This window comes from Marmota monax, unplaced genomic scaffold, assembly GCF_021218885.2.
Source record: "Marmota monax isolate L192 unplaced genomic scaffold, Marmota_monax_Labrador192_F-V1.1 WCK01_AAM20220418_F8-fsc00333, whole genome shotgun sequence".
Classification (NCBI taxonomy): domain Eukaryota; kingdom Metazoa; phylum Chordata; class Mammalia; order Rodentia; family Sciuridae; genus Marmota; species Marmota monax.
Window position 1 is genome coordinate 1003922 of NW_026694397.1, and position 72089 is coordinate 1076010.

Below are 72089 nucleotides of genomic sequence, written 5' to 3' on the forward strand. Positions count from 1 at the left end.
TCCACATGACCTATTTCCTCCAGCCACTCCCACCCCACTTACCACCCAATAGTTCAAATTGTTAATCCATTGAATTGAATAATCCACCAATGAGGTTTCAGCTCTCATAATCTAACCATTTAACCTCTGAACATGGTTACATGGGATATCATATATGTTTCTAACTCATGAGCTTCTGGGGAAACACTTCATATCCAAACCATACCAATAGGTTCATCAGAAGGGAATTCATGTCCACATAGGCAGACTTTTTTTTTTATACTTTACAATCATGACCTCTTTTCATTTAAACATCACCCCTGCATTTCACCCTGTTTTCTTCTTCCTTGGGAATCATTAACTTCAAGATTATTTCTACCTGTAGTAACAAAGTTCCTAACAATATCTATTATCAAAAGTAATGTTATTGATACAAAACACTACATTTTCTAGGCTCATTTTCTCCCATGGTTTCTACTGCCCTCTAAATGTTATCTCCTGTAGTACCAACCCAGACCTTTTCCCTAAGCTTCAGTCTCATATAGATAACTGCCTTCAGCCTCTCAAACTATTTCATCAGGAGGACATCTTGATCCCATCCATCACCTTCTTTTCTTTATGTCCTATATACTTACCATGAGCCATCTCCCCGGGTTCATGGTTTTAATTACCACTTTCATGCTTCTAATGTAGTACTTTTAGTTTTTACCTATCCTCTTGAATTTGCCTCCATCTCCAAATGGTAGGCCCAAGCCCTTAAACCTAATGCATCCAAATGGAACTCTTGATCTTGCCCTCCACTTGATAGGATCCACTTTCACAGTTGCTCACTCCAGTGAGTGGCATCTTCCTCTACTCTGTCTAATCCAGAAACCTGGCTTAACTATCTCTCAATGTCCTCATTCCCCATGTGCAATTCTGCCTGCTTATACTCATCAACCCTATTTCTTAGTTCTTTTTTTCTCCTGGGGATGGAGATATTCTAGGCACAGCCAACTACCACCAAACTACACCCCTATCTCCTTACTTTTTACTTCTATTTCTTCTGTCACTAGTCCAGCCTAAATTATCATTATTTCTCTTCTGGAATAGTAAAGTAGCCTCCGAGACTTCTTGACCCTTCTCATCCATTCTCCATACACAGCCAGAGTGCTGTTAAACATAGTTATGATTTTACCACTCTCCTGATTCTTATTGACCTAAGCATGAAGACAAAAATAATTAACTTATCATATCTTCTACCATCACCTCTAAGTCTCCAGATGTAAGACCCATTTCATTCCCCAAATGCATGCTGCAGTTAACAAGTGCCTCATGGCACTTAATGTGGTTGGGATTTTCCCTACTGTGCTGTGAGATTCTTGAGGACCAAGACCTTGTCCTCTTCGCCATGGTAACATCATTGTCTACCACAATGTTCAGCATAGAATTGGCCCCTTTTTTTGTTGCATGAAGGCATAAATGAGTGAATAAATGCAGCTGCTTATAACCCAAGAGTCCAGGAAATAGTTCTGTGTGTTAGTTGAAGCAAAATTTACAAAATACTCATTATATCAAAAATATCTAAATAATAAAAATGTGTCCCTGGAGTAGAAGACAAATTAGAACTAAACTGTGTATAAAAATAGATAATTTATCTTTGTTATAATTTCATTGTAGTCTGAAAAAAGTACATGATGCTTGCTCCAAACTTCACTTGAACACTTTAGTAGTTGTTCTAATAAATGACAAGAATTTGAGTACATTTCTGACCTACCTATAGTAAGTTATCTAATTTAGTTCCAGTTTTATAAACATGTTACTTACGTATTCCATCTTAAGATGAAGAAGGAATGGTTGAAATTCCTAAAAATTTTTATTTCTAGATAAACAAAAAATTAACAAAGTAAAAATATTACAATGTTTGTTGTTTGATGGGAAACAAATGACTATAAAATGCAAATAGGGTGTGTAGCAAGCTGTCAGTTCAGGGCACCCCACTTACAGGAAACAACACATAAACACTTGGGCTTCAGGAGAGAACCCATTTTGAACCATATTTGACTATTTCTACAGAGTCTGATACCACTGTGTTGGGACCTGTGCTATCTTAGGTCTCTCAAGCAACCTAAGGCCCTTTGAGACACAGAAACATGGAACTAATTATAATTTTAGTTATGCTCTTTTTTGTGAACCACATGCCCATTTAAAAAAAAAAAAAGAAATATTCATTGTAGTGTGGAGATTAATTCTGGAGCTTAGCAGATATAGCCTTAACTGAGGTTCTGCTATTTACCAACGTTATAACCATATGCAAGTCTTTTTGCCTCCTCTCATCCCTTGTCTCCTCATCTGAAAGTTTTGCACATTTTAGCTTTGAGGTGATACAGACGTACAACCTGAAATGGTAGCTGCATCCATGGGTCCAGAGCTCAAGAGAAAGGTCAGAATGAAAAAAAATGTATGGATGTGGAAATCATTGCATTTTTATAAATGAAATAATAGGACTACTTCAGGAAGAGGCTAGAGAGTGAAAAAGAATGTTAAGGATCAGCAATATTCAGGGGACAGGCAAAGGATATGGGTACAGCAAAGAAGATAGAGGAGTGACCAGAAAGATTGAATGAAGGACAAGGAAGTGAAGGATGACAAAAAAAAAAGGAAAAAGAGCTCTATTGAGAAAGCAGGGTTGAATACTCTAGAGAGGTCAAGATAGGTATTAGCAGGCAATCATCTGAATTTGTCAATTAAGAGCTCATTGTTATATTCCATGCTTTTATAATTATGTCAAAATGAATCCTATCATCACATATAACTAAAAAGAGTCAATAATAAATAAGGCTCATCATTGACCTTACAAGGGTAGATAGCTAAGATAGAAGCCTTAACAGGTGTCAATTGCAGAGGAGGAAATGTGGTAGAAAGAGGTAGATGGAGTCCAAGAGGCAGATAGCTCAGGAAATTAAATCCCAGCTCCACCACGTACTAGCATATTGTTCAACATCTCTGTGCCTCTGTTCATTTGTAAGATGGAGATAACGGTAGATAACATCATATGGTTGTTGGGAGGCTTACATGAACTTAATATAAAACACAGTACAGTGCCTAGCACATGAGAGGTACAATTCTATATCTATTGGTTCAGAATAGGAAAGGTTAACCACTGAAGGTGTATCAGACAGAAAGGCTATTAGGTGTCTACCAAAACCTAGGGCTATGGAAGTAGGAGTCAAGGGACTTCCAGTGATCTAACGGCTTCAAGTTCATCCCACTGCAGTTGGAATCCAAATGTCATGAAGCTACTGTTGCTACTACTGCCCATGAATGCTGTCACATAGCCTCTCACCCACAAAGGTTTAGTAGACATATCGGAATGTGGAATACGGAAGCCACAAACATGTATCTAGAACTGCCTACAGGCCACCATGCTCCAAGAAGAGAGCTCCTGCCTAATTTAAGTACTCCAAATCTCATTGGCAGAACTTAAAATGCATCAGAATCCTCATTTTATCCAGAAATATAGCTGCAAGGAATTCTCAGAAATGTACTTTTTGGCCTTTGTTTCCAAGAGGATAAATAAAAAAGGGATAGGAATGGATGGTGGATAGCAAGGGATCCTACACAGCTCATCTACCTTTAGGTAGAACAAATGTTTTCTTCCTGACAGATGACACTAGCCTTTGACTGTGGACAAAATAAAGGATCTCACTGATCAAAAAAGTCATATAAAATATAAAGATAGACAAGGACAAGACTAAAGATCAAGGGATAAGCTTGAACAGGAAAATAAATGTATCCTTTTTTAGTATTAAAAGGGAAATGATGAGAAGAGGTACAAATAGTTTATAATTTGGGGCCAAAATAATAGAGGTAGGGAAGTTAAGAAAAGTTCAAATTCATGGGCAGATGATATTTGCTCCCTACTTTACAGAGATAATACATGCCATGAAATAGAAACTTCCCTGAGTAGAAAAGATAGAGATTGGCTAGGGGGTCCCAATGAGACTGGACTAGCAAATAATTCTACCCCCAAACTAAAAACCATCTATATTCCTTCTCACCATTTCCAAAGGAAATGAAATTAGAATGTCAAAGAGCTATTTGCACTCCTGTATTTATTGCAGCACTATACATAGTAGCCAAGTTGTGAAACCAACGTAGGTTTCCATCAACAGATGAAAGGATAATATGATACACATACACACAATGGAATACTATTCATACTTAAAAAGAAAGAAATGCTGTCATTTATGACAACATGGATGAACCTGGAGGACATTATGCTATATAAAATAAGCCAGGCACAGAAAGACAGATATGGCATGAACTCACTTTATATGCAATATAAAAGAATCAAACTATGAGAATCAATAAATGGGGTGGCATCAATATGAACATCATATTAAGTGAAATAAGCCAGACTCAGAAAATCAAGGTTCATATATTTTCTGTCATATGCCCTTCAGTAGATGAATGGATAAAGAAACTGTGATATATATATATGTGTGTGTGTGTGTGTGTGTATGTGTGTGTATATATATATATATACATGTATATATATATATATATATAGAGAGAGAGAGAGAGAGAGATAAATAAAGGACAAAAGGGTGATTTTCACAAGAATAGAATGGAGATCAGCAGAGTAGAGGATGGGAATTAAGAGGGAGGGAAGAAGGAAGGGAAAGAGGAGGTACTGAGCAATTAAATTTACCAAATTATGTATTTATACAAATGTATCCAATGAACCCACTATTTTGTAAAACTATAATGCACTAATAAAAAAGGAGAAGTAAATAAAGATGGTTCTGTCTCTTGCTTTAAAAAAAAGAAGAGGTACATTTGGCTAACAATTATATGAAAAAAATGTTCAGCTTATCAGGGAAATGCAAATCAACATTATACTGAGATTCCATCTCATTCCACTAAGAATAGCAGCCATCAAGAATAAAAATAACAGTGCCTAATAGAACAAAAAGTAGGCCCAAATCTTCATCATGTCGGATTAGGTCCTGACTTCCTTCACCAGACTCCTAAAACACAAGAAAAAAAAAAATCAAGAATCAATTGCTTCTCGGCCTTTTGGCTAAGATCAAGTGTAAGAATCAATAAATAGGATGGATTCTAACTAAAAAGCTTCTTCTCGGGCTGGGGATGTGGCTCAAGCGGTAGCATGCTCGCCTGGCCTGGCATGCATGCGGCCCGGGTTCGATCCTCAGCACCACATACAAACAAAGATGTTGTGTCCGCCGAATACTAAAAAATAAATATTAAAAAAAAATTCTCTCTCTCTCTCTCTCTCTCTCCCTCCCTCTCTCTTAAAAAAAAAAAAAAAAAAAAAAAAAAAGCTTCTTCTCAACAAAGGAAATGATCAATAGCGTGAAGAGAGAGCCCACAGAGTGGGAGAACTTCTTTACTACATGCACACCAGATAGAGCACTAATCTCTAGGATATATAAAGAACTCAAAAAACTTAACACCAAAAAAAAAAAATAAATAACCCAATCAATAAATGGACTAAGAAACTCAACAGACACTTCTCAGAAGATATACAATCGATCAACAAGTATATGAAAAAAATGTTCAACATCTGTAGCAATTAGAGAAATGAAAATCAAAAATACTCTAAGATTTCATCTCAGTCCAGTCAGAATGGCAATTATCATGAATACAGGCAACAATAAGTGTTGGTGGGAATGTGGGGGGAAAGGTACACTCACATAGGGCTGTGGTTGTAGTTCAGTGGTAGAACACTTGCCTTGTACATGTGAGGCACTGGGTTCGATCCTCAGCACCACATTAAAAAAAATAACAATAAATAAAATAAAGGCATTGTGTTCACCTACAACTAAACAAGAAATTTTTTTTAAAAAAAGGCACACTCACACATTGCTGGTGGGACTACAAATTGATGCAACCAATCTGGAAAGCAGTATGGAGATTCCTTAGAAAACTTGGAATGGAACCACCATTCAAGACAGCTATCCCATTCCATGGTCTATACCCAAAGGATTTAAAATCAGCATACTATAGTAATGCAGCCACATCAATGTTTATAGCAGCTCAATTCACAATAGCTAAATTATAGAACCAATCTAGATGCCCTTCAGTAGATGAATGGATAAAGAAACTGTGGTATATATACTCAATGGAATATTACTTAGCATTAAAATAGAATAAAATTATGGCATTTTCAAGTAAATGGATGGAGTTAGAGAATATCATGCTAAGCATAGTAAGCCAATCCCCTAAAAAAAAAGACCAAATGTTCTTTCTGATAAGTGGATGCTGATCCATAATGGGGGGGAGGGGGTATGGGAAGAATGAAGGAACTGAGATGGGGCAAAGGAGAGAGGGGAGGGGAGGGAGCATGGGGGTAGGTAAGATGGTGGAATGAGATAGAAATTATTATCCTAAATATATGTATGATTGCACAAATGGTGCGACTCCGCATCGCTTACAACCAGAGAAATGAAAAGTTGTGTTCCATTTGTATACAATGAAACGAAATACATTCTGCTGTCATGTATAACTAATTAGAAAAAAATAGAAAATAAATAAAGTAAAAAAAATACAAATAACAAAGCTAGGTGTGGTGACACATGCCTATAATCCCAGTGGCTTGGTAGACAATAGGTAGGCAGGAGGATCACAAGTTCAAAGCCAGCCTCAGCAACTTAGGGAGACACTAAGCAACTTAGTGAGACCCTGTCTCTAAATAAAATATAAAAGAGGCTGGGGATGTGGCTCAGTGGTAAAATGCCCCTGGATTCAATTCCTGATACCCTCCCCCAATATGTATGTATGTGTGTGTGTGTGTGTGTGTATGTGTATATATATATATATATATATATATATATATATATATATATATATATATATATATATATATGCTGGCAAGCATGTGTGGGAGGAAGGTGATACTATAAATCAGTCCAGCTACCATGGAAATAGTACAGAGGTTCCTCAAAAAACTAAACATGGAACAACCATAGCCATACCACTTCTCAGTGTTTATCCAAAGGAACTAAAGGAGTTTTATAAAATAGAACAAAATTATGTCATTTGCAAGAAAACAGATGGAACTGGAGAGAATTATGTTAAGTGATATAAGCCAGACTCAGAAAAACAAGGGTCATATATTTTCTCTCATATATGGAAGCTAGAGGGTAAAAAAGAAATCTCTTGTGAAAAGTAGAAGGAAATCATGGACAGAGGAAGAGGATCAGGGGAGGGAAGAGGGAAGGCAAGGAGAGGTATTAAGGAGTGAAATTGATCAGATTATTTGCATGTATGAATATGCTGCAATGGAATCCATTACTCTGTACAATTAATGTACACCAATAAAAATTTCAAGTGAAACTCTCAGAAGTAGAGAATAGAATGGTGGTTTCCAGAGGCTGGGGTGGGGGTGGGGAGATGAGGAAATGCTCATCAAAGTGTACAAAGTTTTAGTTAGGAGGAATGAGTATATGAGACCATTGTAAAACACGCTGACTATAGCTAATGATAATTTATGATGTATTTCAAAATAGTTAAGAGAGAATTTATAAATGTTCTCACCACAAAGCTATGATGACTATTTGAGGCAAGAGACATGTTTGTTAGCTGATATGATCTACCACAATGTATGTATGTATGTATGTATATATATAGAAACACCATACTATACCCATAAGTACATACAATTATTTTTCAATTAAAAATAAAATGAAACTTTAAACAATTAAAAGTGAAAAAAAAGAAATCTTTCTTCATTCCACCTAGAAAAAATAGAAACAAGGCACTTATGTTATAAAGCACTGTTTATTCTTCTTTATGGAAAATGTCAATTTTAAAAGTTTTTAAACTAAAAACAAGTTAGAAAATTTGCGCTTGTGTAAGAAGGGACATGACAGAGAAGAAACTGAGAGGCCTCTAAAGGCAGCAGTTTAGTTACAGAGGAACAAGAACCCATTTATAGAGTATTGTAAACAACACAGCTATGAAGACACTTCTCTCAGGTTAACATGGCTTCATTTCCTTTATATTATTGTTTAGTGTATGAGCACGGACAGCTCTCTGCACAAGCTTCATTACCCAGAGTACCAAGGGCCTCTCATCAGAAGGGCCAAGTCCCCAAAACATGCATATGTACATATCACTTTAAAATAAAGATCTTTCAATATCTTAAGCAATCAACTAAAATATTTTATAGTCACAAAAACGTTTCCTATGGATATACTTTGCACATTTATTGCAAGCTGTTAACTAACACAGACAGGGCAGATGTGAAGATCTGTGTTGTTATTGTTTTAATTTTGAGGTGAAAGATGTCATATCTAAACTTCTGTGCTTAAAAACCGAACAATAACCATTCTTAGAAATATTCACTATTCACCTTCCGAAGATGTCTGTGTGTGATTGGCTGATGTTGGATTGTGGATGCTGTAATTTCTGCCATGCAGCAGACACACAGAAGCCCTGTACCATAAAGCTATGGAACCCTGAGACTCTCAGTGCCAGAAAGCAAAAGGGCTCCTCAGCAAGCTGAGGGATTCAAGTTCCAAGTTTGATTTTTAAACATTTGCAAATCGCACATTTATTAGGAATCCATCAAATGTATCTGTGCAGGACAACTTTTATCAACCTATTGACCATTTGCCTTTCTTTCCAGTAACCTTTTCCATCTGTCCAAATGTCCCCTGTATAGGTGGGAAGGAGGAGTGGGCTGCATTACTCTGTCCTATAGTCTTGGATAGACATTGAATTGAGCTGAATTTGGATGTGCACTGTTCTTTTGTGACTCTCTTCTAAACCTGGTTTCTCACAATTCTAATTTCTGGGATACTTACAAAATCAATGGTCTGATTCAATAAGTAACTTGAGTAAATCAGTTTCAAATAATCAGCATCACTAGGAACCAACAGAGCTACTAGAGGAGCCTTTCATTCTGGATATACAAACTGGACCAACTTCACATTTCTGCAAATAATGCTTACAGTCCTACTCAAAAGAGGCTAATGATTATTACAACTTCTCATGGTGTAAAGGGGAAAGCAATAAAGTGAGTGACATGTCTATTATGGCACAATACATTCTCAATGTAGATTCTTTCAAAGAATGAGAGGTTGCAGTTTGAATATGCAATGTCAAATAACCACTCACATTCTAAGTTCATTTTTTTAAAAAGTAAGCAAAGCACATACATACTAGTTTACACAGCACTCAATATGTTGGCTAAAAGCACAGAAGAAATATAGAACTTACACACTAGGCAGAAGGCTTGGAGGAGGGAACCCCATCATGCACTAGGAAGAGCTGGTCAACTCTGCAGCTGAAGGAGGATTGCCTAATGTAATTTGCTGCTTGATTTGGTGTTGGCATGAATGACCAGAGCTTCTGCTCCACCTAGTTAAAATGTACACCAGCACAAAAAATATCAGGGTACTATAGTTTTCTTGGTCTTGTAGACAACATAGGGCAATAGTTTTAAATAGTGTGATTGAAGGGTGGCATATGACAGTCTAGGAATAGTCGGGTAGATCCCTACTCTACTCATAGCTCAGGAAGATTGCCTTCAGTAAATCAAGTACTGAGGAGCAGCTGAGCACAGGAAGTGAAGAGGGAAACCTGGGTTCATAATTATTACTCCATGGCCAGCTACTTTATGAAAACAGTCAACCCAACAAGCATGACCAGAGGGCAATGGCTATTGCAGAGGCACTGCGAAATGAAGGCCATCTGAAGAACACTGAAGCCATTTGCCTACATTAGCTTTTCTCTTCTTATTGAAAGAAGAAGATGCTGGGGCCACTTCTACCACCACCTTCTGCTTTTTCCCATTGAAAAGAAAAACCAATCAACCAATAATCGATCAACAGCAAACACCCAAACACACAGACTCACACACACATATACCTGAGCACACTCACACATATACACACAGACTCAAACACAAAACAGAAGCCATAGAAGTGAGCAAAATGAGTCAAATCATTCAGCCAGACATTTGAAGATGCACCAAAAGCACAATGCCCAGCCGCACAGTGATGGTTATGGAAGAATCGGGGTCTTGCTACTGGATTCAGCTCGAATGCACTCATCTGTTTGCTTCAACAGCCTCCGGACCAGTTTTTCTAGATCCCTTCTTGACTTCAATTCTTCTTCCAGGCACTGCTTCATTCTTTTATTCTCCTACAATGGAAAAAGACCTGTCAATTACTGAACAGAGCGAGCCTTTCCCAGGCTCTTCCTGCTAATCTTCTTGGCACCTTTTACCCGTGATTATACTTTTTCTTTCTCAAACTCTGTTCCTGCAGCTTCTAAGACAAAGCAATTTTCTCACCTACCTCTGCCCAACCCTTTCCATTCCTCTTTACTGAAATACAAGCATTCTCCAAGGTCTGACCTACCCTGGCCCTCTTTTCATTTAACACTCCTGTCACTTAATGTCTTCTCTTTCAACCCAAGTGTCTACTAAGGGACCTCCCAAATAACTCTGGTAGTGGTCACTCATGTCTAGCTACCAGCTCCCCGCTGCCCTGTGCATGGTGGGCTGGCATCGGGCCCAGGGAAAGCAGAGCAGGTCTGTGGGGCCCAGTGTCGCAGCAGCGCACCTGGCGGTAAGAATCCAGAGGAGGGGGAGAAGGCAAGGATAGGCCCAGGAAAACAAAGAAATGGAGCAGCCTGTGCAGAATGGAGAGGAAGACCACCCTTTGGGAAGAGGTAAAGGCTACCAGCCTGCAGGAAACAATAGATGGGGACAGGCCTGCCAACTTGCCCCTAATTTTCGATGGGCCATACCCAATAGGCAGATCAATGATGGGATGGGAGGAGATGGAGATGCTATGGAAATGTTCATGAAGGAGATGAGAGAAATCAGGAGAAAACTTAGGGAACTGTAGTTGAGAAATTGTCTTGGTATTCTTAAGGGGGAGCTCTCTAATCACCATGACCATCATAATGAATTTTGCCTTATGCCTTGACTTCTGCAATTTTCCATGAGATTAATACTGTGATTCCCCCTGTTTTCCTTTTCCTTGTATTTTCCTTTTCCTGTTTGCTGTGAACCTTGTTATTTCCATGTGTCAAGTGGGTCTTACATTGCCAGCTTCTGATGAAGATTGCCTTTGCACCCAGCCTAAGTTTCTGCTAGCAGTAGAGTTTTACCCATTTGCATGGAAAAATTTAAAGTTAATAAAGCAGTTAAAAAGTAAAATAATAATAATAATAGTAACAACAACAACAACAACTCTGGTAGTGACCCCATCTCCTGAGCACAACGTCCACAACCCCAAATACCAGCTTGGTATTTCTACCTAAGAGGTTCCAATCACATCAAACTCACTAGGGATCCACAAACCATGATTGATGGTTCTCTTTACATTTATATGCTGCTGTGATTTGGATAAGAGTTGTCCCCTGAAAGTACCTGGGTTAATGCAGGAATGTTCAGAGATGAAATAGATTAGGAGATCTGAAACCTAACTCATGGATTAATCCATCCATTTTATAGATTAATAATTTGAATGGACTAACTAGGTAGTAACTATAGGCAGGTAGCATAAGGCTAGAGAAGAGAGGTCACTGGGGATGTGTCTTTGGGGTTTATATTTTGGCTCCTCAGTCTCTTTCTCTCTGCCTCTCGGCTGCTATGAGCTGAACAGCTTTCCTCCAGTAGGCTCTTCCACTATGATATTCAGCTTTACTCAGGCCCAAAGCAGTGGAGTTAGTAGACCATAGACTGAGACCTCCAAAACCATGAGCCCAAAATAAACTTCCCCTAAGTTGTTCTTGTCAGGTATTTTGGTCACAGCAATGAAAAGCTGACTAACACACACACACACACACACACACACACACACAATTGATTGATATGCCTTTTCTGAAGCTCTGTTTACAGATGTCAAATCAAAATAATCATAACTAAGTTTGGAACCCTATTTCAAACTGATAAGTAGGAATATAACTAAGCCTCAGAAATCTAAACTCCAGGCCACATGGCAAAATCAATAAAACCCACCTTGATGACACAAGGAAAATAAAAATTGCCCCTTACCACCTTGCTCCTGGGCCTTTCCTGACAGCATCTCCCAGTGGGGATCAAGGAAGATGGAGAGGTTCTGTTATCAGAGAAAATGACTTTTAATTTTATTACCTGCTTCAGTTCTTTGACTTCATCCTTCAAGGCATAAACAGTATCAACGAGGCTTCTAGAACATAAAGAGAAAATTCACAGATGAACGACTGGCACCAACATACAATTAAGTAATACTGAACTCCATAAACATATGGATCCTGGGAAGCAGTATTTCTCTAGCCAGTGGGGAATGGGACTGCCCTGACTAGTACTTGCTTTCTTTTCATGGAAGAACAACTGCTGCATTCCAGAGCCATGTAATGCACCTTCTCTGTAATTCCCTCCTCCTTGGCTACTCCCAGCTTGTATAACCAGAAAACAAGAGACTTAGACTATCATAAAGTTTTTCCCACCTTGAAATATAATTAACAAATAAAAATTGTATTATTTAAGGTGTCTGGTGAGAACACTTATAATCTACTCTCTTAGAACACTCCAAATATATAGTACTGTATTGTTAATTTAGACCCCATGCTGTACATGAAGTCTACTAAAATGTACTGATCCTGCCTAACCAAAACTTCATACCCTTTGACCAACAAGTTCCCATTTCCTCTACACCATGACAGCTTCCAGCAACCATTCCTCTGCTTCTATGAGTTTAACTTTTTAGATTCCCATCATAAGGTTTGGATTTCTGTGGCTTTAGGGCAGGAATGAATATCACTTAATGTATAATGAGAAGTGTCAGAAGGCCCTGTCCATACTACAGTAGCTCTGCTAAACCATTGCCTTTTTCACTTACCTGACCATAACTGACCTCACATGACACAAAATCAGGGCATTATTTCTGGACTATTTCATATGTTACAAAAAATGAGGAAGTACCCTGGATAAGCTGTGAAGCAGTCTTTCTTCTCAGGCTCTATCCCTGAACAAGGAGTTTAGAGATCTACATTCCAGTTCAGATCCTGCCACTTACTAGTCTTTTAACTTTGGGTAACCAGCTTCCTTCTCATCTTCTCTTGGCCTTAGTTTCTTTGCATATAAAATGGGGATAAAAACCACATTCCCTGAAACCCTAGGAAAATTGTGAAGACTAATATAGATATAATAAAATTTATTATTATTATATTTATGTACTGAGTACTAGCTTTTATACTTAACTATAATTGTTCATATAACAACTTTAAAAGCATTGCTATCATTCATATTGTACATATGAGGAAACAAGTCCAGAGAGGTGAAGGAAGTAGCCCCAGGTCATACAACTAATGAGTAGCAGAATCAAGAGTTGAACCAGGCCTGGGCGTGCATGCATGTTCTCGCTCTCTCGCGCGCGTGCGCTCTCTCTCTCTCTCTCTCTTTTAATTGTAGATGGACACAATATCTTTATTTTATTTATTTATTTTGATGTGGTGCTGGTGATGGAACCCAGTGCCTCACACATGCAAGGTGAGCACTCCACCACTGAGCCACAACCCCAGCCCAAGTGCTTTACCATTTCTGCCATATCACTTTATACACCAGATGTAAGAATACATAATGATGTGAAGCACTTTGAAATATGCTATCTTGTGCAAATTCAGGTCTGACTTCAGAAATGACTCAAGATTAAACAAATTAATTTTAACTACTTTGTATTTATTTTATGAGCCATAAGGTATCTATCCTCCAAGTCATACTTACTTCTGTGAAAGGTAGATCAGAGACTTAATTTCCCTGAATCTCAGCTTCCTCATCTGGAAAAGTGGTGAGAATCATGTTTGTCTCACTGGATTACTGTAGGACTTTGAGGTCAACAATGTGAAAGACTAGCCCTGACTCAAAAAATGTGAGAGGCACCCCTGTAGGCAGGGAAATCACAGCTATGGCATTCCTATATACCTTCCAGAGCACTGAACTCTTGGGTACTCTGAAGCACATTACTTTCTGGGGGAGCTGGCTGCAAATGGAATTGGTCTGGAGGATTTTGGTCCCTCCACCATTCCTTCCCCATGTTTCCTTCCCTTTGTAAGGGAGATATCCCTCCCAAGGCCCCCAACTGCATGCTCAGCAGAGGACTTGACTTTCTTTCCAGCCCCTGGAAAAAACAGGAAAGATGTCACCTGCTCTACTCACTTTTCTTCAATTATGGTCTGGCCATTGCTTCTGGTTTCTTCAATGATGAGTTTCTCTTCCTCGGGGAGTAAGACTTGTGGAACAGAATCTTTGCGAGCACCTACAAATGAAGGTTGCAAGAGGGATAAGTGACTAGCAAAGATTACTTGTAAGAATTATTCTTTTCCACTATCATTACGGTTAGGTCTTTGTTCATAGCATCCTGCTACCTTGTATTCAGAGATGAATATTTGCTGACTATTTTTCCTGGCACAAGAAATTCTAAATGCTAAAATATATTACTTAATTTGGAGGGGGCATTTTGCATTCAGGAAAAATAACATGAAATGATCACTGTAACAGCCATTCTCAATCAAGACTCCTAGAGTTTCCTGTTTTGCCCGCTACAGCAAAGAGCTAACTAGCAATTGCTCCATGCCTGCAGTTCTCTAGGACATTCACACCACATCCTATGCTATGCTATTCTATAATTTTAATAAAGTTCAGGTTGAAAGCAGCACTGCATTAGACACAATGCTTTTGAAGGGTTCCAGAAGCAGCATTCCTGCTCATTTCTTCTCTTTGTGGTCCTAAAGGGGAATGGTGGGTCACTTAAACTGTTTTTTGGGGGGTACAGGGAGTTGAACTTAGGGGAACTTAACCACTAAGCTGCATCCCCAGCCCCTTTTTGTATTTTATTAGAGACAGGGTCTCACTGAGTTGCTTAGCGCCTCACTGTTGCTGAGACTGGCTTTGAATTTGCAGTCCTCTTGCTTCAGCCTCCAGAGCCACTGGGATTACAGGCATGTGCCACCATGCCCAGCCACTTAAGACTATTTTGATCCAGGGTAGAATGAGATCATCATGCCAGCAGAAAAGCTTCAAGTGTCCACACTTCTCTCTGCTCAGACTGTCTCCAGGCAATGGCACAGTAAAGGTGACAAAACAGACATGGAGGCCTGACCAAACAGCTCTCCTGAATCTTCAACTTCCTCCTCTTTCTGGATCCTTCCTCTATGAGCTCAAGTGCTTAATCCTTGGTCTCTCTGAGATGCTGGCCAAGTTCCTTCAGAGTTGTGTAAACTCACTGCCTTCACTTGATCATGCCCTGCTTTCATGAGGTGAGATGTGTCTCTACATTCTCCAGGGAATAGCACTTTGTAGATACATAATAAGTGTACAGAAGACTGGCTGACTGATAAATAAATGCAGCAAAAACAAAGAGCAGTCAGTTCCCGGGAAACAGGACATCTGACTGGGCTTGGCATCTGTCAAATATGCAAAAGAGAGGCTAAGGAGAAGGGGCATAAACGTGGCTATATTCAGGCTAGGACACCTGCTTATACCTTCGCCTGTGAGTAGATGGGTGAACACTATGGAAGTGAAAAGAAGTGGTGGGGGACAGAGATGAGGTCAGATTCTATAGGAATATGCTCCTTCTGGTGTCTGCTTGTCTCCCTTGTACTCCTAACTTTCACAATAAAAACTGCTCTGACTTTTTTCTTCTGCATCCTCCAAACTTGTTTTCAAAACTGGGCATGCCTGAAGTCACAGCCAGGTTTTGTCTGTGAAGCAGAAAGTGTCCCTTCATGGTCAAATGGTTGACTTCCATGTGGAATGCTTTCCTCTTGACAGACTCAGATACTTTGAAAGAATATGTGAAAGCAGTCTGCCTAAAAAGTCCCCTCCCACACCAAGTGATTGATAAGTGGCTGTTCAAATGGAGCATTGTGGGGCATTTGTTTCTTATGCAAATGTGAAAACCTCACAATCAGTATCTTGAATGTCTATGATAATGGCAGACAAAAGACATTATCCATGTGACCTGGCTTTTATAAAGCATCAGAAAACATAATCCAGCTTTCATTTTGTAGCCTGCAAGTTGTGTAGGGAAATAACCTCACCTCAGAGCTCCCTGATCAGTCTCATACATTTTGAACAGCCCTGCTACACTGCTACACTGCTACATATCCAGATTTTCAGAGAAACTTTGAAACTTGATTCTGGTGAAGCATTGTTTATTTAAAATGCAGCTGATCAAAGATAGTATTTTGACTTCCTTTCCAAATCTGCCTCTAACATGAGATTAGCATCAGTTCACAGACACAGGAACTGAGTATCTGGGCTCTTTAATTCCTAACTACTGCTGGTGCAGGTATCTGTGTACTTCAAAGGAGAATGAATGGCTTTTTCAAATTGTTCTCATTTCGATCACCTCCAACTTTTTCCCTCTTGCATCTCTTTCTCTCTGGGTGAAAAGCAACAGTGGTAAACAAACCGCTCAGTAGCTAAAACCGCCTTATCTGAAAGATGCAGTCCTGCACCGTTCCTCTGCACTCAGTCACCTGCTTTCCACACCCTGCAACCCCATGTGCATTGCCCCTCCCTCCCTCCCTCTCCCTCCCTCCTCCCCCCCCCCTTCTAAGAGACAGTAGGCAGTAAAGGAAGAAACACCAGTCATTAGAGAAAGTAGTTTGAAAGAATCTAGTTGAGGCATTACCTTGTTGAAAATTGGCGCTGGTGCAGTAGGCTTCGATCACCTTAAGAATCTGAGCATCTTCTTCCAGAGCAGCTGTACCTGTCAAATTGAATTAAAAAGGACTTCATAGATCAATGCCTCTGAACCCTCAAAATGATGCAGCACACTTCACCACCAAGGACCAACCTCTCTGATGAGTAATGTTTCTAAAAGGCAGTAGAAACAACTATTAGATCCTCATGCTAGAGAAGAGTGATAGCAACCCCACAGAGCTCTGCACTGAGAGAGGCCTGCTCCTGCAGCCCAGAACTCTAAATTGGAGAGTCCTGTTTGCCATCTCTTGGAGGCCAAAATCACAGTGTGGACTTGATACTGGCTTCAGCTCTCATCCAATATACCACAGCCTTCCTCTCCTTCAAATTTCAAGGCTCAACTTCTCTAGAAAACTTTCCACATTAACCCCCATCCATATTTCCAACCAGCTGGCATATTCATTGACTCTCCCTCTTCTCACCCATCTCCCCAACTCATTCTTAAAATGACTGGAAGGCACCCTGTTAATAAGTTGATGAAAATACTCAAGGTGTATGTGGGGGATGAGGCATGCAGAAGTTAGAATCCAGCAAGAATTCATCAAAACTATAATTTTTACTAATGCACATAGTACTACCACCTGTTTGAGACTTGCTTTTTTTACATGAGTCTCAAAGTACCTTGTCCACAGTATTATAGCCAAATAGGTATGTATGATTGGCTAACTGGCTTTGCAGCTTGCCTCTAAATAAAGCCCTCTTTCTAGATGTCAGCAGGCCAATTCCTTGACGGAAAACATCACTGAGCTTTAGACTTCCTGAAAGGCTTCAGTATTCAGATCTATTTAGTCTACACTGTACAGGAAAACATTTCAGCCATCAGAAACTAAGAGGAAGAAATATTGTATCCTTAGCAAATGGGTCCCGCTAGCAGTTCTAAACCAGGTGGGGCAAAATGTTCGGTGTCATAAAAATAGATGATGTCTGCCTAAGATGACAAGAAGTACTTATTTAAAAGTCTTCGAGATGACCAAACCTATGCATTTATGTAACTGATGATGCCAAGAACAAATTGCTCTGATCATGTGCTTTGAAAAAATTCTCATGTTAGTTCATCCATAAATAACTTTCAGAAAATACAAAACACATACTTTTTCTAATTACATATTCCTCCTCTGATGGTTTTCTCTCAGTCTTTCTTTTATGAAGAAACTTCTTCATTGTTTTGGGGCTTTTACTGGACTCCTGTAAGGATAAAGTTCTCTTAATGAATTAAAATTCTCTCCCAAATTCAAATTAAAATAGAGCAAATTAAACACAATAGAATACCTTTCTCTTATTTGGATAGTTAGGAGTGCATCAAAATTTAATACTTTACATAATAAAAATTACTCAAATAAACTCTACAAGGTTAGAGAAAATACAGGCGATGATATTATCCTCTCAAGTGCCATAACAATGAGAATAAGAATGGAGACAGTCTACTAAAGATGAGGCCAAATGCCTTTAGGGTACCATCTGCAGAGAAAGTAATGGGTACCAACCCTAGAAAAAAATAATAATATTTTTAAATTGGTTTGTGTTCCCCACTGATACCATTTGAAGGGAATTAAATAATAATTGTGGCTAATAATATAGAATTTATCACTTTTCAAAGAGCTTCAAAACTACTTTTAAGAGTATTTTTAGCAACAGCACCACAAAAAATATAATGTTCATTTGTCAAATGGGAAATATTAAGACAGAGATATTAAGTAATTTTTCCAAACTCAGAGAGAAGAGCCAAGTGAAGGATTTTCCAATAAATGATTGGGTTAGGAGTAATATACCGACAGACAAGCTGACCTATATATGTATAAAGCCATACTTTAAATTAGTAGACAGTGGAGAAGGGAATGACTAAATTTGCTTTTGCTTTAAGAATGAAGAGAAAATTTAAAAAGAGTGCTCATTGTCAATATCCAAGCAAATGGATTAAATCTTACATTAGGGAAAAACTGTCATGATTACCTTATCCCAATCTTCCATGCAATGTACATATGTGATACATAGATGATCATTAGTATTTTAAAATATATTAAACAATGCCAAATGTTTTCTCTGATATGAGGATGATCCATAAAGGGGATGGGGGTTGGAGCATGGGAGGAATGGAGGAACTCTAGATAGGGCAGAGGGAAGGGAGGAGAAGGGAGGGGGTATGGGGGTAGGAAAGATGGTGGAATGAAATGGACATCATTACCCTAAGTACATGTATGAAGACCTGAAATAAGTACATATATGAAGACCTGAATGGTGTGACTCTACTTTGTATACAACTAGAGACATGAAAAATTATGCTCTATATGTGTACTATGAATTGAAATGTATAATGCTGTCATATATAACAAATTAGAAAAAAGAAAGAAAGAAAATATATTAAACAAAGAATTTCATTCCTTTTGCTTAGCCACAGTGATCCACTTAGGCTTAAAAACAGACAGACATGAAAAACTCACATGTGACAAAAATAAGAGGAAAAAACAGTATTTAAAAAACAGGAAATGGACCTTTTAAGCATTACATAGAAGATGATACTTTTTTATGTATCTCTCACAAGCCTGCTTTTTGAAGAAAGTACTTACATGTCAGAATCGCATCTTCATATTTGAGCCACCAATTATAACAAGGGACAAAACAAGCATAAAGCAAAGCTTCATTCATTAAAGGTTACAGCACAACATATGTCACTGTAAGCCAAAGATATTGTTCTACCCTTACCTTTAAGATATAAGACATCCTCTAAAATGAATATGTAAAGAAAGAGAAGATGAGCGTGAGAGGTCGATGGTTATAATGACCAAATCCATTTATCAATAATTCTAAAACAACATTTGAAATGTTAGTGTTATCATAAATTACACAGAAAGAATATCATCACATTTCCCACATTAGTTTCAGGTGCAATTTCATCATGCAGAAGTCCAAAGAATACAGTACTGTGAAGAATAATGAAAACTGAAAATAACTGAAATACACACTGCATAGTAAGAGTATATTAATAAATCTCTTTCTCCAGCAGAAACAAAGTGATCATGCCTTAGTTTTAATAGATTAGTTATGTGAAGGATTAAGTCAACTGTACACTTCAAAGCTCACCCCTGCACTGAATTTAATAACTGACAACTATAAATTATCCAGCATTGAAAAGGGGACCTACATAACTAGGAAGTGGCACTCCTGCTTTAGGTAATCAAAGAAGAAAAGTAGATGATTGCAGGAATTTCAGGTTAACTTCCAAAGCAAATCTATGGGACAGTTTTCTGGCCAAATTCTGAATAGAGGTGAACAATTCAGATTCAACTCAAGCATTTTCTCTCCTATTGTGTTGGGTCAAAAGTGTCCAAAAAAATCTCCTCCAATGTTCATACATTGTTCTATTTTTACTGCACTAAGAGTTGGAGGCAACAATTAATCAAAGCAGAAGCATGGTGGTTAAAATCAAAACATACTCAAAATTGAGCTAAGTCTGCATCATCCACTGAAACACACATTTGATATGCTGCCTTTGCAGTATAATTCTAAAGCTTATATCATAACTGTCACAAACTTATTCTTCCCTCAATGAGACCTATTTAAAAAACAGATATTAATAAACAAGCACTTATTCTGAAAGCTAAAACTATAAGAAATTGGTTAGAGGGAGAAAAAAATCCCACTATATGGAAAAACTAACACTCCACACAGTTATAGAAGCTAGTGACTGACCTAACTGCAACTATGAGAGAAAAAAAACACCACCACCTTGAAATCCCACCTACTCAGATGTCCAATGACCCTTAAGGTTGTTGACAAGAAACCCCTCTTTAAAAAGACATTTCTTCCATTGAATTCTTTTCCCATTCCCACTGCAGTAAATATTATTTTCATAGTTTGAACTCATGGCCTGCTCCTATAACACTTTCCTAATTTGGCTTAATAGGTCAAAATGCTCCAAAATACAGAATTGGGTCTGTTTTGTTGAAAATTCAACTCCAAATAAAGTGGCTCTCATTTGAGATGTGTGTACATGGTTAACTATCTTAAAGAATTCTCACAATCACATAAAGGTAAACCAGAGGCACTTCAGGAGGAGGTTGGAAAAATTCAGGCAGTGCACATTAACCATGTAGGTATCTGATAAACTTTTGTAGATGGACAAAAGGGAAATAGAAAATTAAGAAACAAAAAAATCACCGAGCCTGGTAATTCAAGATTAACTGACATATATCACCTATCGTACATTCTAGCACATTCTCACAGAACTGTTTGGAATAAGCTACAAGATTAGCTTGTCAGAAGCATTTTATACCATATGTATCAAAATTACCTCTTTATAACCTAGGGCTGCTGATGGTCTAAGTGGAGGTGCAGGTCGTAGACAACTTAAACTCCACGGTTTTATAATTTGAGGAGGCTCCAAGGGTCCTCGGGGCTGTCCAGTAGAGCTAAAAGACTGGGAAAACATCTTATGAGATGTTGGCAATCTGCCATCTGAACCCGACCTTGGGTCACACAGTAAGACAACCACAATCACTTCATTGGGTCAGCAAAGCCAGCCAGAGAAAGGAAATGATGGGGAAACAAGTCTCCAGTTTGAGAACTGGCACTTTCCACTCAAGATTATGGGGTCTCTAAAGAATAGCACAAATTGACTCAACATCCCATGATCCTGTCCTTTCTCTCTCTCTTCTGCAATTTCGTTGAAGTCAGAAGGTTCTCCCCTCTAGAAGAGAGGAAAGTTATGTACCAGGCAACATTTGAGTTCAGTGATGTGTTTAGAACTCAAACAGGTGTTTAAATAGGTTATTTTATCAGAACAACATACAGCACAGACTCAGCAATTGAAATCCAGCTAGTAGTTGGCAAAGTCAAGATTTGAACACAGATCTGAGGCCAAAGCCCATGTTCTACCACCACAATGCACAGTGCTCAAAATAGGAATTTTAGCATCACGGGTTTGAGTGTTAACAGACAACACAGCATATCTTCCATTTCACTCAACAAGTACAGTAAAATCTCATCAATTCAATTTTCATGAATTCTAAATGCAGGAACTCAGAGGAAGACAACACCGAAAGTTTATCTTTGAAGAAGGTTATTGAGCAAATGTGATAGCATGAGTGAGGTTACATGGAAATGTTTAAGTTCTTAGGGAAATAAGCTATTTGTTTGACTCAGCATATTATTAATATGAAAATAACACTTGCTAAACAAAGTAAGTTTTGTTGATCATGAAAACATCTTAGCAGGACTTTCGGTTGAAAACACTTGGCTAGTAGTTATTTGGAGAATCTGAATACTGTCAAACAAAACTGCACACCTTTAAATGAAACTTTTTATTAATTTGGATGAGCCTCACAATGAGAAATCAGAATTAGTGAGGTTTAACTGTACTTCGAAATCTATGAATGAAAGACTAACCAAAGACGAAGGTTGTGCTCACTGCTTCGTATTAAGTGTTCAGCAGGCAAGATCTGAAGTAAGCATTCCTGGGCAGAAAAAATGGACTACTTACGGAATGAGCACTACATGACGATGATGATGTTTTGGATAATGAACCACCAGAGGCAGGTCCTTTAGTCAGTCTGGACAGCTGCTCCAGCCATTCCTGGAAGTCCTGGCTATTGTTGCAATGGACCACAACTCTCTCTACTATGTTACCTGCATCATCCGATTGTGAACATTTGAAAAGAAAAGGCAAGGAAAACCTTGAGTTTGTCTCATTCATAAATATACCTCATGCAACTAAGACTTGGGTGTCTATTTTCTGAGGTCTTCATATTCATGGATAACCCTTTCAAACTTCTATATTAGGAATAGATAAGCTATGATAAGAAAGTAAATAAATATTCATGTCTGCTTTATAAAACTGTACTTGATTTCTTCCACTTACAGATTCTTAGAAGTAGTGTAAAACCTCACTATGAACAAAATAGCAATCCAAAAATTTAAGCAGAATGTGCATCTAGTTCATAGTCTAAAGTGAGGCTCTTGTACTGGATCCCCCAATATTAAAGTCAGAATAAGATTTGGGCAAATACCAAATTATATGCTTTCTATTGGGAAAGAAGAGTACTGGTAAGGCCAGGGGTCATTATCCCAGTCGTAGCTGCTGAACCACATCAGTGCAAAAAGTGCAGTCATTACATGTAAATCACACAGGCCTGGCAAAAGGAATAACAGCCCAAAATGTCAGAGAGCATTATCAAGATCTGGCATTTTGCTCAAATTGTGAAGAAAGTTTCATGGCTTTTTAGCACTTTTTTGAAACATAACCAGATCTTGCTAATTCATAGGGGGATATTAAGATTGCTGGTAAAAGTCTACATCTTTGGATCCTCTGCCACTAGGGAATAGATGACAGAGAGAGAGAGAAAATTACATTTACATCAGTCCATTTTGTTATTCTTTAGCTCTCACCAGTAGCTCTTATGCAAGGGAAGATTGAAACTAATGGCAAAGCCAAGGCTTTTAAATGACCAGGTGACTTCTCTGTTCTATCACTGTATCCTAGTTATTCCAAGAAATGGAATATACTGTGCCATGTCCACATAAAATTTTCTCATGGACTGTATAACAGAAAATGATTGCATTTATTTATTTAAACTCCACTTCATCCCCAAAAAGATTTGAAGTAGCTGCATGAAAAAGTGAAAATTACCTACCTGTGATTTCAAATGTGCAGTCATTCCCTTCAATTTCATCTAATCTAGTCACCACCATTCCTGGTATTGATATTTTTCCCTACCAGAAAAAAAAGTAGATTCCCATTAATTCTATGATTTTATATATCTCTCTTAGATTCTTTGGTCCTCTCTGAAATCACTGCTGAATTACAGGTAGATATATTTCTCTAGCCTGTTGATAGATAATGTTTCCTTGTTTAAAATTTTAATCAGACAAGGAAGCAAAGAGGAAACAAGGGTTGTGTTTGCCTAACACACCCTAAACAATAAGATCAGGATTTACAAAAAGATTTACTTTTTGAACACGTTTTCACATGAAGTAGTAAACAAAGAAAAGGCTCAATTTTATGAAAATTTGCCATGGTCGGGCCAGGATATAACAGGCATTAATAACTTATAACACTCTGTATCTTGGGAGCACACTGAGGGAAGTTTAATTTCCTAAGGAGTTTAATGACTTGCATCTTAGATACCCAAATTATGTGATGTGACTGTAATAAGACAATCACAGGAGCAGGTGCCAGCTCTGTATTTTCTCACCAATAATGATATGGACCTATAAAATATTGCTGCTAATTTATCCAACTGTAGACTTAGATTTCTATTTATACATTCAAAACACAGTTCAGAAGCAGACCAATAGATATTCAGGACAAACTCATTACTAACACAAAGGTCTTTGATCTAATGAACATCTGTTCTGATAAGCTGTTTAATTACAATGAAGGATCAGAACATTCTGCCTGCCTTTGCTGGCTTAAGCTTTTAATGCCATAGTGGAGACATTATGTCTGAATGGAAGCCTATTTCATGTGGGTCCTGCCATTTGTTTTATATGAAATCTACTAACCTGATAGATAAAGCCACTCATCCGAGGACTTGCAGATAACATTAGCAAGACATTTGAAAATAACATAAGGTATCGCTCCTCTTTTTCCTGTGGTGGAATGAAAATATTAAATGGAGAATAGAAATTGGTCATTTTTATTAAGAATTTTAGATTTAAAAAAAAACATACTCAGCCTCAAAGCACAAAACTAGTTTAATTATACTTTCACATGGACATAAACACACAATTTCTCTCTCCTTCTTAAACATAAAGTTAAATACAAATAACCACGCTTGTTTCCCAAATACATAAGCCTGAGAGGTCAACAGTTTATGTAGCCAGTGCAATGAGCTAGGCCTGGGCACAAATAAGTCTCTAAATTCACAAAACAAAAATACAATTTTACTTTGAAAAGTGGCAAAAGAATTGGTTTCTTACTTTTTTTTCTTTCTTTCTTTTTTTTTTTTTTTGTGATACTAGAGATTGAACCCAAGGATTTACACATACTAGCAGAGGCCCTACCACTGAGCTACACCCCCAGCCCATGAAGTGGCTTTTGAGTTATGCTCTAATGCATGTGAATTTTTTATTCACAAAATTATTTTTAATCATCAAAAATAGGATAATTAATTATATCCACATAAAACACAGAAGTAAACACACTTTTAAAAATTGTGGTTTTGCAAATGCCAAATGTCTTCTTTGATATAAGGAAAGTAACTAAGAACAGAGTAGGGACGAAGAACAGGAGAAGAAGATTAACATTTAACAGGGATGAGAGGTGGGAGGGAAAGGGAGAGAGAAGGTAAATTGCACGGTAATGGAAGGAGACCCTCAGGGTTATACAGTGGAGGGGGTAGAGAGAGAGGAGGGGAGGGGAGGGGAGAGGTGGGGAGGGGGGAGGGTGGATGATGGGAAAGGCAGCGGAGCACAACAGACACTAGTATGGCAATTTGTAAATCAATGGATGTGTAACTGATGTGAATCTGCAATCTGTGTATGGGGTGAAGGTGGGAGTTCATAACCCACTAGAATCAAAGTGTGGAATATGATATGTCAAGAAATTTGTAATGTTTTGAACAACCCACAATAAAAAATTAAAAAAAAAAAAAAAAAAAAAAAAAATTGTGGTTTTGTATATGAATAGTGCTGGGGGTCAAACCCAGGGCCTCACGCATACTAAACACACACTCTAGCACTGAGCTGCACTCCTCAGCCCAATTTTGTGGGGTTTTTTTTATTTACACATAATAATTGTACATATTTATATGGTACAATGTTATATTTCATGTATACATTGTGTAATGATTAAATCAGTATAATTAGTATATCCACCATCTTAAACTTTTCTCATTTCTTTACAGTGAGCACATTCAAAATCCTCACTCCCAGCTCTTTTGAGATACATATAATGCATTAATGTTAACTATATTTTTATAGCATTAGAAGAATCTTCATATATGAGGGTTCTTGGAATCCCTTAAACAGACATGCAGTTGGTAAATGCAAAATTTCCATTTGACTTTCATGCCCAGCCATTTTAGCCACAATTGTCTGCATGCCTGTCTGTATTCACCTCCTCCTATTTGAGAAGAGTTAACACTTAGAGGCTAACTATTCTAACAAGTGCTCTACATTCTCACCAACCTTTCTCTCATCTAGTTTTCTTCTGCATATATCTCCTCTCCTCCTTCCTCCTGCAGCCTCCCATGCTTTACTAAGCTTTTCCCCTTTTGCCTTTAACATATGTGGATCTGCTGTCCTAAAAGGCTTTGCTCTTCCCATGTGACTCCTTATACATAATATCTCATTTCTTGACATTTTATTGCCAAATTACTTGCTGCCTTCATTTTCTTCCCATTGATCCCTCCCTAACTGCACCCCTACTGCTTTCTCAAAGCCATCAATAACTGCCTTCTAGCAAAATCCAATGGCTTCTTCTTGGTTCTCACATTCCTTGACCTTTGAACCTTCTGGAGCACTCAGCTTGCTGACAACTTTCGAGTGCTCCTCCAGGAATTTCCATGATACCACAAACCCCCAATTCTTTTCTACCCTCCTATTTGTCTTTCTTTTTTCTGGCATTTGTTCCTCCTCCTTTCACCCAGGGGATTTATCCCAAAGATGTGAAATGACTAATAGTTAGACTCACTGCATTAACCTTCCCCAGGGTATCTGCATTTTCAATGAGATTGCTTATTAACCCAAAGTAATGAATCTCTGCCAGAGGCACATCTGGGAATATAGGAAGATGTTTTGGGAGAGGGAAGACAATTCTAACACCCGATAAATCATAGCAGGTGACATAATCAACCTTTCTCCCTTACCCTACCCCCTTCTTAAAAGAAATAATCTATCTTCAGCTCCTGTGCTTCTCTTTGAATATTTACCTCCTAGGAAGGCACATCTGTCAGGGACATCTAAATCTCTGCCTGTAACTCTGACCTATCACCCACATTTCCATACTATTTCAACAGCTGCCTACAAGACATCTTCACATGGATAGCTATAGTCTCTTGAAAGTTAACAGGTTTAAAATTACATTCATCATCTCCTCTAGCCCATGGGTCACCCATTCCCATTGACTTTCCCATTTAAGCATGTTTCAGAGTTGCCTCTTATGCTCTATTACCTCTACCACCACCTTGGCTGGGGGTACTTCTCACTTCCCATTCAGGTTGCCCTTTCTGTTTCTAGTCCCATCCTCATCTGATATATGTGTTCACCAGATTAAGTGTCAAACAGCCCTTTCATTATGTTTTTCTGCTATTCAGTATCTTTCATTACTTCCTATTGCCTGCTGCATCAATCTAAACTGCTCTAGCCCAATGTCCAGTGTTCTTCAAAACCTGATTCAATTAACCTTTTCTTTCATTCACTATGTCTAAAATGCTTCCTCTGATGCCCGAAGTCTAGTTTTCTTACTGCCCTACAGAAAAAAGTCACATTCCTGTTCTCGCTTGAAATAAAAATGACCTCTACTTTATCCTCCCTTTTTCTTTTTAGCATCTTACTCCTTGAGTCCTGTCTCTATAAGGTCTTTTTGGTTGCTCCCTTCTCTGAATTTCTATGGACCCTACTGCTGTTTGTTTTCTAGTTGCAATTTGCATTTGAATCTATTTTAGTATGTTATTTGAAAGCAAAGCTTGTTCATTCTCTCTATTTCCCATAGCACCTAGCAGACTGTTGGGCAAAGAAGGGGTGTTCAGTTTCTGATTTGAATACTCAAGCATTTGTCCTTGATAGAAGGACAAATAAAGGAAGAAAAATATGAAACATAGAAGAAAATGTTAATATTTAAAGCACTTTACCTCACATGTTCCATACTGCACCATTACTTGTGACATAAAAATCACATTTCCCAAGGTTTTAATATCTTCCCCTTCCCATGCCTGAATAGGTTCCGAAAGTATCTGTAACTCCAGCTGTTTTCTCTTTCTCAAATCTTGGCACTGTCCCTAAAGAACCAAAACAGAGCACATTTTTGCAAAACAGGAATTCTTATGAAACAGATCAGTGAAAGTTATCAAACCTAACAGAAGATCAACGTAAGGTGCGACATTTGCCTCTCACATTCACTGAATCCCACTATTCTTCACCTTGAATTCCATGAACAGACCCATTCCTGACAGACAGAAGATCCACTATCTTCAGTCTCAAGCTTTGAGCTCCTAAAAGTTATATGAGGATGAACTACTTTTCATTTCACCAAAGCATCAAAATAGAAGGGTAGAGGGCTAGGGATACAGCTCAGTTGGTAGAGTCCTTGCCTTGCATGCAAAAGGCCCTGGGTTCAATCCAGCTCCACACACACACCAAAAAAAAGATCGAAGGGTAGAAAGGGTTTGTTTGTCCCTCCTTGTAAGAGTCTAGAAGGACAAGTAGTGGAATCAGATAAAGCAGAGGCAGGAAAACAGCTGACAGATTTAGATCTGTAGATTGGTACCCTGCTCTAGATCCTTGCCATCTTGTCTATCTTGGTATAAATAGGGCTTTAGTTATTACAAAGTAATTTTATTTTTCTAGCATATCTTCACTTTCCATCAAGGTAACATCCTCATAATAACAAAAACAAACAAACAAACAAAAGCTACAAGACTTATAGAAAAGAGACTGGCAAGAAAAATGTAAATTCATTTTTATGGCACAGGGAACCAAACTGAGCTTATAATGAAACATATGCACCACTCTGCTCTGTGCAGAGGGAGCAATACTAGATTGCTATAAAAATACTAAATTAATTTTCTTTTCCAAAAGGATTAGGAAAAGGAGGACAACGGAATTTCATGATGACAAACTGAAAATTCAAACCAAGAAACAACTTACTGTTTATGTTCACACTGGCAAACAGTAAATTGTGGAGTGTGAACTTTATATATATATATATATATATATATATATATATATATATATCCCTGCTTTAGAAAGTGTGAGGCTATCTTAGAGTAATTTAGCAGCCCTCATTCCAAATTGAATACAAAAATAAGTATATGGTTAGTTATATTACTGTTTCCAAATGACTGTAATGTAATAGCTTTTTGGAAGTGATTTTTCCATAAAATCTCTGTTGCCTCATTCAGCTAAATGGAGACTTGAAGAAATAAATTTATTATAAAGATACCTTCCTGCATCTATACCAAAAATAAACAGACTACAACCACCAAAGCAGGTTTTACATGATCAAAAATAAAAGCAGGTTTTTTTTTTTTCAAAGAGGCATTTTATATTCCATTTACACAGGAAAAATAAGAAACAAATTACAACAAATGCCATGGGTTTCAGTGGGCTGTTCAATTAGTTGGAGCCATGTGAAACTGCCAGGATTTGATTGTTTTTAAGGCACAACAGCAGCAATGTTAACTTAATACCTTACTCTGGTCTTCAACTTGCTGTTTAACCATGGATATGCCAGTTACTGATCTTTTAACAGCAATATAAATGAGGTGATGGTAAACATTGCATCACAAACTTACAGCAAGGAAAATAACTGAACATTGATCCAAATAACAGTATGCTACAGAAATGTCAAAAATGTAGCTAAACTTAATCCATCACCAAAAATAAAATTTTCTTTGCTTTTAAAATGGCACCAAGTTGTTTTACATCAGTGGGTTCAAGAACACACATTAATCATGATGTTCAAGATACAAGATTTCAGTACCTTTGGTAGCAATCTATATAAAGCAATTGTATTTAGTAGATGATAGAGTTTTTTTTTCCTTTTATAAAGGATTTCTTTTTCATATGCAAAGAACAAACTCAAGCCCTTTGACATAGTTGATTCCAGTACTGATGCCAATCAGTGAATGACGAGTTATACAGACATAGGGTGAGGAAAGGGGGTAAAGACAAAGACAAAAGGAAACCCCCCACCTACACACCAATGCTTAATGTGGCCAAGACTTCAAATGTGATTGCTTTATATCTTTAGCCTGGCAACCTTTCATAGAAAAGCATGATTTTTGGAGGACAAAATGACATGAAACAATCACTGCAATACTGTCATGAAAGGTCTGAAGACCTTTGCATAATAAAGAAAATATTACACACAAATCATTCTTTCAGGAACAAAATACAGAAAACGAAGAGTGACCATTCTCCACTTAAAACATGACCTACCATGAGTGTTTTGAATGCTACGATTGCTTTCAGAATATCCTGATGATCTGGATGAGTATCCTATCAAAGTAAATATTGAAAACAACATTAGCAGAGAACAGGTCATCAGTAGCCAGGGGTTCCAGGTGGGAGGAAAGTGTGGCCCCAAATGATAGTAAGCAAGAATTTTGGAGGGTGACAGAATCATCCCAACTGTAGTGATGATAACACAAGTCTATACCTGTGTTAAAGTCAAAGAACAGTGAACCAAAAGAAAATTTAATTATCTAATAATTGAGATTCCAAATGTCAGTCTGTGTTTTAATCCTTAAACTAGCATAGAGTATAATGGACTTTTAAAACAGCAGGTATCACAGCATACATTTAGTAACAGCACAGTAGATATAATTATTGAAGCAAGAGTTCCCATTTCTCTTTTTTGCTGTTGTGCTTTAGATAATAAATATTTAGCAATGAATATGGTAATTAAATAATTACCTGAGGGACCATGTTAAGTCATAGCATATACCTAACATTGAGGGGTTATATGGAGTTATACCTCACCTGAAGGGTGTATGTTAAATGTATGTAAACCTAACCCCTGGAACTCAGCTGGCACAGTAGGAAGATGCAATCTGCTCACCGGTTTTGGGTGAGAAAATACAGAGCTGAACTTGAACATTATCAGAGTCTGACTCAAGCCAAGAATAATATTGCTCATGGAAAGTAGGTTTGTATTCCTTTATAACAAAATTTGTAGTCACCCAAACCAGTTGACAACTGAGAATTTCAGGTTCCATTCTACTGCTAGCCAGCGATCATGCCCAGCAATCAGAAATATAGATAGTGTCTCAGCACTGGTGAACTAGCAGGAAGGAGGTGTCTTATAGGATGGTGGGCAATGGGAAGCAAGCCAAAGACAAGGCAGGGTAGAAACAGGCTCCACTACAAGAAAGGCAAAATAGAGAATCTGAGCTGTGGGAGCATCTTCTTACTGCTTGAGATTTTATTTTCTCCCCAATTAAATGTGTATTTGTACTTCAGTACTAAGTAACAGAAACTTAGGCCATTGGTTTCTGGATTTTTGTGATAAGCAAGGAGGGGCAAACCTCAAACGGTTCAGCCAACCAGTTTGATTATGGAAAGACCTCCAGAGGCCAACACCTTTCAAAGCCCTAACTGAAATTTCATTCCGGCAGGCTTTATTCACCTGCTCCCCACTGCCTCCAGCTTTCAGGCAGGTCAAACACCCTGAGAATGTGGTTTCCCTCAGAGTACATGATTTCAATCCTGACAAATGCTGACAAGCCTGACAGCATGCAACCTTTTGCTTTAAAGATAATCAGCCCTTTTAAAACCTCAAAACCTTCCCCCAGACACAGGAAGAGCAACTAGGGTAAATGCAGCCTCCCCCAGGGGGCCCTCCTCTCCCACCCACACCTCCACACCCCATGCATAATCACCAAAGAACAGCTTAAAGAGCTATCCCTGTTGACTGGTTTTTAATCACAACAGGATTTGGGCTCTTGATGAAAAATGATTCAATGATCAGTCTTCATCACAAATCTTAATATTTACAAAAGATTATACACTGTGTCATGTAAACTGTAAGTTTATGAGCCAAAATGTGATGGGACTTTGATGTAGATGTACTGGTGTACAGAGAAATGCATTAATATTGGATGCATTGATTAATCTTGAAGGAATACCAGAATCTTCCACTGTAATCCAAAGTCAGAAAGCTGAATGATTGCAGTGTTCTGGAGATTAAATATTCCTGTCTACAATGAATGTGTTGTTTGTATTTTCTGATGTTGGTTTGCTTTATCTCCCACAATACATTTGGTTAATAGACCAGAACAGAGATTTCTAGGTCTGATTTTGACTGCACCACCATCTACAGATGAGAAGGCAAAAGAAAACCTAAGTAAATATAGATTTGAAGCAAGAAACAGGACCAAGACTTGGGAAGAAGAGAGGGGGATTAATGATCATGAACATTTAGTACAAAAGAAAATAGACCTTACTTGGTTACATAAATAAGTAAAGTAGAAGCCTTGGAAGAAGGAAGATGGGAGTGAGTAAATTTTGAAATAGACATTTTCTGGATCCTCATCAGGGCTAGTTTGGAGGCAAACTGACTGCTTCCCAGAGCAGAGGGTCATACAGGTACAGAAGCTTAGAAAAGCTTGCCTCGCCTTACCTCCATATGTCGTTCCAGCTCTTGTAAAAGAGTAACATACTTTTCCAGTCGCATAAATGGCTTGCTGAGGCTTGTGGTTAAAATGAGGATACCTGGGCTGGATGCACCTTGATTTTCCATAAATTGTTCCAGATCATCACTAGCAAAAAATGAATATAGCTTTGTTACTGCTGACTATCCCAAGTAAACAGTTGTCAATCAAACATTATTTTACTGTATTTCCCACAATATAAAACCAAATAAAAATTTATTTAACTGGTCCAAAATGCTGTTCAATTTATTTCAACTCAATTCAACCAACATTTATTCAGTTCTTCCTTTGCCATTGGCCCTGTGCCCAGCAAGGGGACTCAAGTGGTGACCAAACAGTCATGATCTCTGATGTCCTTGACTCAGTCAGCACTTACTGACTAAACATCTACTAAGTGGTATGCTCTGTTCTCCGACGGGGATATAGCAATGAATAAAGCAAAAATCCACACCCTTCAGGAGCTTGCACCCAGGGGGATGGGGCATACAGACCATCAGATGACCTCAACTTAAGTTTAAAAAAATAATATTTTTTTAGTCACTTCAAATATTCTAGGTATTTGCTGGTCAAATACTAAGATTAGCAACTCACTAAGTACTCCCTGTCACCCATTTGCAATGTTCTAGAATAAAGTCCTACATTCAGGTAACAATATGTTGTAAGACTCACCAAAAAGTTACTTAGCCTAGGATCTGAATCCAGTGTTGCAGAATACCTGAACACTTCCATGAGGCAGCAATATGGTGAAAAGAGTAATAATAGCTTGTGAACTATGTCCTGTAAATGTTTAACTCTCAGCCCTTTAGCATGCTTCCAAATCGTCTCCTTCCCACTCATAGGGGTGTTGAGTCCTGGGACCACTTGGCCATTTTAATAATCTTCTGCCTGACTGACAACATATTTTGAAATTTTTGTTTTCTCCCTTGACTCCTTGACTTTCTTGGTTGCCCATTCATATCCAACCAGTCCCAGTTCTCCTTGGATCCACTCCCTCTGCTACAGCCTAAATCCAAGCCTTCTTTTTTTTATTATTGGTTGTTCAAAACATTACAAAGCTCTTGACATATCATATTTCATACATTAGATTCAAGTTATGAACTCCCATTTTTACCCCAAATACAGATTGCAGAATCACATCGGTTTCGTTGCATCCAAATCTGGCTTGCTTCAATAGGCCAACTGATCTCCTAGCTTCCAGACTCTTTCACCTGCAAATCATCCTGCAGACCACGACTTAAGTCCCACTACTTTCCTACTCAAAAACCTCTGAGTTGGGTGTGGTGGTACATGCCTGTAATCCCAGCAGCTCTGAAGCCTTGAGGTGGGAGGATCATGAGTTCAAAGCCAGCCTCAGCAACTTACCAAGGCCCTAAGCAACTCAGTGAGTTGAGTGCCTACAAGGTCAAGTATTAACTTTTTAGACTCTTACTGATTGCAGCAACCTTTCTCACCACTCCCCAACAGGAACCCCCCTACTGAGAAGTGACCTACTTATTCTTCCTAGAGCACATCTTGTGCTGTGGTTCCAACTGTAGTATGTTGCCACAGGTTGCAAAATGTGTTTAAAGAGACTTGTTATTGGTATTCAAATATGGGGGATTGGGAATAGAGTGGATCACAGTTGATCTCTACTAATAATAAACACTCTTCCTCCTTGGACATCTGTAAGCAACTAAGACATCAGTAGCTTGGAGTCATGCATTAGCACACATATGTCAGGGAGAAGAAAGAGGGGTTGGGGTTGTAGCTCAATGGCAGAGCACTTGCTTAGCATGTGTGAGGCACTGGGTTCGATCTTCAGCACCACGTTAAAAATAATAAATAAAATAAAGATATAAAAATGTTTTTAAAGAAAAAAATGATGTAGTTTGATCCCCAACACCATAAAAATCAATTTAAAAAGAAGAGAGAAGAAAGGCAGGAATGGGCGTCTTACTGAACACTAGATCACATTTGGGTGGTCCCATCAAACCATGGCTACTAAGTATTTTATTTCACAGTTTTGTCCCAGAAGCAGCTGAGAAGTAGGAAGTGCCCTGGGCTTAGAATCAGAAAACAGATTTGGTGACCCTGGGTGAGTTGCCTGAGCCTCAAATGACTCATTTGTAAAACCTACTTCCTAATAAAATTGTGCTGATTAAATCGGTGCGGTTTGTTAAGGCTACAATTTGATGCTAGGATCTTTACATGAATTCATTCTTGTTTAACATTCACAACAGTATTTCAACATAGGCATTATCTCCATTTTACAGATGAGAAACCTGAGAATCAGGAAGGGTGAGTAATAGCTATGATGGGGTCATAACCAGGTCTGAAGCTAAAGCTTCAGGTCATTCCATGTTACCACCCTGCCTGACTGCAGAAAAGGATTGTTTAAACTCTAGTCAATAGATGAATTATTATCTTTATTCCAAGACACCTTGCCAGAATCTGATCTTTAAAAATTACTAGTACCCATGATTCCCAAATTAAAATTCAATTGATATTTAATTTCCAACCAAGAGCATAAATCACATAGAGGTTTAAAAATTCATCACGTGTAAAATATAATTAGGAAAATAACTCAGATTTGGAGAGTGCATTTGAGTAGAAATGTAATTTGAAGAAAATCACTATCCTAACTTCTTTTGAGTTAACAAGTCCTGTGTTTTCTTTCCATGACTAAATGACTGCTATATCTTCAACAGTCTACTCTAATTGATGAAAGAGTTATAGCAATTAAAAGAAAATGCTTATAGGTGTTTTATTATTACTTTCCATTCAACATACTAATTTCTGGGCTTACTAAATGTTATTAAACAATATATTTTTTTGGTACCAGGGATTGAACCCAGTGGCGTTTTACTACTGAGCCACAACCCCAGCCCTTTTTATTTATTTATTTTTTAAAATAAATTTTTTACTTGTAGAAGAACACAATATCTTTATTTATTTTTTTAATGTGGTGCTGAGGATGGAATCCAGTGCCTCATATGTGTGAGACAAGTGTTCTACCAGTGAGCTAGGGCCCAGTCCTTTTTATTTTTTAAGACACAGTCTTGCTAAGTTTCTTAGGGCTTTGCTAAATTGCTGGGGCTGGCCTTGAACTTGTGATCCTCCTGCCTCAGCATCTGGCACTGGGATTACAGGTACGTGCCACCACACCTAGCTTAACTAATTTTTAAAGTTTTCAGTATAATATGAGCTCAATATCTCAGATTAAAACAGAGGCTAATGGACAGACATGAAAATGTTGCTACTGCAAAAAAGAACAAAACTATTTTTATATGGCCACTGCCTATTATAAGCAGATCCTAAAAAGCACATTTTACTTAGCCAAATAAGCTTAGTACACAAATTAATATCATTATATGCAAATATGTATCATTATACTAAGAACAATCTGTCTTTAAAATGCAGTTTATAATTTTAAATGATCAGTTTGAAACAACTGTGGGTTAAGATTTAGTTTTCAAGCTTAACATGTTCTGTATATGTGCTGTGATAAAATAAAAGAAGTTCTCAATGTACAAATGATGTTTAAAACTCAACATGCATTTATCTAATAGAATACAGAGCAGATGGGGCTCTTTTATGTTCCTGGTTGGATAGGAAGGCAGGAGAAAACTATTCTACCTCATAACACTACAGAGCTTAACCATCTCATACAACAGTGTTTCTGTGGAATCTCTGTGTAGATTTTCAATTTGAAAGGTCATGACTCTCCCTAAAAGAGGGTTAAAGATTCCTGTTTCCCATCGCATTCCTTTCCCACAAGCCTGTCATGGGAATTTCTGTAGCCTGGACAGATTAGGTGAAGCAAGAGGAGTTGGAAGGCCCAACTTCTGGCCAGTGGAAAATCCCAGGTTTGCTACTCACACTGGACTGGGTGGATCCCTATTTTCCCTTTTTCATTTATCCAGACCCAAGAGTAAGCTGTCTGCTTCTTTCTTGTCCCAACTCATTTTGTTTGCAACCATTCTCTTTTTTCCTGGTTCCTCAAAGACAGTAGCAAAACAGAATTGAGGCTCAGAATTTTTCCTATGCTCCTTACCCCCCAAAGCAAATACAGAACTTTTGGGGGGTTTTCTGAAAGTCGTCATTGCTGGCAACAATGGTAAACAGAAGGTGAATAAAACTAACAAGAGGAAAAGTACACAGGGTGTTTGTGGTAGTTGCTTGCTACAACACAGACGGAAGTGAGATCCACATCTGTCTTAATGCCAACTCTTGTCCTCTCCTGGCTCTCTTGGAACCTTCTCCCTCATGGAAAGAATGGATATTACACCACTACACTGAAGCACAGGAAAGAAGTGGGTATTTTTGTAAGGGAGAAGTTATTCCCAGGAAGGGACAGAAGCTACCTAAGTAAGTCAGCAGGGGAGAGATAGGGGAAATCCCCAAAGGCCTCACCCAGGGGATAACAAAAAGCTGGGGCAACCATACGAATATATGTAAATATGGGGATACACCAGGTTGGGGTCAATTACATGTCCAAATTTGGGCAACATGTTACTGCATTTTTATCCCAGCATCTGCATGCAATCAAATAATTTTAGGGTTGGATGTCTTGTCATCGTTGACTGTTGTGAACATTTCTGGTTTGAGATTGCCACCTACAGACCAAAAGAAAGAAGTTACCTGAGCATCAAAGATTCAGCAGAAGGAGGAACTCAAATCCACAGATGTCCCTATTTCAGCCAAAATATTCATCAAAAATAAAATTTTAATCTGAATTTTCTGTGAATTTCATCCAACTATGTTTTGCCTCTAATATGTCTTCATATATTTACAAGAGACTCATCGAAAATACCAGCGATTACATCAGAAGCATATCTAAGGAAAATCCCAAGTATTTAAGTTCAAATTTCATCCCTTGTATGTAAATGAATCAGAATGTAGGCATTTAGCTCTATGAAGACTTCAGTGAGTCTTCCATCATTTTCAGGGTGTATAATAAAATTCTCAAAAAACAACACTAATTAGGGGCTGGGGTTGTGGCTCAGTGGAAAAGATATTGTGTCCACCTAAAACTAAATTAAATATTTTTTAAAAAAACAACACTAATTAAAATCAAGCAAACAGTATTGTGATTCTCAAAATAATTGAGAAATCTTTAAATCCATTGGGTAACAAATTTTAAATTATTAAAGTTGAAGGCATCTTTAGTTAAAAAATTAAATTATTAACATAGGTAAATGCAGAAAATATTATTTAGCACACAGGGCTACAACAGAAACTTCTCTGAAACACCACAGAGAGTCTAGTCTTTAAAGGAAACCATTTCTTTCTGGTATTTATCCAGAGCTGTTCTCATATCAAAAGAAAAAGAACATGCACTCATATAAATAACTAACATGCCAGGGATCTCATTTTATTGGTTAAACAATTTTCCCTTACACAAACAGGATATTTATATCTTCATCAAAGGGAGAAATGCCTCTGAATGACTTTTTCCTTATTGTATATATGAAGTAAAGTATGAAAACATTCCTGGAAATGAAAAAACCAAGTTCAGACTATGGTTCCCTCTGGTGAGAGAGGAGGAGCAGAATATATTAGAGAGTAAATATAGGACTTGAATTGCATTTGTAATTTGTTTCTAATGTTAAATGGTGGGCATGTACATTATATTGTCTATTATTTGTGTCTTGAAATATTTCTTGAAAGCCACTGGTAGCAGCAGGTAGAATATGAATAAAGTCATATTGTGTGTGGTGTCAACTACCTCATATTGTGTACTACATACTTTGTATATATCACTTCATTTAATCCTCACATCAATCCTGCAAGGTTGATGTGAGGATTTATCCTCATTTTATAGTTGAGGAAACCAAAATGTAGAAGTTAAGTGAAATGCCTTCAGTAAAACAACTTTTAAGTGGTTGAATTTTGAACATACAATTTTGAGACAATACAAAAGCAGTAAAACTTTTAGGCTAAGATCAGGTAGGGGCACATGAAGACTTCAAAGGAAATGGGGAAGAAATCCCCTTTTAGGATGGTGGCATGAGCTGCTCATTAGACCCACTCTCCAGTGAAACTGGCATAAGTGGAAACAATAAAAAACAACCATTTAAATTGTCTAAAAATTATTCTAATGGCATATGACAGATGAAGAAACATTCATTTAAAAAATGTACTAAAACTCATGAACAACAGGAAAGTGTGGCATTTGAATCACAACCTGCTTCTTCCCAACTCATCTTGACAGACACTCCATTCCAGGCAAATGTGGCCAAGAAAACAAGCCCTCTCCTTCCTCAGTTCTCAATCAATAGGCGTATTTCACCAAGCGGGGCAGACCACCAGCACATCTCATCCACTATAACTTTGGGTAAAATAGACTAAATTTATGGACAGTGTGGCTGAGAGGTAGGAAACTCCCTTCATCTAAGCTCCCACACATAGGGTTGAAGCTGTACCCTGGCAGGTTGAAAATAGTGGGGTCAAATCGCCCTCACCCCAGCTCACTTGAAGGAGGTTCCATGGCAGATGAGGAAAGCTGAGAACACCAGGAGACATCACCTGCCAAGTGTCCAGAGTAGTGACTCAGAGAAAAAGGTCATCTATAGGAACAGAGAGCTCTGAAGGTCTTCCCAAGGAATTGGTTTGATTTGAAAGGGTCTGAGGAGATTTAAGCCTAAGGGCTCTTGCAAAAACAATGGAGATTTTGGTAATAAGAAAATAAAAGAAATCTGGTGATTCCTTTAACTGAAGAGCAATAACCTGTACTTGTAGGCCAGCTAGGTCACCAGAAAGAACTAGGGAAAGAAAATAGGAATTGCTCAAAAGAAAAAAAAAACAAAACTACTCCTCCTTGAATTTAATTAGATTAAATAGTGGGGCAATTTATGCCCCAGAGAATTGTCAAAAATATTAGAACCAATCAGTGGAGTTTAACAGTGGGCATGATACTAAATTGGTTTTAACAGAGACATTAGGGACAGAGGTGGTCAAAGAGAGTCCTTTTCATACTCCTGTCATTCCAAGAAACAGCATGCCTGTGCCCTCTGAGGAGTGACACCAGAGGCTGTACACTGTGGGGAAATGGACTTCACTAAAATAGTTCAGTCAAGTTACTAAACAAACAAATAAACAACCAACAACAACCAAAGCCCCAAAGAAGGGGTAGTGGAATCAGGATCTGGAGCTGTAAAACCTAAAATTACCTAAAATGTTTATTTTTCAACCCAAAAAAATGTGGTATGCAAAAAAAGAAAAAAAAAAACAGGAATGTGTGACCCATACACTGGGGGAAAAATAAGAGCAACTGAATATCAGATTTAACAATGACTTCAAGTAGCCATTATAAATATGTTCAAAGAACTAAAGAAAACCATGTTTAAAGATATATGAGGGCAATGTGTCATCAAATAAAGAATACAAGTAAGGGCTGGGGATATACCTCAGTTGGTACAGTGCTTGCCTCACATGCCCAAGGCCCTGGGTTCAATCCCCAGCACCACAAAAAATAAATATAAGTAAAATTAAATTATGAAAAAGAACCAAATGGAAATTTGGGAGTTAAAAAGGACAATAACTGAAATTCAAAATTTCATTAGAGGGACTCAACAGAAGATCTGTGAATTGGCAGAAGAAAGTCAATGAATTAATGACAGATTGATAGAGACTATGCAATCTGGAAAAGAGAGAATAAAGAAAAATGTACAAAGCCTGAAAGAAATACGAAACATCTATTTTTTGGAGAGGGGTAGTTATTGCCGATTGAGTTCCAGGGCACTTTACCACTGAGCTACATTCCTGGCCTTTTAATTTTTATTTTATTTAACTTTGAGACAGTGTCTCACTAAATTGCTGAGGGCCTTCCTAAGTTGCCAAGGCTGCCCTCAAACTTGGAATCCTCCTGCCTCAGCCTTCTGAGTCACTGGATTACAGGTGGTATGCCACCACACCCAGGAAATATGGGACATCTTTAAGCATGGGAGTACCAAAAGGAAAGAAGAGAGAAATTGGAGCCAAAAAATTTTCAAAGAAATAATGATGGAAAATTTCTCAAATTTGAGGAAAATATTTATGTATACATCTAAGAAGCTGAACGAATTCCAAATGGGGTAAAAACAAGAGATCCACACTCAGACAAATCATAGTGAACCTGCTTAAAGACAAAGACGAAGACAAAAATCTCAAAAGCAGCTAGAGATAAACTCATCAAGGAACCTGAATAATATTAACAGTTGATTTCTCATCAAAATCATGGAGACCAAAGGGCAGTGGGCTGACATACTCAAAGTACTGAAAGAAACAAAACTCCCAACCAAGAATTCCGTATCCACTCAAACTATTTTTTTTAAATTGAAGGTGAAATGAAAGCATTCTCAGACAAACAAAAACTGAGTTAATCCTTTGCTAGAAAATGCACCTTATAAGAAATATTGAAAGAAATTCTTCAGACTAAAAACAAAAAAATCCAAATGTAAATTTAAATCCACATATAAAAACAAAGTACCAGTAAATGGAATTATGCAATTATAAATGATAGTATAAATACATGCTTATTCACCTTCTCTTAACTGATATAAAAGCAATTGCACATAGCAAAATTATATTATACCTCTTCCATATCTGTTCTACAAGAAATGCTAAAGGAAGTTCTTGAAACTGAAACAGATGTTATTGAACAAAAAGAAATAATGGGAAAACATAAAACTCATTAGTAAGAGTAACTATGTAGACAAATTCAGAATTCTCTAATATTGTTAACATGGTGCATAACCCATTCATATCTTTAGTATGAAGACCAAAAATCAAAACAAATAAAAATAATAATACATTGAATATGTTAAGAGGGGGCTGGGGTTGTGGCTCAGTGGTAGAGCACTTGCCTCGCACTTGTGAGGTACTGGGTTCGATCCTCAGTACCACATAAAAATAAATAAATAAAGATATAAAAAATATGTTAAGAGATAGGCAACACAGAAAGATGCAAAGTGAAACATCTAAAATTCAAAATGTAGAAAGGAATGGGATACAAGTGTAGAGTTTTAATAGTATATTTTTTCTCTTTCTTTTTTATTGGTGTTTCTGTTCTTATCTTTTTGAGTTACTATCATTTTAAAATATCTTGTTACCATCAAAAGATGTTTTTGTAACTTTTGTGGTAACCACAAAGAAAAATCTAAAAGAGACAAACAAAAACAACAATCAAGGAACTGAATCACACCACTAGAGTAAATCATATAACCACAAAAAGTATAAGAGAAACTACAATAAAAATAGAAAACATGTTACAAAACCACTGTAGGAAGACCTTACCTGTCAAGAATCACCATAAATGTAAATAAATCAAATTCTCCAATTAAAAGACACAAAGAAACTGAATGGATTTTAAAAAATGAGAATCAATTCTATGTCACTTATGAGGAACTTACTTCACTGGTAAGGACACACAAACTCAAAATGAAGGTACGGAATAATATATTCCATGCAAATGGAAGAAAGCAGAAGTAGCCATGCTTACGTCAAATAAAACAGATTTCAAATCAAAAGCAGTAAAGAGATAAGGAAAATAATTATAAAGGGATAATTCATCAAGAAGAAATGATAATTCTAAATACTTATGACCCCAGTATCATAGCACTCAAATACATGAAGCAAATATTAATAAAACTAAAGGGACAGATCAAAAAAAAAACAAAAACAAAAACACAAGAGAGCCACATTTCAGCCTAGACCAAATGGACTTAGCATACATCTACAGAACATCCCATCCAACAGCTGTAGAATACACCTCTTCTCATTAGCACATGGAACATTCTCCAGGATAGATATGATAGGACACAAAACAATTCTCAACAAATTTGAGGGCTGGGGATGTGGCTCAAGCAGTAGCGCGCTCGCCTGGCATACGTGCAGCCCGGGTTCGATCCTCAGCACCACATACTAACAAAGATGTTGTGTCCGGCGAAAACTAAAAAATAAATATTAAAAAAAAAAAAACCAAATTTGAAAGAACTGGTATCATACTGAACATGGAATAAAACTACAAATCAATAACAATTAAAAATTGGAAATTAAGCAACTTACTGGAACAACCAATGTATTAAGAAAAAAATTTAAGAAGTAAATTAAAAAGTTTCTTGAAACAAATGAAAATGGTGACACAATATAACAAAACCTATTAGATACAACAAAGGTAGTACTTAGAGGGAACTTTTAGCAATCAATGCCTGTAACAAAAAAAAAAAGCAGAATGATCTCAAACAACCTATTCCTGCATCTCAAAGAACAAACCAATAATAAGTCATGAGATTGACTTTTCAAAAAGCCTTCCATCCAAGAAAAGCCTAGGACCAAATAATGGCACTTCTGAGTCCTACCAAACATTTAAGGAAGAACAAATACCAATTCTTCTTAAATTATTCCAAAAAACTGAAGAGGAAGGAGTTCTTCAAAACCCATTTTACAAGACTGGCACTAACCTGATGCCAAAATTAGACAAGGATGCAAGAAAAAAATAAAACTACAGAGAAGTATCCATCACGAACACAGAAGCAAAAATCCTCAGCAAAATACTGTCAAACCAAATCCAACAGCACATTAAAAAATTGTTCATCATGATCAAGTTGGATTTGTCCCAGTAGTACAAGGATGGTTCAACATATGGAAATCATAAGCACGATAAAACCACATCAATACAATGAAGGACAAGACCCATATGATCATCTCACTAGACTCAGAACAATACACTTTCATGATAAAAAACATCAACAAATTAGTCATATAACAAACATACATCAACATAATAAAGACCTTATATAATAAGCTGCCAAGCTAACATTATGCTAGGTAGAGAAGAGCTGAAAGCATTTAAGATCTGAAACAAAACAAGAATGCTTACTTGTCAACATTATTTTCAACTTAGTACTGCAAATCCTAGCCAGAGAGATCAGGCAAGAGATAGAAAGGGCATTCAAACTGGAAAAGTGAAAGTCAAATTGTCGTTGCTTACAGATGACACGATAGTATATAGAAAACCCTGGACTTCACCAAAGAATTATTAGAATTAATAAACAAATTTTACCAAAGTTTCAGAATAAAAACTCAATGTATATCTGAAATAAAAATAAAAAAAAATTTACATATTATAAATTATAATAGTTACAAAAATAAAATACCTAGGAATAAATTTAAACAAATAAGCTAAAGATCTCTACAAAGAACATTCTTTTTATATTGCTGAACCAAATTGAAGAGGATACAAAAAAAATGGTATGACATCCCATGTTTATGGATTAGAAGTTAATTTTATTAAAACTATCCATACTATCCAAAGGAATACACAGCTTCACAGAACTAAAAAAAAATCCTAAAATCTATATGAAACCACAATAAGCTCCAAATGGCCAAAGCAATCCTGAATAGAAAGAAGAAAGCCAGAGGTATTATACTACCTGACTCAAAAATATACTACAAGGCTATAGTCATCAAAATAACCTGTTATGAGCATAAAAAACAGACTCATAAACCAATGGAATAAAATATAGAACCCAGAAGTAAACCCATGCATCTACAGCCAACTAATTTTTGATGAAGGTGCTGAGAACACAATTAGAGCTTTATTTAATAATTTTTCAATAAATGATGCTGGAAATATTGGGTATCCACATGGAACAGAATGAAACTAGACCCTTATCTCTCAGCAGTTACAAAAATCAACTCAAATCTGCTTCCAGACTTAAATGTAAGACCTGAAGCTATAGGATTACAAGAAAACAAAGCATATGGAAAATGCTTCAGGACATTGGAATGAGCAACAATTTGGGGGACAAGACTCCCAAGAGATGCATACACACCCACACCCCAAAATAAAAAGTGGATAAATGATATTGCAACACACTAAAAAGCACAGCAAATGAAACAATCATCCCAAGTAAAGAGAAAAACTACAGGAGAAAATATTTTAAAACTATACATTTGGCTGAATTATAAGGAACTCAAAAACTCAATAGCAAAAGAAAAAAATTACCTGATCTAAAAATGCACAAGACACCAAAATAGACATTTCTCAAAAAAAGACATATAAGGGGCTGGGGATGTGGCTCAGTGGTAGAGTGCTTGCCTAGCATGCATGAGGCACTGGGTTTGATCCTCAGCACTACATAAATGTAAAATAAAGATATTGTGTCCACCTAAAACTAAAAAATAAATATTTTAAAAAAAGAAGAAGACATACAAATGAGCAATAAATTTAAAAAATACTAATGTCACTAATCATCAGGAAATGTAAATCAAAATGACAATCAAGGCCAGGCATGGAGGTGCACACCTCTAATACCAGTGGCTTGGGAGGCTGAGGCAGGAAGATTCTGAGTTCAAAACCAGCTTCAACAAGTTAGTGAGGCCCTAAGAAACTTAGGAAGACTCTGTCTCAAAATCAAATATTTTTAAAAAGGACTGGGGATGTGGCTCAGTGGTTAAGACCCCTGGATTAAATCCCTGGTACCAAAAAAAAAAAAAAAAGTCAATGAATTATCACATAAGAATGGTTCTTATCAAAATGACAGAAAATAACAATTTTTGGCAAGGATATATAGAAAAGGGAACCCTAATACACCGTTGGAGGGAAAAGAAATTCATACAATCATTAAAGAAAACAGTATGGAGGTTCCTCAAAAAATTAGAAATAGAATTACCATATGATCCTACAAACCTGATACTGGATATTTATGCAAATGATATTAAATCAATATGTCAAAGAAACATCTGCACTTCCATATTTGTTGCAGCATTGTTCATTAATGTCCAAGACATAGAAACAATCTAATGGTCCATCAACCAATGAATGGTTAAAAAAAATGTGGTATGGTATACATAATGGAATACTATTCTGTTGAGAGCCACAGCCGAAAGGGGCCTCGGCAAACTTCCAGCTGCCAGCAAACTTCCAGCTGCCAGCTGATGATTGGCTCAGAGCGGCCCCAGCAAACTTCTAGCTGCCAACTGATTGGCTCCTCTGCGGTGATGCTCATTGGGCTGTTTCCCCGCCCTTTCAGACCACGGAGCTGCTCATTGGGGGACTTTTTTGGCTCCGCCCACGCGACCCAGCCAATTGGCCTCAAGAGCAGGAGGAGTGGGGGAGGTTGAGAGGCTTGTGGGAAGCTGGTGGTGGCAGTTGGGTTCTGAGGGTTTTCCTGAGGAGCTGTGTGGTGCGGTGTGTGTGTTCTAAAAATAAAGTTCGTTTCTTTTGACAAGTGGCTCCTGAATTGTGCCCAGCCAGACTGCGGCACTATTCAACCATTAAAAAACAACAAAATAATGTCATTTGTGTCCATGTGGATGGACCTTGAGTTAATTATATTAAGTGAAAGAAGCTAGGCACAGAAAGACAAGTACTACATGATCTCACTCATATGTGGAATCTAAACAGTTGAATTCACAGAAGCTTAGAATGGTGGTTACTTGAGGCTGGAGAGAGTACAGGGAAGGGAAGGACAGAAAAACACTGATCAATGGGTACAAAATTATAGATAGGAGCAAGAAGTTCTGGTGTGCTATTGCACAGTGGGGGACTATAGATAACAATAATAATAATAATAATAATAACAACAACAACACATTTTAAAAAGCTAGAGGATTTTGATGGGCTTTCATCATAAAGAAATGATAACTGTAGCCAGGCATGGTGTTGCATACCTGTAATCTCAGTGACTCAGGAGGCTGAGGCAGAAGGATTGCAAGTTCAAGGCCAGCCTCAGCAACTTAGTGAGAACCTGTCTCAAATTAAAAATGTTGGGGATGTAGCTCAGTGGTAAAGCACCCTGGGTTCAATCCCAGTACCGAGAGAGAGAGAGAGAGAGAGAGATAACTGTTTGACTAAATAAATATGTATAACTTGATTTAAACATTAGATGATACATACATTTATTAAAACTTCATATGATACCCATTAATATGTATGAAAAGATAAAAATAAAATATAAGATAAAAATAGGTAAAGGCTCTGAATAGACATTTTGCAAAAAATATGTACAAATTCTTAATAAATACATGAAAAACTCTCAATTAGTCATTAGAAAAATTCAAATCAATGCCACAATGAGAAACCTACTTCACTGTCACTAATAAGAGCGATAATCAGAAAGACTGAGAATAGCAAATGTTGGTGAGGGCATGGAGAAAAGTGGAACGCTCATATACTGCTGGTGGGAAACCAAATTGATATAGCCCCTTTAGAAACAGTCTGTTAGTCCACAAATTTGCTTCTACACTGTAATTTAATGAATTTAAGTACATTTGTTTTATATATAAAAACTATAGTGTTTTAAATATGAGAACCTTATTGTCTAAAATATTAAAAAGAAAATAATTGTGAATTGATGTATACATGTGATGCCCATGTAATCACTGCTTTGGAAACATGTTCACAGTATACCATTTCATGGGTAAAAAGAAGCAGATCAGAAACAAACAAAAAATAAAACAGTCTGATAGTTTCTCTGAAGGTGAAACAGAGTTTCTACATGATCCACCAGTTTAACTCCTAGGTATTTATCCAAGAGAAACAAAAACATGCCCACACAAACACTTATACATGAAGGTTCAAAACTGCACTATTCACAATCCAGCATTATTTACTAGTGGATGGAAGAATATGGTAGCCACACAATAGAATAGTATTTATTGATTTAAAACTGAAGTACTGATTCATACTACAATGTGAATGAACCTTGGAAACCATAAGTGAAAGAAGACAGACATAACAGTCCATACTTTTTATGATTCTACATAAATGTCCAACATAAGGAAATCCATAATGACATAAAGTATTTTAATGTGGCTACCTTGGGCTGGTAGGGTTGGGGAAAATGGGAAGGGACTGTTAATGGTATAGGTTTCCTTAGGAAGTGAACCAAACAAAAAATATTCTAAAACTGATTCTGGGGATAGTTACACATGTCTATGAATATACTAAAAATCAACTCACTTGAAAGGGATGATGTCAATCTCATTCCACCAACTTTCCTGCCCCTGTCCCCCTCCCCACTTCTCCCTCCCCTTTGCCCAATCACAGTTCCTCCATTTTGAAGTGTAAGATTTGTGAATTAGTTTTCAATGAACTGGTAGTAGGAACCTGGTGCTCATTTTAATTCTCTAAATTTGATTTTAGATTATTCTTTGTAGATAACATCTTTTTAAAAAGCATTTTTAGGGCTGAGGATGTGGCTCAAGTGGTAGCACGCTCGCCTGGCATGCGTGCGGCCCGGATTCGATCCTCAGCACCACATACAAACAAAGATGTTGTGTCCGCCGAAAACTAAAAAATAAATATTGAAAAATTCTCTCTCCTCTCCTCTCCTCTCCTCTCCTCTTCTCTTCTCTTCTCTTCTCTCTCTCTCTCTCTCTCTCTCTCTCACAAAAAAAAAAAAAAAGCATTTTGGGGGAGTCTGACAAACCCAGATTCTGGTTCAACCACTTAACAACTATGAATTCTTGGGCAGATTGCTTAACCTAAGCCTTCCAATGTCTTATTTGTAAAGCAGAGATGGTAATAATAGTAACTCCCTGGTAGGCTTTTGTATCATGTGCCTGGCACATTGCCAGTACTGTTATTAGCTAATGTTACTTCTAAGCATTTGAACCACTTGCCTTAAAAACAAAAATCCATGCCTCTCTTGCTTTAAAATCCAACTTCCATGTTTGCTATTTCAAAAGTGTTTATAACTTTGTTCAGGGGAGAAAATTGACCTTCTGCTAGGACCTACTGGATTCAAATCTAAAAATGTCCTTAAATAACAGCTCTATAATACAACTGAAGCTCTAAACAAACCAAGGCAAAAACCAAAATTTCTGTCACTTCTGAGGGTTGGTGTTAACTAATTTTATCACCTGATTTTGGGAGTTTAAATCTAGGCCAGATTAAGAGAAACTTATTCTTTCAGTGTCTAGTAGTCTCCAGAATCTGTGTCTGCTCTGAATCTAGTCCCAGAGTTAAAGTCAAAAGAGCCCCTGAGGGGCTGGGGCTGTAGCTCAGTGGTAGAGCACCCACTTCGCACATGTGAGGCCCTGGGTTTGATCTTCAGCACAACATAAAAATAAATAAAGATATTGTGTCCAAATACAACTTAAAAAAAAAAAAAAAGCCCCTGAGCGTGGGTCTTGCTATTGTCCCACTTGGATTTCTAACATATGACATCAAAAGGCAAGCTGCACCTTTGAGCCTCTCATACAGTTTTCTGGTCCAGATGAATGTGTCAGCGAATGTGTCAGGGATGTGTAGTCTGAAGCTAAGGAAAGGTAGGAGAGTTGTGGCATTCATCCTGGTCGCTTCAAAAGACTTTTATTCTTCTTTATTTTTTTAATGTGGTGCTGGGGATTGAACTGCATGCGAGGCAAGCATTCTACCAACTGAGCTATATCCCCAGCCCAAGACCCTTATTCTATTTTTTTTCAAATATTTTTTAGTTGTAGATGGACACAATACCTTTATTTTATTTATTTTTATGTGGTGCTGAGAATTGAACCCAGTACCTCACATGTACCAGGCAAGTGCTCCACCACTGAACCACAACCCCAGCCCCCAAAACCCTTATTCTTTTTTTTAATATTTATTTTTTAGGTGTAGATGGACACAACACAATACCTTTATTTTTATGTGGTGCTGAGGATGGAACCCGGGCCCCACCCATGCTAGGCGAGCACTCTACTGCTGAGCCACAATCCCAGCCCCAAGACCCTTATTCTTAAAGGAGACACTATTTTATTGTTCTTCATGAACCTGAAACAATTTATATTTGTGTAAATTATCATTGGAACCCTTTGTTAAAGGTCGTGGCACACAGCTCGCACAAGTGTTGGTCTTCTTTCACCATTCCTTACCAATACCTGTTTCAAGAAGTGACTTCCTCTACCCACAAAATATTCAATAAACATTGAATAATAATATAATAATACTCCAATAAAACATTCATCGAGCGGGGAAGGCTAAGTTCATGCCACATTACCAAACTCTCCCAGATCCTTTTAATTACGCTTTTGGAATACTATGTGTTCACAATGTTTTATTTAATACCTGTATTTCCCTCAAGAATCTATGTTCCACAAGGGAAGGGTTCTTCTATTCTTTGTTCACTACTAAATTCCCATCAGATAGTACAAGGCCTTACACATAGTAGGTGCTCAATAAAGTATGTGTTGGATTAATGACCAACTCATGTAACAATGAAGTAATTCCTGGAATCAAGAACATGGATAGGGGCTGGGGATGTGGCTCAAGCGGTAGCACGCTCGCCTGGCATGCGTGCGGCCCGGGTTCGATCCTCAGCACCACATACAAACAAAGATGTTGTGTCCACCAAGAAGTAAAAAATAAATATTGAAATTCTCTCAAAAAAAAAAAAAAAGAACATGGATAACCAAGAGTTCAACTGAGGCCTTGGATTTCCAAATGAGGCAGTCCTAAGAAAGGATCTTATTACAAAACAACATAGTTGGGAAAATATTAGCAATTTACCTGTGCTGGGTAAGCACGTTTACAGCTGAAGGATGATTTGCACAATAAGCCAGATACATAGATTTAAAATGAGGCATGAGATTCAGCAGACAACCTCCTACTTTGTGTTGATTTTCTGGAAATCTGTAAGAGAAACAGGTGAAATGCAGAATGTAAAATAGGAAACAGAAGGTGAAAGATGGTTCCAGTTAAACTTGGCAGCATGTAAACCTTTTGACTGTTTTGCCATGGATAAAAATGAAACTGTATTAAAACCATTTTATCCATGAAATATAGGCTTTTTTGAGCACTGCTTTAAACTCTAACCACCAAATACAGCTATAACACATATGTCAGATGCTTACCTAGAATTAGTAGGTAGGGTTGTTTGTTTATTTCTAAGATGCTTATATTCAAATTTAGCTTTTTTTATTTTTTTATTTTTTTATTGGTTGTTCAAAACATTACAAAGCTCATGATATATCATCTTTCATACATTTGTCAAATTTAGCTTGACACATTAAAAATACTCTTGACTGGTTTATATGAAGTACAGACAAAACTAATCAAATCCAAAAGCTACACACCACAAAAGAATATGATATAGTCCTTTTGGCCTGGTGGTTGCTAGGCAGGGTGGCCTCAAGATTTTTTTAATTTTAAAAATTAAAAGTCATCCCTTTTGTTTGTAGAAAACTCAGAGGAGCACGAGAAAGAAAAACTTACTCAAAATCACACCCTTCAATTATATCTACTATAATAATTTTGGCATATTCCATGGGCTTTTATTTCTACGTGTTTCTCCATAGAACAGCAAACAAAGATCATGAATCTAGTTTGCAAAACTGCCCTTCTCAGTAAACATCTTTCCATATCAAATATCTAGATCTCTACTGGCATTTGAAGTGGCTCCTCAGGTCTCTGTAGTTTAAGATCTTTCCATCTTTCTCCCTGGACAGCCCTCCGGGTCCCATAAAACCAAAGAAACAGGCAACTACCCCCATTTTCTTTATAGAGATGAAAGTTACCCATATCTCCAAGATACGCTATTTAGAAAATTAATCTTGCAACAGAAATACATTGCACAATGACTAGGACTGTTAACTTTGTAGTACAAAGTTGAATGCCTCAGCAACCAGCCATCAAATTATTTTGTAGTTCATATAAAGATATACTTTTCCTTCCCTCACTTTTATGTGTTTGAACACCTAATATAATAGACACAATTCTAGGAATGAGTAAAAGAGAAGAAAATGGTCTGGAGGTGTAGCTCAGTAGTAGAGAGCATGTTTAGCATGCACAAGACCCTGGGTTCAATTCCCATGAGAGAAAACAAACATGTGAAATAGAATAATCTGGATGCCATTTCCATGTAATTTGCAATGTACCAAAGAAAATATTTAATCAGAGTCAAAGGTGTCATCCATGGTCAATTAAAGAACTTATGTATCTCTTAAAGTGACCAGAAGTAGTAAATTGATATGATTTTAAATTAAAGTCAGAAATAATTTACCAAATGTACAGCCCTGATATACATCTAGTGCTTTGACACTGCAAACAACACCACCTAGTGCATCTTCTCTGTATTGTTATTTTGTTCTGGGACAATGTATCAAAACTAAAGCAAATGGATAAATATAAAGCACCCTTATGTAAGGCAACAGATAAGACAAGAACAACTCAATGTTGCTGGCCATCCTAACAAATATGCCACACTTACTTTGAACATTCTTCCAAGGCTTGACAGAGTGTTTGTTGAAATGTACATACTTCCTCGAAGTTTCCTAGTAAAGATGTAAACTCCACAGAACTCAGACTGAAAAAAAAAAAAATAATGCACGGAGTTTCAGTTAACAGAATTGAAGGATGCTATTACATTATCTATAGTCTAGTTAGCAGAGGGATTGCTAATGTCTGGCAAATATGAAGGTAGCAATCCCTGTATTTTAACTGTTGCTTCTTAATTTACACCAACTCTTGGTCTTGGGCAACTTTTTAAGTTTCTTTCTTTGGTCTCCCTTTCCTATGTTAACAATTCTAAACAAAATGAGTGGTAATACGGTGGCATTTCGGTAGTTTATAAACACATGAGGAAAATCAATAACAAGTGTATAAAAACCTAAGTAATCTAAATAGATAAAATATACATCAGGGCTAGGAATAAGTGTAAAAACTTTTGTGTACCTTCTCCTGGGAAAACCAGAAAAGCAATTGAAAGACATATGCTCAAATAATGCACAGAAGAAAAAAAAAACAGAAAAATCATCTTTCTCCTGAACTAAAATGCTCATAAATCAACTAAAAGAAATCTTTATGAAAGAAAGTAAGAGGAAGAGAATAGTACTGATGTTTATTTCTTCATTTTTGTAATGGAGTAGAATCAAATAAAAGCAAATTGAATAATTTTACCTAGGGCCTCTCTATGAAGAATGTTCTTGTCCAGTTTTCCCTTACTGTTTGGAAGCTTTTAACAAATAAGAACTCATTTTAACAACCTTATAATAACTGTATGGGGTAGGTACTACTGCTGTATCTATTTTACAGGTTAGACAACCCAGACCCAGAGAGGTTAAGCACACCAACCAAAGTCACAAAGCCAATGAATTGCAAAGACAGAAATTGAAACAAAACATCCTATCTCCAGATTCCATGCTCCCAACCACTTCTAAAGAGAAAATTTTCCAAAGATTTACTCAACAGATTAGTGTTTGCCACTTGTTCTTTCTCCTTAAGAATAAAATGATCCTTGGAAAGTATTTCCAAGAGAATATTTTTGCTAATAAAAAATGGGAAGACCCAGACAAACATCTCCAGTAACCCCTAGAGTGTAAAAGCTTCCAGTTCTTCTGCTATAATGCCCTCTTGAACAACAAGCTGGAAAACCCCAGTGATGGGTGATAAAAGCGAAACTGCTAGCGGCCAGCTTCTCTGCTTGCTGCTCTTTGTAGCAGCAAAGGCCCGAATCAGGAGCTTACTTAAGCCTGACAGGGGGCTTCTCTGGCACCTTCAGGATCAGACAATAAACACTCTAATTTTCTGAGATCACTCTGGGATCGACCAGATAGACAGAACTAATGGAAACTGACTACAACTACATACCGAATATATTTAGGAACAATGCAGGTCTGACTCAGGTCTCTCACCTCCCCTGCCCTGGCTCTTGGCCTATCTTTTCCTCTCACTGTGTCTTGATTGCTAATCAGTCTCTTCCTCATTTGAAAATACTACCCCCTCCCCTCCCAGGTTTACCACTTAAATTCCTCTATCCTCTGCTTGTCACCTCCAGAAAACAAAGAGCATATTTCACCTGGTGTCAAGAGACATGGTGGATCCAGTCGGGTCTCTTACTGTCTGCGTACAGACAAGGCAGGAAACCTCTCTGAGCTTCAGTCTCTCTTTTTAAGTCTGTGCAATGGAGATAGTAATTTTCTCCCAGGGCACTGGACCCTGAGGTGCCATCTAACTCTAAGAACTATGATTCATATCAAACTTCATAGTTCGCATAGCAATAACAGCCCAGAACAATGTTGCTGATCATGTTCAAACTCTTCCCACAAGAGAATACACAATCCTTTCATACTGAAGAAAGATTCCTATAATGCCATGAGAATAAGCCAGAAATTCAGCAAGTCAAACCTGAACAAACATAATTTTTAAAAAGGAAGACAAATAGCGAAAAACTCATTTAAGTTGATAGTAGGCCACTGTCTAGCAAAAGTAAGCAAGTTCAAGGTCTAGGCAAGGAAACTTAGCAAGATCCTGCCTCAAAATAAAAAAAACATAAAGGAGCAGCCCTGGGTTCAATCCCCAGTACAAAAATAAATAAATAAATAAAAGTCAGTTCCTATGGAGATTAAAGGGGAGACTTTTGTCCTTCATTCCTTGGATTGATTGCTAAATTTTCTATTTTATTTATGTATCACGATCTCTAGTGATATATAATCAATTAAAATAATACAAGTAAAGCAGTTAGCCCCTATATGTTAAATATGCTATGCCTACAAGCATAAAAAATTAAATGGACAAGAGTTTTCTTTTGTAAAAACTAAGTTTTCATTTCAGGCCTTTGACAATCACTTTAAATTTCTAACACCAAAATAAGGTTCAAACATTTTTGTTTTAAAGAACAAGGGCAGCAGAATAAAATAGACACTAGTATTGCTGTATGTATATACATGTCTGTATAACCAATGTGATTCTGCAATCTGTACACTCAGAAAAATGAGAAACTATACCCCATTTGACTCAAATGTATGATATGTCAAGATCATTGTATTGTCATGAGAAAGTAATAAAAAATAAAAAAATAAACATTTTGATATCTCATTATCATTCACATTTGCTCAGCGAAAGACTGTCTTGAATTGTTGTTATGAATATCTATAAAATGCTACATGCATTCCACTCTCACAGCATGGCAAAGAAGTTCTGTCCTGGCAAGGAAATACCAAATGTGCACGAGAATTTCCAGTTTATGTGCTTTCTCAATAAAAGCACCAGCAAGTCCTTAGTAATGGTAAATAAGACATGCCACTTTTAAAATGTACTAGATACATGGAAGATTTTTTTAAAAAGTTCATCTAATAGATGCAGAGAGTGAAATAATGGTTACCAGAACCTGGGAAGGGTGTGAGGAAGGAGGAAGGGAAGAGGATGTTTAACAGGTGCAACTAGATAAGAGGAATGACTTCTAATATTCTATAGTACCATAGGGTAACATGGTTGATACCAATTAATTGTATATTTAAAAATAATTAGTAGAGAGGCTTTTGAAGATTCCCAACACAAAGAAAACATATTTAGGGTGCTGGATACACCAATCTGCTGTATCTGATCATTACACATATGTATTAAAACTTCATACTGGGCTGGGGCTGTAGCTCAGTGGTAGAGCAGTTGCCTACCACATGTGAGGCACTGAGTTCAATCCTCAGCACCACATAAAAATAAAAAATAAAGATACTGTGTCCATCTATAACTAAAATTTTTTAAAAAACTTTATACTGTATCACATAAATATGTGCAATTAGTATTTCTTGATTACGTTTTGAAAAAAACTTATATAAGGAAAGACACAAAAATGTAAAAAATAAAAAATTATAACAGGAGAAATTCATATCTACTCCTTCCTTCCACAGAAAGCAAGCCAAGCTCTCCCAGAGCAACATCTTGCATAATTTCTGTTGCCCTGACCATGTTCTTGGCAACCTGTGATCTGTGGAAATTCTTCTAAAGGGCAAAATCAATTATTCAGTGACATAAGAGTAATGACTCCATATGCTGACATTATCTTTCTTTATTTAGCAAGGAGTTTCAAAGGAAAAACTTACTTGTTATTGGATTGCAAGGGTCTCAAGTAAGTAACAAGAAGAGACTGAAGTTCTTTAGCATATTCTCTTTCAGTGTCCAGGATGTTCTGTAACACCTATGGAGAAAAAAAGGTTAAGGTATTATAATTGTCAAGAGAGTCCAAGGTCTAATATAGCTTTAGATATTTTAACCAAATTACTAGCAAAATAAAGGCCTTATTTATTTAGGTTGGCACTATAAGTAAGGAGCACAGAATCTGAATGCACTTTATTTTGATCTAGCAAGGTATTCTAATAATTGACAACTGGTTACATTGCATAACTCATACAAACACAATTTTTCAGAGTCACCCATATCTGGAGGAGCTTTTCCATTTACATGTTCAAAATACTTTCATGTGTGTTGAATAATTTGATTCTCAGGAAAGGGCTCAGTTAGTTAACAAAGGATTATTATCCCCATTTTATGGATGAGAAAATTGAGACTGACTACCTTAAGATGTAGAGATTCAATGCCAAGATAATTTAAGGATAACTGTATGTCAAGCATCACAAAATATTGGAAAGGGTATATAGTTCAGTGGCAGAGCACCTGCCTTGCATATGTGGTGCCCTGGAATCCATCGTCAGCACCCCCCCCACACACACACCTAAAAAAAGTCACCTTTTTTTTTTTTTTGGTACCAGAGTTTAAACCCAGGGACACTTAACCACTGAGCTACATCGACATCCCCAGCCCTATTTTGTATTCTATTTAGATTCAGGGTCTTACTGAGTTGCTTAGGGCCTAAATCGCTGGCTTTAAACTTGCAATCCTGCTGCCTCAGCCTCCCAAGCCACTGGAATTACTGACATGTGTCATGGCACCTGGCTTGAAAGTATTTTTTATTGAAAATATTTTTAGTAATATCATCTGTACTGAACATATATAAACTTTTTTTCTTTTCAGTAAATAATATAGTATGACAACTATTTACATAGCATTCACATTTTATTACGTATTATAAGTAGTTAGAAACTATTTAAAGTATACAGGAGGATGTACACTATTATATGCAAATACTATGTGTGCCCTTTTATATAAGGAACACAGCATTCACAGATTTTGTTATTGGGTAGGGGGGTCGTGGAACCAATTACCCAAAGATACTAAAGAGTGGCTGTACTCACAAGGCAATGCATGATGGTCTGCTTTTAAAAGGTGAAATGGACCAAGCAAGTGGAGGCACAGGTAGCTAGCTGTGGACTATCTAGGAAACAACTGGACTGGAGGATGGTAATCCTGACTCTGCTACTGACTGACAGGTTACTTAAGTTTTAATGCTTAACTCACCTCATCTCAGATTGTGACATTTCAGCTACCTCAGGGACCATTGTGAACAAGTAGTGAGCTATTATACAGGCAAGTGCTGGGTGAGTGAGAAATAGTCTGATTAATTTAAGAGGTTTAAAGGGTGTTTTTCAACAGCAGCATTACTGACATTTCAGATCAGATGATCCCTGTGATATGAGCGGATGCACTGTGCATCATGGGATGTTTAGCAACATCCCTGGCCTCTACCCACTAGATGTAAGGTGTGTCCTACCTCATAGCCCAATTATAGCAACCAAACATGTGTCCAGATATTTCCAAGTATCATCTAAAGGGAAATACTGCTGCTGGTTAAGAATCACTAACTTAGAAGGTTACAGGCCACAGGGTAACTTTAAAAGCTAGGGGTTAAATTGTAACCCCCACTCCCAGCCACTTTTATCTACTTTCAGTTCCTTTATTCCTCAGAAACTATTCTCTAAAAATATAAATACAGGGTTCTGAAAGCATTGATATTCTCTGAAGTTAATCCAGTGATGGAAAAGAAACATTGTCCCCTATAGATAATCCAAGCACAAACACAAATTTTCTAATGAGAAATTTTTGAATGAATTAAAATGATACACAGCATATAAAACCTTAGGGAATACAGTTAAAGTAGTTCTTATTGTAAACAACTATATTAAAAAGAATAAAGATGATTTCTGATTTCCAGTCCAGCATACAACGAACTTGGATGTTGTTACTTCATCTTACAAGAAGTAAATAGCTAGACAAAATGAAAAAATAGCAAACAGATTTTTTCTTAGATCTGTTAGAAAAGTGAGGCCATAAGAGCACTGCTACTCCAAAAAGTTGAGTGACAGCTGATAAGGAGAATTACAATTTATCAGAGGAAAGACCCACAATTAGAAGCCTCTACAGGAATCAGGACCAGGCAGGGAAACCTGAAGCATTAATTGACAAGATTGGTAGGGGCTCACTATGGATATACCTGAGAATTGAGAACTCCGGGGCGGGGTCAGTATTAAGGGAATACAGCCACACTTCTTTGAGTTTTATCTCCAGAAGCCCTACAAGTTGTCCCAGTGAAGAACAGAGGAAATATCCTCATGCTTTATACAGGAGGAGAGGGAAAGTAGCCATGTTGAATAACACCAGAACAGTCTGTTCTTAAAATGTCCTGCCCTCAGGAGAAACTACCAGCACACAAGTTATTAGAATTTCATGAGAGCTAAACCGACATGGAGAAGAGAAATGCTCAACACCAACCATCTTCTACCCTTCAGTGTGGAGGAAGGGAAAACACCCAACTCCATTCCCCTCTAGCCATCCTGTCCCACCTGAGTGGGAACTGAGAAGCAAATATATGTAATAGGAATACCAGAAATAAAGGAAAGCAAGCAACATCTCTAGCAATTAGAGAAGTGCAAATCAAAACTACTCTAAGATTTCATCTCACTCCAGTCAGAATAGTAGTTTTCAAGAATATAAACAACAATAATTGCTGGTGAGGATGTGGGAGGAAAGGCACACTCATACATTGCTGGTGGAATTGCAAAATGATACAACCACTTTAGAAAGCGGTATGCAGATTCCTTAGAAAACTTGGAATGGAACCACCATTTGACCCAGCTATCCCACTCACACCTGTAATCCCAGCATACTACAGTGATATAGCCGCAACAATGTTCATAGCAGCTCAATTCACAATAGCTAAACTGTGGAAACAGCCTAGATGTCCTTCAATAGATGAATGGATAAAGAAACTGTGGTATATATACTCAATGGAATATTACTCAGCATTAAAAGAGAATAAAATTATGGCATTTGCAGGTACGTGGATGGAGTTGAGGAATATCATGCTTAGCAACGTAAGCCAATCCCCCAAAACCAAAGGCCAGATGTTCTCTCTAATAAGTGGATGCTGATCCATAATGGGGAGAGCAAGGAAAGAATGGAGGAACTTTGGATTGAGCAGAGGTGAGGGTGGGGAGGGGAAGGGATGTGTAGGAGGGAAGGTGGTGGAATAAGATGGACAATATTACCCCATGTATGGGTATGATTACACGAATGGTGTGACTACATCATGTACAACTGGAGAAATGAAAAGCTGTGCTTCATTTGTGTAAAAAATAAAATAAAATAAATTTAATTGAAAAAAAGAAATGAATAGAAGGCATATTAAAAACAATAATGGCTGAGAATTTCACCAAAATTCATGTCAGACACCAAACACAGATCCAGGAATCTGAGGGAACAACAAGGAGAATAAATGCAAAATAATCTAGGCATATAATATTCAGACACCAGAAAATTAAAAAAAAAGACAAATAAAATAAAATCTTGGAAGAAGATAGAGGAACCAAGCAGCTTATCTATTCAGGAGATCAGGTAAAAGTTACATTTGACTTCTCAGAAAACATGCAAGCAAGAAAAGAGTGCAGTAAACTATTTAAAATGTTGAGGAAAAAAACACCAATCTTAAATTCTGTACCTTGTGAAACTGTTATTCAAAAGTGAAGGAAAACTAAGACTTCCTTAGACAAACAAAAACTGTCAACAGTAAGCCTGATTTCCAATAAATGTTAAAAAAAAAAAAAGTTCCTCAGAGAAAAGGAAAATGATATAAATCAGAAACTTGAAGGTACATAAACAAGAAAAGAATAGAAAAGGAATAAGTGAAGACAAAATAAAAATTTTCATTTTTTTCTCATTCTTAACTTACCTAAGAGAAAATAAACTATTCAAAATAGCAATGATGTATTTGATTATTTGTGTATATGTATACACTTAGGTATGCTTATATATAAGTGAAATGAATAACATTAATGATGAAATAAAGAAGTGATTAGGACAAACTTGTTATTATAAGGCATTTGTAATAAATGTGGATATAGTGCATATCTTGTATGGTATTATTTGAAAATAAACTGGGATTTGATGTTAATGTATATTTTAAACTCCAGGGCAATCACTAAAAAACAGTTTTAAACATTATTATTATTATGCTGAGAAAATGGAATCCTATAAAATGCTAAATTAAAACAATAAAAATAACAGAAAAATGTAGAAGACATAAACAGAACAAGAACAAGGGCAAGAAGCTAGACATGGTGGCTCACACCTGTAATCTCAGTGGCTCAGGAGGCTGAGACAGGAGGATCTCAAGTTCAAAGCTGGCCTCAGCAACTTAGTGAGGCCCTAAGCAACTTAGTGAAACTGTTTCAAAAAAAATTTTAAAGGCTGGGGATGTGGGCTGGGGTTATGGTTCAGTGGTAGAGTGTTCACCTTGCATGTGCAAGGTCCTGGGTTTGATCCTCAGCACCACATAAAAATAAATAAATAAAACAAAGGTATTGTGTCCACCCACAACTAAAAAATAAATAAATATTTTTTTTTAAAAAAGGTCAGGGATGTGACTCAGTGGTTAAATGCCTCTAGTACAATCCCTAGTACAAAAAAACAAAAAAACAAAAAAAACAAGGGCAACAAATAGAAAACAGCAACAAATATGATAGGTATTCAACCATATTAATGCCTATTTTAAGTGCCAATTGGTTAAATATTCTAGTTAAGAGACAGATATTTTCAGAAGGGATAAAAAACCAAGGCCCAAACATGCTATTTACAAGAAATACAATTGAAACATAAAACATATAAATGAAAAGGAATAGAGAAAGAGATATCATGTTAACACTAATGAAAAGAAAGTTAGATGCTGGGCATGGTGGCACACAGCTGTAATCTCAGCAACTTAGGAGGCTGAGGCAGGAGGGTTACAAGTTCAAAGCCAGCCTCAGAAACTTATCGAGGCCCTAAGCAACTCAGTGAGACCCTGTCTGAAAACAAAGAACAAAAATGGCGAGGGATGTGGCTTAGTAGTTTAGCACCTCTATGTTCAAATCCCTGGTACCAAAAAAAAAAAAAAAAGAAAGAAAAAAAGATAGTTGGAATTACTAAGTGAAAGAAGCTAATCTGTGAATCCTACACACTGTTTAATTCCAACTATATGATATTCAGGAAAAGACAAAACTATGAAGATTGTAAAAAAGAAAACAGAAAGAAATCAGTGGTTGCCAGGAAATAATGGGTTGGAGGGAAGAATGAATAGGCAAAACAGAGGAATTTTGAGGTAGTGAAGCTATTCAGCATAATACTATAATGGTGGGCAAATGTCATTATATGTGTTATGTATAATGTTGTTCTTCACAGAAATAAAGAAAACAATTCTACTTCATATGGAACTAAAAAAAACACACACAAAAAAAGACCCTGAATAGATAAAGCAATCCTAACCAAAAAGAACAAAGCTGGTGGCATCACAATATCTGAATTCAAAATACACTACAAAGCCATAGTAATAAAAAAAGCATAATACTGACATAAAAACAAACACACAGGCCAATGGAACAGAAATTAAAATTCAGAAATAAATCATACATTTATAGCCAATGGATTTTTTTACAAAGGTTCTAAGAACACACATGGCAAAAGTATGATTTTGTTAATAAATGATGTTGAGAAAACTGAATATCCACATGCAGAAGAATGAAAACAGATTGTGGTTTTATGCCATATATAAAAATCAACTTAAAAATTAAAAGCTGGTGCAGTGGTGCACACCTGTAATCTCAGTGGCTTGGGAGACTGAGGCAGGAGAATCACAAGTTGAAAGCCAGCCTCAGCAACTCAGCAAGGTCCTAAGCAACTTAGTGAGACCCAAATATTAAAAAAAGGTGTGGGGAGCGGGCTTGGGATGTGGCTCAGTGGTTAAGCACTCCTGGGTTCTTAATATATAATAAATAAATAAAATAAAAGCATAAATGGCTGGGGATATTGCTCAGTGATATATTGTCTCTGGGTTCAATTCCCAGAACCACACACAAAAAAAGATAAAAGACTTACATGTAAGACTAAATGTTAAACTACTAGAAGAAAATGGGAGAATCTCATCCATTCCATTGGTCTGGGTGATGATATTTTTAAACAACACCACAAAAGCACAAGAAAGAAAAGCAAAAAAAATCAAACTAAAAAGCTTGCATACAGCAAAAGATCACAGAATAAAGAGAATTACCCACAGAATAGGAGAAAATATTTGCAAATTATACATCTGATAAGGGGTTAATATCCAAAATACATAAGGAACTCAAATAACTCAACAGCAAGAAAACAATCTGATTTTAAAATGGCAAATAGTCTGGACAGACATTCTGAAAATAATATATACAAATCACCAACAGGTATATTTAAGAAAAATACTTAACATCACTAATCATCAGGGAAACCCAAATCAAAACCACAAGGATATCACCTCACACCTGTTAGGAAAGTTATTGTCAAAAAGATAAAATATTGGGCTGGGGATGTAGCTCAGTGGTAGAAGATTTGTGTAGGATGCATGAGACCCTGGAGTTTGATCCCCTGAACCACACACACATAAAAAAAAAAAAAAAGCGTTAGCAAGGATGTAGAGAAAAAGGAATCTCTGTACACTGCTGGTGGGTATGTAAATTAGCATAGCTGTTATTTTTTAAAAATGGATATTAAACAACAACAACAAAAAAAACCTAAAAATAGAACTAGCATGCAATACATCAATGGGTATATAAATGAAATCAGTATGTTGAAGATACATCTGTATTCCCACATTTATTGTAACATTACTTGGTATAATCAAGAAATAGAATCAACCTAAATATCCATCAGTGGTTATTTAGTGGATAAAGAAGATGTGGTATATATGCACAATATAATACTGTTCCATCCTTTATTTTTTTAATCTTTTATTTGTTTTAATTAGTTACACATGACAGTACAATGATCTTGACATATCATACATTTGAATCAGATGGGATATAATTTCTCATTTTTCTGAGTGTACAGGTTGCAGAATCACATTGGTCATGCAGTCACATATATACATACAGCAATACTAGTGTCTATTTTATTCTACTACCCTTCCTATCCCCCTTTCCCCTCCCCTCCCCTCCCATCACTTCTCTCTACCCAATCTAATGTGACACATTTCTCCCCCCCCACATCATCATACCTATATTCTGTATAACGATGAGGGTCTCCTTCCATGCAATTCCCCTTCTCCCTCCCTTTCCCTCCCACCTCTTTTCCCTATCTAGAGGTAATTTTCTTCTCATGCTCTTCCTCCCTACCCCATTTTGAATCACCCCCCTTATATCAGAGAAGACATTCTGCATTTGTTTTGTTTTGTTTTGTTTTGGGGGGGGGGGGGATTGGCTAACTTCACTTAGCATAATCAGCTCTAATGTCATCCATTTCTGTTCCATCCTTTAAAAAGAGGAAATCTTGCCATTTGTGATGACATGGAAGAACCTGGAGGACATCATATTAAGTGGACTAAGCCTGGCACAGAAAAACTAATAACTGCATCATCTCCTTATATGTGGAGTCTATTTGAACTCCCTGGTGGTTGCCAGGGGCTGGGACAGTTGTAGGAGAAGAGTTAAGGTGATGGTGATCAAAGAGTGCGGAATTCCTATTAGATAGAAGGAATAAGTTCAAGAGATCTATGGCACAATATGATTACTACAGCTAATAACAACATAAGGTTTTCTTGGAAAATGTTAAGATAGAGTAGATGTTTAAGAGTTCTCACCAAATTATGTTAGGTAATGCATATGTTAATTAGCTGGATATAGTCATTCCACAATGTGCATGTACTTCAAAGCTTCATGTTGTACATGATAAATACTATTTATCTGTCAATCTAAAGATAAAATGTTGAGAGCCACGGCCGAAGGGGCCCCAGCAAACTTCCAGCTGCCAGCAAACTTCCAGCTGCCGGCTGATGATTGGCTCACAGAGGCCCCAGCAACATCTAGCTGATTGGCTCCTCGGCCCCAGCAACATCTAGCTGATTGGCTCCTCTGCGGTGATGCTCATTGGGCTGTTTCCCTGCCCTTTCAGACCATGGAGCTGCTCATTGGGGGACTTTTTTGGCTCCGCCCATGTGACCCAGCCAATCGGCCTCAAGAGCAGGAGGATTGTGGGAGGTGGAGAGAAGCTTGTGTGGGGGAGAGAGAGGCTTGTGGAAAGCCAGTGGTGGCAGTTGAGGCTCTGAGGGTTTTTCCTGAGAGGCTGTTTTGTTTGGCGTGTGTGGTTCTAAAAATAAAGTTAGTTTCTTTTGACAAGTGGCTCCTGATTGTGCCCAGCCAGACTGCAGCAATAAAACAGTTTTTAAAAGATTGTGTAGTACTGACATAAAGGTAGATATATAGATCAATAGAGAATAATCGCAATTCTAGAAATGAAACCAAACATCTTTGGTCAATTGATTTTTGACAAGGATATCAAAACCACTCAATGGGAAAAGAACCATGTTTTTAACAAATGGTGCTTGGAAAACAGGATATCCAAATGTAAAATAAAGAATTTGCATCCCTACCTCACACTATATATATATATATATATATATATATATATATATATATATATATATATATATATAAAATTCAATTAGATTTAAAAGTTAAATCTATAGCCAGGCACAGTGGTGTACATCTATAATCCCAGTTACTCAGAAGGCTAAGTCAGGAAGATAGTAAGTTTGAGGCCAACCTGGGCAACTTACTTAGACCCTGTCTCAAAACACCTAACAAAAAGGGTTGGGGATGTAGCTCTGTGGTAGAGTGCTTCTGAGTTTAATCCTAAGTATCTCAAAAAAAAAAAAAGGTTAAATCTACAAAAGTCTTAAACAGAGGAGGAAATCTTCATGAGCTTGCATTTGGCAACAGATTGTTGGACAATACCAAAAGGATTAGCAACAAAAGAAAAAAAAATAGGTAAATTGGAATCCATGAAAATTGAAAACTTTTCAAGAAAGTAAAAAGAAAACTTACAGAATGGAAGAAATATTTTCAAATCATATCTATGTTAAAATTTTGCCTAGTATCTAGAATATATATAGAACTCTTATAGCTAGAAAAAAACAAAAATAATCAATTAGAGGTTGGCAAAGGATATGAATAGACATTTCTCCAAAGATTTACAAATGGCCATTAAGTATACTCAACATCATTAAATGTTAGAAAAATTGTAATCAAAACCACAATCAGATACTACTTTGCACTTACTACGGTGGTGTAATAAAACTTTAAAAACAGACAACAGAAAGTGTTGGTGAGGATGTGGGGAAGCTGGAACCTATGTAAGCTTGTAAGAATGTAAAACAGTCCAGCTACCAGGAAAACAATTTGACCATTCATCAAAAAGTCAAACAAAGAGTTACCATATAACCCAGCAATTCTACTCCTAAAGAAATGAAAACATATGCCCCACCAAAAGAAAATTGCACACAAATGTTCATAGCAGCATGAGTAATAATAACTCCAAATTGGAAGCAACACAAAGGTCCATCAGCTGATAAATGGATAAACAAACCGTGGTACATCCATGCAATATAATATCATTCATCCACAAAAAAATAAAGAAATACTAATATATGCTACAATATGGATGAAACTTGAAAATAATTATGCTACGAAGCCAGACACAAAATACTACATATTATATAATTCCATTTATATGAAGCTTCCAGAATAGGCAAAATCCAGAGAGACAGAAAATAGATAACTAGTTGTCAGGATGGGGAAATTGGGGATTGCTAATAGGTTTCCTCTTGGAGTAATGACAATGTTATAAAATTAACTGAGATAGTGTTCTTCATTGTACATCTCTGTGAATATAATAAAAACAGTGAGTGGTACTCTTAAAATGTTGAATTTTATGGTATGTGAATGATATCTCAATGAAGCCACTATCAAAAACAAACAAACAAACCAACACTCAAAGCACTGATTTTCCATCTATTAATAAAAATTCTGGTTCTTCTCTGATTCCAAGTCCTTTTCCAGTGTTGTGTGATGTCTGAAGTTCAAGTTTGCCCATCTTCATAGCTCTCTGCCCAGCTCAGCTGCTGTTTATTGCAGTACTTCAAAAACAACCACTTATACTCATGTTCAGCCCTAATATTCATTTTCTTATTCATGGAAATGGATAGAACTGGGGATGGGGTTGTGGCTCAGTGGTAGGGCGCTTTCTTAGCATGTGTGGGGCACTGGGTTCGATCCTCAGCACTACGTAAAGAAATTAAATAAACAACATAGAGTTATTGTGTCCAGCTACAACTAAAAAAAAATTTAAAAAGAAATGCATAGAACTGTCCTAGAATTCAACAGTACTATATTCTTACAAGAAAAGAAGGGGGCAAGACTCACATACAGATGGCTTTATTTAAAAAAAATTATTTGGTCGTCTATAGTGTTTGTATTGGGAGTCAAAAATGTTGGTGTCATGCCTTCCTTCTTATTTTCAAGGGGGAATTAAATCTTCTCATCATATTTTTGTCCATATGTTTTTCTAAAATGACTGTGTCTGGTAATAAGCCATCTCCTTCACTCTCCCTTCAAGCACTGTTGTCTACAACAATCATACCACATGAATTATAGTGTCTATTGAAATAAAGAAAAACAAAATAGAACACTCAATGCCTGAAGGGAATTTTTTCTTCTTTCTTTCTTAAGTTATTTTAGATTAAATTATTTAGTGCTGAGGATCGAACCTAGGGCCTTGTACATGCTAGGCATGTGTTCAGCTGGAGGAAATTTTTAAATTAGAAAAATTATGGATATGCCAGGTGTGATGGTACACACCTATAATCCCAGCAACTCTGGAGATGAGGCAGGAGGATCAAAGGTTCCAGGCCAGTTTCAGTAACTTAGCAAGGCCCTATTTCAATAAAAAATAAAAAGGGCTGAAGGTGTAACTCTGTGGTAGAGTGCACCTGGGTTCAATCTCTAGAACCACCCACAGGAAGAAAGGAAGGAAGGAAGGAAGGAAGGAAGGGAAGGAAAGGACAGAGGGAGGGAAGGAAGGAGGGGGGAGAAAAATAAAGATATTTTCATCATAAAATTTGATTTTGAAAAAACTAAACATTCCTTTAACTCCATGATTGATGCAATGTAACCTCCATCTCCCACAATGAAATAGCTTTATAATTTCATTTTTTAAGTCCTAGCATCTGGGACTCTTTTACATGAAATTGCTAAGATTTTTCAAGAAAGGTGCCAACTGTTCTGCTCCCAAGGGTTCATTTGTTAGGGAGGGCAGCATGTATTCTAGGAGTGCCATCTCTACTGGAACCACTGGGATGGGACAAACAAAAGACAAAGGCAAGGGAGACAGACAGATACTTCCTGCTGCCTTTCAGTGAAATCTAGAAAGCTAAACAAAAATATACATTAAACTCACATTACTGCAAGTTTTGAGGGTGGCAAGACGCTGGCTTCATAAAACTAAAGGGACAAAGGTAGTTAATGAGTTTGTCACCAATTATGTCTCCCAAACTATATATAGATGGTAGTATATTAAATAGAACTGTCCTTGCCATGTTTTGATTAGCAGAAATGCCCATCAGGGTGGATGCTTGAGATTCTTTCCTAAATTCACTTGGACATTTATTGCTTTCTTCATCTCAAAAGACTGACTGATGAACTTCTGAGACTGGTTATTTTTCAGGCCACAGGGCATGTAATATGAAAGGATAAGAAGGGAAGCAGACATAAAAAGCTGTGTGTTTCCCAACAGAAGGTCTCAGTGGTGAGTCAGAAGGCAAGGAGTTTGGCAGGCCAACCAACTTCAGAGAAGTACAATTTGATCGAGACAAAATCCATTCAAACTTAACTAAAATAGACTGCCCAGACACTGCCTTTGCCCACCATGTTGCTCACCTAACCTTTGCCTGAATTGAGAAGAAATCAGGTGGTGAGAAGCCACAGAAAAGAGGTGGAAGCCTTTTGTAGTCCATTCTCAGCTATTGATTTTCCAGTAAAATTAATTTCCTACATTTCCTGGAAAGGCTGTAGAGTCAGTTCATCTCTATAACTATGGTTTCTAAAAGGAAGGAGTCATATAAGTACAAAGAAATTGTTTTAAGGGTTTAAAATGCACAAACCATGTCTGAAAATATATTTTGAGACATGTCCCACAATAAAGGAAGAATATAATGGTCTCAGGAGACCTGAAATCAAAGTAAAACAATGTTGTTTTACTTTGAGATAATTATGATGCCCCTAAGAGTGAGTTAATATTGGTAAAGTACTTTGCGACTGCAAAAGGCAATATATTGCTGTATTGGGGTCATATTTGATTTCTATACCAGTGGAACTGTCTGTCTACCTTCAACAGCAGGGATTCATTTTACACCACCAGGTCGTCAGCTTTCACAAAACATGCAGCACTATCCTTCAGTATCTGGAGACAGATTCACCAACTCCACAAAATTTTGTTACTTCCTCTACCTGCAGCATTTAGATGTAAGAGATATATGGAGGAATAAGACAGGAAGAGGATAGGTTAAAAAAAATAGGGGATGTGAGTCAGATTTTCGTCATTGTGATAAAATACTAGAAAAAAAAAAGAACCTAGAGGAGGAAAGATTTATTTTGACTCACAGTTTCAGAGGTTTCAGTCCATGCTCACCTGTCTCCATTGCTATGGGCCTGTGGTGAGGCAGAACATCATGGCAGAGAGGGTATGATGGAGCAGAGCTGCTCACCTCATGGTAGCCAGGAAGCAAAAGAGAGAGGAAATGGCCAGGAACAAGATATAGTCCCTAAGGGCAAGCCTCCAGGGAATCACTGCTTTCAACCATGTCCTATCTCCTATAGTTTCCAGCACCTCCAAACGTCCATTCAAATTATAAATCCATCAGTGGATTAATCCACTTGATGAAATCAAAGTTCTCATGATCCAATCACTTCCCCAAATCCCTATCTCTAAACATCACTTCACTTGAGACCAAGCCTTCAACACATGAGCCTTTGGGCAACAGTCCAAATCCAAACCATAACAGAGGATATAGAAAATAAAATTAATGGAGAACTGTGTAAGGTCATTTAGACTAGCAGAATAAAAAGAGTGGATAAGCACTAGAAAGGTAGAGAAAATTCAGGGTGGGAGCAAGTGGGTGGAGAGATGGGAGAGAAAATGAGGGTAAGCAGGTAGGAGGCTAGAGCAAGAGTTACAGGAGGCTTCCCAGGATATTTTATTTAAAATGCCACAGACTTCCTCCCACCTTTCCTACTGCATGTCGGTTCTGTGAGACATGCCCTTTAGGCATCAACTGTAAGTTATATAAAATGGAAGAAAGTTAGAACAAAATAAATAATACTGGGTATTACTTGAATGTACAGAGGTAACATATCTCACTCTGCAGATAGAAGCTCATTCCCGAAGTTGAAAACTGTGCATATAGCCTTTGTGATACCACAAAAGACAGCTTTGTTACAGTGTGCTGTAATAGTTCCAAGGGACATTTTGATGGGAGAAGAAGAGAGTATGGTCAACTCTATGACCTACAGGGATGAATTGCAGGCATATACATTCTTGCCTGGTGAACTTTGCTCATATAGTTCTTCCTGTCTGAATTCCCTTTCAGTTTTTCTCTGCTTATATAAGCTCTGATTTTCTTCTTAGACACATCTTGAATACTACCTCCTCCATTCCCTTTCCCCTACTGATTCTCATATTTTACTTTAAGTGAGCACCAAAATCACCTGTGGGGAGGGAAGGGGGTTGTGAAACAGACAGGGTGAGTTGTTTAAAAATCCAATTCATGGGATTTATGTCCAGAGATTCTAATGTAGCAAGTCATCTATGGGCCCATCTATGTGTAGTTGTACCAAGCTTCCTGGGCGCTTCTGATGCAAAACATCCCCAACAACATTTTGAGATACCGATCTTATGACATCATTCTCTATTCTGTGGCTAAAGCTATCATGTCAGTCCTACCTTCCTAAATGAGATCATGGGTGCCAAGGCCTATGTACAGTCTAGCAATTAGGCTGCATAGATTCCTTTTTCTGTTCTTTGTTTTTTTTTTTTTCTTTTGGTATTGGGGATTGAACTCAAGGGCACTTGAGCACTGAGCCACATCCCCAGCTCTATTTTGTATTTTATTAGACAGGGTCTCACTGAGTTGCTTAGTGCCTCACTTTTGCTGAGGCTGGCTTTAAACTCACAATCCTCCTATTTCAGCCTCCCAAGCAACTGGGATCACCACACCTGGCTCCTGTTCTTTGCTTTTTAATCCTTCCTGGCACATAACATCAAGTTTCAATGGGCAAAGAAAGCCAATATGAAGACTATTAGAAAAAATATATAAATAGGAAAATGAATTTTTTTCAATGATAAGAAAAGTATAACATATGGCAGAAAAGTTTGAGGACAATGAAGAAACCAAGGTCAGATGCAGCTAAGTCTTCCTCTGCGGTGCCACATTCTTAATGGATGCTAAGTTCCCATTCAAAACAACAGGCTGGTGGTAGAAAAGCCTCAATTATACACATTAAACATGTCCCATGGCAGGTATGGGTCTAAGATGGGTGCCTAACTCCATCTTGGTTACAATGAAGAACTTCTTAACATTTCAAAATTGACATGACACCAGAATTGCATCAAGGTTTAAGTGGGGCTGAAATCAGCTAACAATTCCCTGGAAATTTGAAAATTGGGGAGAAAACTGTTCATTTTCAAATTCCAAGAACTCTCTACCCTGCCCAAGTTTACAGAAATTCATGGCTAATTTTACATGTCAACTTGACTGGATCCTGGGGTGCCCAGATATAGTATTTAGCTAAACATTATTTCTGGGTATGCCTTTGAGGAGGTTTCTGGGATGAGATTGCCTCCCCAATGTAGGTGGCCATCATCCAATCCACTGAAGGCCTAAATAGAACACAAAGGTAGAGGAAGGGAAAACTTGTTCTCTACCGAACTACTTGAACTGGAACATTGGTCTTTTCTTGTCCTTAAAATGAAACTCACACTGTCAGCTGTCTGGTCATATCAGACCTTAAGACTCAAGACTGAATTATAGTACTGGCTCTCCTGGCTCTCCAGCTTGCAGACAGCGGGTCATGGGATTTCTCAGCCTCCACAGACACATGAGCCAATTTCTTATAGGAAATCTCCCTACTCATATTTCCTCCTCTCTCTCTCTTTTTCTCTGTCTCTCTCTCCATCCCCCGCCCTTTGGAGAATTTGACAAGACACAGAAGTATAAAGGGAGCTTGGACTAGCAAAAATTCTTCAAATGTAAGAACACAAAAATGGGTCTGGGAAGAGGAGCAGCGGCCTGGTGAGAGGCAGAGCCGCCCCCTCCCCCTGCACCGGCAAGGTAGAGGGAACTGTGACCACGCACAGAGCAGGCCCAGCGGCCTGCTGAGGGGCAGAGCCGCCCCCCACCCCCCACGCCTGTCAGGTAGGCGGAACTGTGACCACCGAAAGAAAAGGCCCAGTGGCCCGCGGCGGGACAGAGCTTCCAATCACTCCTGCAAGGTAGGCGGGCCTGCGACCCACCGGCAGAAGAGGAGCAGCGGCCTGCTGAGAGGCAGAGCCGCCCCCTCCCCCTGCACCGGCACGGTAGAGGGAACTGTGACCATGCACAGAGCAGGCCCAGCGGCCTGCTGAGGGGCAGAGCCGCCCCCCACCCCCCGCGCCTGCCAGGTAGGTGGAACTGTGACCACCATCAGAACAGGCCAGACCTGCAACCGAGAGACAGAACAGGCCCAGTGGCCTGAGGAAGGGTAGAGCCGCCCCCCCCCACGCCTGCAAGGTAGGCGGACCTGCGACCCACTGGCAGTACAGCCCCAGAGGCCTGCAGAGGGGCAGTGCCGCTGCCTGCGCCTGCAAAGTAGACAGAACTGTGACCACCGACAGAACAAGCCTAGCGGCCCGCAGAGGGACAGAGCCGCCGCCCGCGCCTTCGAGGGAGACTTTGCAACTATACAAGACCAATATAAATATATAGGGGGAAAATTCAATAGCACAACAGTTTCACCAAGTAGAAAGGAACGCGAACAGTATGAAGAGACAAGGAAAGAAAGGACCACAAGCATTGCAGGTCAACTCAACGTTAGAAGAGGTAATAGCTGCAGCAGATGGAATGTCAGATAAAGAATTCAGGATATACAAGCTTCAGATGATCTGGAGTCTCAAGGAAGACATCAGACAGCAAAATCAGACAATGAAAGATCACTTCAACAATGAATTACATAAACAAATCCAAGAAGCAAAAGATCAACTATACAGGGAAATAGAGGTTATAAAAAACAAACAAACAGAAATCCTAGAAATGCAGGAAGCAATAAGCCAACTTAAAAACTCAATTGAGAATACTACCAGCAGAGTAGAACACTTAGAAGACAGAACATCAGACAATGAAGATAAAGTATTTCAACTTGAAAAGAACATAGACAGCTCAGCAAGACTGTTAAGAAACCATGAGCAGAACATCCAAGAAATATGGGATAACATCAAGAGACCAAATTTAAGAGTCATTGGGATACAGGAAGGGACAGAGTTTCAAACCAAAGGAATGAGCAATCTATTCAATGAAATAATACAAGAAAACTTCCCAGACTTGAAGAATGAGACAGAACCCCAAATCCTAGAAGCCTACAGGACGCCGAATGTGCAAAATCATAAGAGACCCACACCTAGACACATTATAATGAAGATGCCCAACATACAGAATAAGGAGAGAATTTTAAAAGCTACAAGAGAAAGGAAGCAGATCACATTTAGGGGTAAGCCAATCAGGATAACAGCTGATCTTTCAACACAGACTCTGAAAGCTAGAAGATCCTGGAATAACATATTTCAAACACTGAAAGAAAATGGGTTCCAACCAAGAATTGTGTTTCCAGCGAAATTAAGCTTCAGGATGGAAGATGAAATTAAAACCTTCCACGATAAACAAAAGTTAAAAGAATTTGCAGCTAGAAAACCGTCTCTTCAAAACATCCTCGGCAAAACATTACAGGAAGAGGAAATGGAAAATAACAATGAAAACCAACAGTGGGAGGTAGGACACTAAAGGGGGGAAAATAATCAAAGAGGAAAACAAACCATGTTTAGTAACATAAATAAACAAATATGGCTGGAAGAACAACCCATATCTCAATAATAACCCTAAATGTTAATGGCTTAAACTCAC

General features: G+C 37.6%; 1 protein-coding gene and 1 pseudogene across 4 annotated transcripts; one reads left to right on the plus strand and one right to left on the minus strand.

Moving 5' to 3' along the window:
• Positions 1 to 7745: 7745 nt before the first annotated feature.
• Positions 7746 to 54882, minus strand: Arhgef6 (Rac/Cdc42 guanine nucleotide exchange factor 6). 4 transcript variants are annotated; one of them, XM_046468139.2, is made up of 16 exons: positions 54760 to 54882; positions 51150 to 51245; positions 49451 to 49573; positions 31968 to 32106; positions 29786 to 29845; positions 27478 to 27624; positions 24188 to 24274; positions 23317 to 23395; positions 22167 to 22312; positions 20979 to 21104; positions 19391 to 19411; positions 17782 to 17875; positions 16620 to 16697; positions 14141 to 14240; positions 12098 to 12152; positions 7746 to 10134 (listed from the first exon to the last, which is right to left on the minus strand). In XM_046468139.2, the coding sequence occupies exons 3-16, from the start codon at positions 49525 to 49527 to the stop codon at positions 9994 to 9996; spliced, it is 1350 nt and encodes a 449-aa protein (XP_046324095.1). In that variant the 5' UTR covers positions 49528 to 49573; positions 51150 to 51245; positions 54760 to 54882; the 3' UTR covers positions 7746 to 9993. The 4 variants fall into 4 exon arrangements, with proteins under 4 accessions (XP_046324095.1, XP_046324097.1, XP_046324096.1 ...); XM_046468141.2 differs by lacking the exon at positions 20979 to 21104; XM_046468140.2 differs by lacking the exon at positions 19391 to 19411.
• On the plus strand, positions 10608 to 10983 carry LOC124109488 (protein BEX3-like; annotated as a pseudogene).
• Positions 54883 to 72089: the final 17207 nt, after the last annotated feature.

What these genes read in the sequence shown, in the direction of transcription:
- Arhgef6 (XM_046468139.2), bottom strand. Translation starts at nt 49,527, where the DNA reads ATGCCTCATTTTAAATCTATGTATCTGGCTTATTGTGCAAATCATCCT. An exon ending in AACGTGCTTACCCAGCACAG is followed by an intron (nt 32,107 to 49,450) that starts GTAAATTGCTAA and finishes ATTTTTTGCTAG; the next exon opens with TGATGATCTGGAACAATTTA. An exon ending in AAGTCAAAGAACTGAAGCAG is followed by an intron (nt 10,135 to 12,097) that starts GTAATAAAATTA and finishes TTTCCATTGTAG; the next exon opens with GAGAATAAAAGAATGAAGCA.